The following is a 72,089-nucleotide window of genomic DNA, read 5'->3' as shown; positions in this document are numbered from 1 at the left end:
AAAAATACCAAGTGGTATAACGTAGTAAAATACAGTGGACTCCCTGTAAATTGACCACCCAAGGGATTGTAACAAACTGGTCAACACACAGAGGTGGTCAATATAAGGACTGATGCCTTAGGACATGTGGTGCATGGCTGGTTAAGGAAAATTAGTTCAATTTAGGGAGGTGGTCAAGGTAGGGAGGTGGCCAACTAGGGAGGGGTCAAGGTAGGGAGGGGGCCAACTAGGGAGGTTCTACTATAGTTAGAATGTGTTTGGGACAAACACCATCTAGGTCCAGCTATAGTAATATTTGCAGCTCCTCTTTAGAAGAAAAGACCTCTCTTAAACCTTCTCCTTTTTGTTCTCTTGGAAATGCTTTTCGGGCAGGAGTGAAAATGTCAGAGGTACAAAAATGATTCAAAACGCAGGGGAGCTGCCTGGGGACAGACTCTGTTCTCTGTGGCTGGGACAAGGAGATGGCAGGCCCTCTCTTCCCAAGAACCTCCCTGGTGTGCGATGGGAGGCCAGGGACTTGGCTATGCAGCTTTCATTAGGAGAGATGCAGCATTTGGAGACAGTGGGTTCAGGACACTGCACAGGACACATTTTCACACTGGGCTCTGGGGCTGGCCTCTGCCACCGGTCTGACTCCATGCTCCTCAATGGAATTCTCTGGCGGAATCCTTCCAAAATGTGTGGAAAAACTCTGTCTCTCTGGGTTCTTCTTCTTTGCTTCAAGGTGAAACAGGCAACTTCCCTCACTGCCTCTCTCTGGGAGCAAGGTGAGCACTTGCTGCCTGCTCACTGCTGCGCCGTGAGCTGCACAGAGCTCTGACCTTCTCCTGAAGCCGGCAGTGGATGAACACAGGAGGAAAACCAGTGGGCCCAGCAGAGCCACAGATGGGGTCTGCCAGACCAGGTTGTTGCTGTCCCAATTCCCACAGGCAGGGCGGCCCAGGACGTGTTGAGCTCCCACCATCAACCACTGTGCATCGACCTGACTCACCTTGGCTCATCAGGGAGGCTCGAGTTTTCCACTGAGGACAGTGACCTTCAACCTTGGCTGCACATTAAAAATCACCGGGGAAAGCTTTAGAAAAAAGTCTACCCATGCCTGGATCTCACTCCTATAAGTTTTTTGACTTAACACGTTTAACAAATTTCCCCAAGTGAAGCTTGTGTGTAGCCATATTTGGTTCTGGATGACCATTACGCATCAGGATACTTTTGAGAGTGTGTAGGGGCAGCATTAGCCATCATTTGGGGGAGAGTTTGCAAAAACTGGTACTGTCCTGGGCAGCCTGGGATACATAGTCGCCTTTTTGTTTTTATTTATTTTTTATAATATATATTTTATTTCTGATTAATATGAAGGCACAAACGATTAGGTTACAATATTGTTATTTGCTATGGAAAGTCCCTATTTTAGCTGTGTCCCACACCCACGAGGTGTGCCGTATACCCTCTCCTTGTGTCTGTTAGCTGGAAGGGCACCGATCCACTTCCCCCCTCCCCACCTCCCCCACCACTTGAATTGAATTAAATTTTTCTCTTATGTGAGTATATATTAAATCATTTACTGACTTCATATTAATATTGAGTACATTGGATATTTGCTTTTCTATTCTCGTGATACTTTATTAAGAAGAATGTGTTTTAGCTCCACCCAGGTTAATACAAAATATGTAACATCTCCATCTTCTTTATGGCTGAATAGTATTCCTTGGTATACATATATCACAGTTTATTAATCCATTCCTGGGTTGATGGGCATTCAGGTTGTTTCCGCATCTTGGCGATTGCAAATTGAGCTGCAATCAACCATCTAGTACAAATGTCCTTATGATAAAATGATTTTTCTTCTGGGTAGATGCCTAGTAATGGGATTGTGGGATCAAATATAGGTCTATTTTGAGTTCTTTGAGGATTTTCCATACTTCTTTCCAAAGTTGGCAGTCCCACCAACAGTCTAAAGTGTAGTCACCTTTTTAACCTTGAGAGACCCCTGAGAGTACTCAGAGTACTCTCCCAAGAGTACATGATTGTAGTTGGGATTTTTTTTTTTTTTTTGCCGTTTTTGGCTGGGGCCAGGTTTGAACCTGCCACCTCCAGTATATGGGGCCAGTTCCCTGACCAAGGGCACTGCCCCACGGGATTTTTTTTTTTTCCTTTGCAGGTAAATATAGGAGAGGGTGGTGAAGATGAATCTGAGTTCTGTTATATTTCCAACAGTTACAACTTACCGGTCATGTGTCTCCCATTCCCCTCCTGAGAAGCAAAGAGGGATGCAAGCTCCAGTGAGTTTCAGCCTTCGCTGCTCCTCTGGTGGTGCTGGAGAGTCTTACATCTGGAAGACACCTTAGCAGTCACCTGGTATCACCTTCTCTACAATGCAACTACAGTCAAGGGGTGGGTGGACAGCACTGATTTGGACTCATGATACCCTTTCGAACCTCCGTTTCCCCATCCATAAAATGAGGATTGCATTCATAGTCCTAAAATGCTGTGGAAGGGATTACACAAGACTGTCTTCTAGCACTTTCTGTGAGGGACACAAAAAGCCAAGGGGAAACAGGCAGCAGAGGATAGACCTGCCCTCCCTCCCAGGGGACTTGCCTCGTCCAGGGCCAACCGTTTTCTCTGCTAAGAGCACGTCTTTAGTGAATGACAACCTTTTAATCCTCTTAGAAATGACGGATGGCAATTCTGACATTGTTTAGGAAGAATAAGATGACTGTTTCACACTTACACATCACTTTGAATAAAATAAATTTGTTACAAATATTAATTTCTTTTAATATAAGCTTGTGCCTGCATAGGGAAAGAAGAAGGTGAGAACATGCCTGCCTATTCTACAGATGGAAAGACGGAGGTGCCATGTGATCTAAAATCATAGATACTTCTGGAAGAAGGGTCTTAGTCTGTTTTGACTGTTAGGACCACATACCATGAACTAGGTAGCTTATAAACAACAGAAATTTATTTCCCAGAGATCTGGAGGCTTGGGAAGTCCAAGATCAAGGCGCTTGCAGGTTTGGTGTCTGGTGAGAGCAGGACCTTCCTGGTTCACAGATGATGCCTTTTCACTGTGTCCTTACGTGAGGGTAGGAGGGTGACAGCTCTGCCCTCATAACCTCATCACCTCCTAATGCCATCACTTTGGGGGTAAGGACTTCAACACATGAATTTGTTTGGGAGGAGGGACAAAAACATTTAGACCACAGCAGAGGGGTAGAGCATGCCCTTTATTGAGAACCTTGGTGCCATGAACTTCCACGAAACTTTATTTCATTACAACCCTACAGAGGAGTTATTGTCATCTCTATGTGTTGTTGAGGACACCGAGGCTCAGAGAAGTTGGGAGTAAGGTGGCCAGCTGGGCTATGTATCTGATTCTGCCTAACTTCAGAACCCAACTGCAGATCCTATCGGAGGGGTCTATGTGTTTCAGGTCATGAGCATATTATCCAAATGTCTGGGATTTTCAGGAAAGTGTTGGTTTGGTCGTATTTTTTTCTATGTTTTCATCTTAGTGAGAACTTCTAAGGAGATATTTTGATTAAAACATTTGCATCAATGACTTTCTAAAGTGGTACCTTCACCTTGACTCCTACCTTCCTTCCATAGCATTTATTGGCACCTAGAGCCTGCTAAATTCTGTGCCTTAGGCGGGGGTTATAACAATGTCTGTGACGACATGATCCCTGCCCTCCAAGATCTCCCAATCTAGTAGGAGTTAGCGACATACACTGTGGGGTGGAGGATGTGCTAAAGTGGGCAGAGAGCAAGACCTGGAGGCTCGCAGGCCCGTGACAGGAGTAGCCAACATTACTCAGCATATCAGGGAAGACAGCCTGGAGGAGGTGACTTTAGAATCTGGGTTTGGAACAAGGTTGACGCGGATAAGGAAAGAAAGAGCAGAGAGAAGAAGGTGTGCAAGTGGGGAAAGACACCTTAGGCTTAAGAAAGACAAATCCTGAGGTGCAGGGCAGTGCTGAGGCTGAAGGCTGACTGGGGGTCAGCTCCTAGGCAGCCTGGGCTCTGATTTTTTGACTATGATGGACTCAGCCGGTGTGTCAGTTTTCAGGTTGCAATTCACACTCAGTATGCAAAACCGGAGCAAGGTCCCACAGCCTTGTCTCTTTAAATTAGTCTAGAAGTGGGGAATGACTTCATTATTGTTGTTTTGTCAGTTGCCGCTTCTTGCAGGATCCCTCCTGCCGCATTCGTCTTGCAAGGTTACCGGGAGAAGACAGCTTTTGCACGCGCAGACAGGCCTCCCGCATCAGCCCCTCTGCTGTCAACAGCGAGTCCATCCCATTTTATTCTACAGTAGACTTTTGCTATCTTTCAATAATTTTCTGGTAAAAAAAGTTCACACTCATTAAAAAGGCCATGTTTGAAAATATATTATATACATATATTTCGTTGGAAAAATAGGCCACATTTAAATCATTATGCTGTTGATGCAAGCTGAATTAGCATTTCACCTGTGGTTTGGTGACAGACACAAGCTGGCTTGAAAACCGTTGAAAAGGGATTCTTCGTTGATTAATTTGTTTTCCTTTCTCATGGCTTTGACAACTTAGGAGATATTTAAAATTGTATTTTACCACTGTGCACAAAACCAGGATTAGAGAGAGATGTGGGCAGAATTTGGATGTTTTAAATGATGCAGCCATGGAAATCAAATTCGAAATTCACAGAATCAAACACACCTGATGTTGGCAGGACTTCAGTGGTCAGGGCTCCAGTGCCTTTTGATGGCCCTTGGTGACACACTGCTGCCACTCCTGACGTATGGTAGATGGACTTCTGCTTGGATGTCTCTAGTGACAGAAATCTCACTGCTTCAACACTGACCCTGAATCATTGCTGGTCGGGTGTCTTGGATGGTGTCACACATGAACCCCTATGTGTTTCACTTTGGAGTCCAGGTTAAGATGGCACAGCCACGGGCCTTGGTACCCAGGAGGCTGTTGTTTGTACCAGAGATAACATAGATTCAAGTGCAGAGGAATGTGGCCTGCCCGAAAGTCATTTGACAGTAACAGGGAGGTCCCTGAGGTCTACCCCAAGCAACAGATTTGCAAATACTCAGGATCCAGGAGGCCAGGAGCGAGCAGCAGACACCCCAGTGCAGGGTTTGTCCCAAGGACAATGCAGTACGTGTAGAAATGTGCACACCAGACTGTCTGGGCGTAGCTCCTCAGCTGTCTCGGTCAAGGTCATGACTCAGCCTCAAAAGGAAGATATAGGAGGTCAGGAATCACTGAGTGCCCTGTATCAGCCCTTCAACAAATACTTGCCTCTAAGTTCCAGAGAGTAAATTATAGCAAAATGTTCTTCTTATAGAACATGACCCCAGTCAAATCTTAAAGTTGTGACTGGGGAGGGATTACAGATGCATTCTTGGGCCCAGAGGCCTAGGAATTTGGTTGAGGTCCAAATTCCTAGCTCCTGGGCAGGCCATAGACACGTAGAGCTGTTTTCTCATCAGGGACAACCCCCCAACCCTTGGCTCCAAAGTCACCTGGGATGCTTGTTAATCTCAACAGCGTTCCCCAGAGGGGCTGGGGTGGTGGTGGGAACCCCAGGGAGAAAACAGCTCTTCATTTCAGAGCCCTGTATTAACAAGGTTTGCTTGTCCTGGGTGTGCCACATGTCACAAAAGCACTGTGGAAGATGAGAAATGATGCTCCCCCGTGACATGTGTGTGGAGGGGCCGGGAGCTGTGTGGCCCATTGCGGGATTTCTCCATCCTGTAAATTGGTTCTATTGTATTCTCTGCCCTCTGCCCCATCCCTGGTCTACAGAGAGCTGCATGTCTGAGAATCCTTCTCTAAAGGGCTTGACTCCCTGCCAGGAGTCATTGAAAACAAATGCAACACCTCTTGCTACCTGGCCTGCTATTTACCAGGAGAAATCTCTTGTCTGGGAGCAAATGCTGGGAACAGCCAAGTGCATTCATTCCTGGCACCTAAGGACTCAGTCTGGCCATTTTATCTGTAGCACAGTCTCTATCGGCTCCTATATATGGGTCAGACAGATGTGACCTCCAACGTGTAGAACGTGGCTGTCAAGCAGAGCTGTGATTAGCTAGAAATGTGTTGTGCTTTCCAGGAGCCCAGAGACAGTGTGAGTTAACTTGGTTCTGAAGATACCGCAGGTGAGATGTGACTTTCTCACTTTGGGTTTTCACGTGTCTTTTGGAGGGCAGTGCGGAAGCCCCAATGGAGGTAGGAGCTGTAGGTACTGACGTGTGGGCTGATGCTCCCTGTGGCCAGGGATGATGTCTCAGGGAGCCCCACCGTGGGTCTGCACACGACCACACTTGCAGCTTCTTTCCTCTGTGGCTCCCTGGGAAGCTGAGCACCAACATTCCTAGGGAACACTTAGGACTCTCTGCCTGCCTCTCCTGACTCACATCTTGATTCTGACACTGGTCAGTGAACTTGAACGGGCAGCTTTAACCTTCTGAACCTCAGCGTCTACACCTGCCAGGCTGGCTGTGCTGCCTCCCTGAGCCTTTGTGAAGTGTTTGGCTCCCTCTTGCTTGTCTGGTAGCTCTTGTGTATATCTTATTTCCTGCCTGTGAGGACAGGGCAAGATTTTCTTTATATCTGGGGTTCTTCATTGTGCCTAGCTCAGAGCTTGGCACTGTGGAAGAAATAAATGATCAAAAGGAGATCTGGGCTGGGCATGGTGGCTCACGTCTATAATCCCAGTGCTCTGGGAGGCTGAGGCTAGAGCATTGCTTGAGCTCAGGAGTTTGAGACCAGCCTGAGCAAGAATGAGACCCTATCTCTACAAAAAAATAGAAAAAATTAGCCAGGTATTATGGTGGGTGCCTGTAGTCCCATGCTACTCAGGAGGATGAAGCAGGAGGACGGTTTGAATCTAGAAGTTTGAGGTTGCCACAGCACTCCAGCCCAGGTGACAGAGTGAGACTCTGTTCAAAAATAAATAAACATAAAAAAATTAATAAAAGTGGATCTAAAACTCTCCAGACCCCAAGAATTAACTTCCAGTTGGGGATGAGAGTCAGATCAGCGTTGCAGTGGTGGGATCAGGCCTGTGTTCACACCTGTGTGAGCTGACATTTATACGAGTCATCCTGACTTACGTCTAAATAATGAACAATTTCTTTCTCAGCTCTTGGTCTGCTTGGGACCACCCCACCCCTACTATTTTGGAATCCTAGAGCCCACTGGCTACCTGCACCTTGGAGTCTGAAGGGCATTTTTATCTTGAGGACTCAGGTATTTCCATCTTTCAGCCAATACAATTCAAACCAACTGAATAATAACACAGCCATGACCAGGGCCTTCAAAGGCATTTAGGAAGACTGACTTGGTGTTTTAACTAATATTCTGATTTTGTTGTAATGAGTCCAACTTGCTGGTTAGATTACTAGGTTATTTCCTGATGCTGCATAAGTGCAGCATGTATGCAATCAAGCCCAAATAAAATTACTGTTTACGTTTTCATCACATAGGGAACAAGCTGCTGAGGACAGTTGAAATGCAATTTACGATTATGTAAATTGACCTAGCTTCAGGACACTAATATGTAGATAAACGAGACTTTCGTTATTATGAATGGAGATGCCATTAACCTTGAACATTATATACAATTGTCACAAATATCCCTTAAAAAAATAAAAAAATAATAAATAAAAGGGACCATCTCCTCCAGTTTTGTGGTTCCGTCTTGATGGGCTGTGAGCCAGGTTGTTGGAAGGTTTAGACTCAAGACCAGAAATTGAAGGTTTTCCACCCTGTTGGTACCTTGGTCCTGCTTGCTTGGGGATCTGTGTTGAACCCAAACAAATGGGACTGGTGTTTTTCATCGGAGTCCCTCTGTGCACTTATTTTCCTGTAGAGAAATGATTTTTTTTCAACACTTTTTTGCCGAATGGCTGTTGTCGAGATGGCTAGCGTAATGTGCAGGCACAGGTGGGAAACCTCATTAAATTTCTGATTCTATTACAAAGTGGATGTGGAGCCCTACACCTGGCCTGGCCTCCCTTGGGCCTCAGTTCTTTCATCTGTAAAGTAGAGATGCTGGCTGGGCACAATAGCTCACTCTTGTAATCCTAGCCCTCTGGGAGGCTGAGGCCGATGGATTGTTTCAGCTCAGGAGTTTGAGACCAGCCTAAGCTAGAGTGAGACCCTGTCTCTATTAAAAACTAGCAGGGTGTAGTGGCAGGTACCTAAGTCCCAGCTACTTGGGAGGCTGAGGCAAGAGGATCTCTTGAGCCCAAGAGTTTGAGTTTGCTGTGAGCTATGATGCCGTGGCACTCTAGCCTGGGCAACGGAGCGAAAGACTATCTTAAAAAAAAAAGAAAAACAAAAAGCGGGGACGCTAAGACATGTTATATTAGGACTCTTTGGCTGTAAGCAACAGATTCTGACTATAGTCAACTTGAGCTAAAAAGGAATTTGTTTGAAGGGGATGGGTGGGTGGGGGAGAATTCATAGAAACAAAGGAAAAGTGAAGGAACTTCCCTGAAAGGGCAGAACCCATGGCACCTCCGGGGATTTAGCCAGCAGACTCAGCTGTCTCTGCCGGGATATAGTGTGTTTTACATTATTAAGTCACATTGCCCAAAATATAAATTCCTAGGAAAGTGAGTCTGATTGATCTTATTTGGGTCAGTGCTCATCTCCTACTTGAGAGAGGGGACTCTTTAACCTACAGTCCCAGCACTGCCACATGTAGGGGACAGGGGAATGAATGCTGTACAGGCCAAAGCAGCAGCTGCCTCAGTCTTCCTACCCATTACTATGTCCACAAACAGGGCTGGGAAGTGCAGAGCCAGGACTTGAATGCAGAGCTTCTGCTCCACCGGATCGTGGGGTGCTCTCAATCCCCCAGGGACCCAGGAGGTTAACTTGCAGGTGGGGATAAGAGTTGGGGCGAGGTTGGGGTGGCCAGATCCGGCTGTGTTCCTACCGGTTTGAGATGACTTTGACACTGGGTCCTACTGTCTTGTGTCAAAATACTAACAATTATCCTTATTATGGCCATTCCACGGACAGGGCAGGAACCCAGTGACCAGAGATAGGTGAAGGCCAGGGGCCATGTAAGACTGAGGATCCCAGCAGAGCCAATAACCAGAACAGAGGAGCCAGCCAGAGGCCATTCCAAGCCCTGGCTGCACCCAGGTCTACTGACCTGTGACCCAGGGTGGGCAGGGCCTGGCTGGGCTAAATGGTTAAGTGGGTCCAGTTGGGCTGGTGGGAGGCCAAGCATCACGATGCTTGATCTGTGAGAATCATCTGAGGAGATTTTGAGGCTTCCCTGGGCCTGGGCCCTACCCCAGGCCACAGAATCAAGGTCACTGCAAGAGGCTGATATTCAAAAGCTCCAGGGATTCTCTGCCACCAGGGCTGACTCTGGTTGCAACAGTGCAGCTATCAATGCTGGCTGAGAACCTCAGGTGGCTCAAGACTTCTTTTCTGGGTGGTGACAGAGATTCCCTGCATGTGAAACCGGCCAACTTGGCATGAGCACAGTGTACATAAAACTCAGGCCCTGGGAGCTGGGCCAGCCCCTGGCAGAACACAGATCTCCGGTCTCTCCTCCCAGACCTCCAAGGACCTCTCTTTAATACTCTCAGACTCTACCGTTTGGCTTTGTAATTAAAACGCTGGGCTACACATCTGAGTGGAGGTAGCAAAAAGGAAAAATGCAGGACCAAAATATAAACCCATATCCTCCCAACCTGTTCTGACAAATGGAGCTTACAGGGATGCGAAGGGATCCCTCTAGCCAGCAGGAGCATTCTTGACCCAAGACAATCTTCTTCTCTTAGCTAAGGGGTCCCTCTCCATTGGGCTCTTTGTGCAAGGCAGTGAAGGGAATGGGGAACAGGCAGAGGATGAAGGTGAGCTGGAGGGGCCTGGAGGGATTAAGAGTTAGGGTATGGGCCGGGAGCAGTGGCTTGCATCTGTAATTCTAGTACTTTGGAAAGCCAAGGTGGGTGGATTGCCTAAGCTGTAATTCTAGTACTTTGGAAAGCCAAGTGGGTGGATTGCCTAAGCTCAGACCAACCTGAGCAAGAATGAGACCCCATTTCTAAAAATAGCAGGGCATTGTGGCAGTGAGGGCCTGTAGTCTCAGCTACTTGGGAGGCTGAGAATCGCTTGAGCACAAGAGTTTGAAGTTGCTGTGAGCTATGACGCCATGGCACTCTACTCACGGCAACTGGGTGAGACTCTGTCTCAAACAAAGAAAAAAGAATTAGGATATGGTGATAGTAGAACTTTAAACCAAGGTCCTGCATTACTGCCCAGGTCAGCCCCATGCCCACGCAGCTGTTTGGAATTGACCCTGTTTGCTAGTTCAGTTTCTCAGGCCTGTGTGGCCTGAGAGGCAGAGGGTGCCATGTCCAGGTGGGGCCACGACCAGGGCAGCCCACCTGTGAGTTAGGTTAGTTCTCCTGGGGGTGGATCCCCGGGCCAGGGTTATACCCTAGGAGGGGCGTAACACTGATGTCTGGTAGAGTGGGGTCTGGAGAACAGGAAAATTTAGGGCCAGAGCCAGCAGGCTGAGCCGCAGAGCAGGCCTCTAGTCCCTGGGCGAAATGACATGAAAGGTGGAGAAACTGATGTAAGAATGAGAGACAGAGGCCTGGGAATGCCAGCAGATGGGGAGGAGGTGGTGACTCTGCCAAAGCCATGTGAGTAGCATGTGCTCCCTGCTGTGGGGGCTGATGGGACACCTGTGCTCCAAGCCCCTCAGACTGGGCTCCTGTCAAGTGTGGGGCCAGGCTGAGTGACATCAGTGGAGGAGGCAGCTGGGGAGAATCCCAGGGCCCCAAAACAAATGTATGGTGCACTAGCGGGGACCCACCCACCATCTCCCTCCCTCCACATCCCCTTCTTCCCTGAGGGCCTCTGTGTTGGGCTTCACTTCTCAGGCCTGTGGGCAGTTAGGGAGAACAGGTGTCCCAGGGGCACCAAGGGAACAGGGACAAGTCAACAGATATGGAGACTTGGACGTGGAAACGAGGTCATGGAGAAGAGTCCCCTCGGCAGGGCCGTGAGAAGTGATCCTGAAATAGCAGCGGCAGGCGTGAGAGTGAGCAGGTGGTCAGCTGGGCTCTGTGGGACCCTCTGGGTGCTCAAGGCATAAAAGGGGGGTAAGGCAGCAGGGGCAGGGGACATACAGGGCAGGAAACCACTGGGATAAGAAGTCCAAAGGGAGGCCAGGGCTTTGCCCCGCTCACGTTAGTGCCACATGGTAGCTCGTGTTGTCAGCGTGCTGGCCTGTCCCTCGATCCAGACTGACATTTCCTGTCTTCTCTTCTGTGCTTGCATTTGCAACAGCAGCACTTGCATCTGGTTCCTCAGGGGGCTGCCGGGGTGGGAGCTGGAGCTGCCTGGGAATTAATAACTCTTCCCCACCGCCAGCCCCTAGTGTCCCTTAACCGAGGATGGATCTCTGAGGCTTGTCCTTCAGCCTTGCTTTTCACAGCCCCTGGAGATCTTGTTAAAATGCAGATTCTGGTTTAGTGGGTGTAGGGTGGGCCCCACAATTCTGCGTTTCTAACAAACTCCAGGGGTGGTTGTGGTCAAGACAGGTCTGTGGACTACATGGAAACCTCAGGCAGCATCCTTGCCTCATCAGGGCCCCTTTTCCATTGACTTTACTGGTTTCCCTGGGAATGTTTCCTATAAAATCATTTTGATGCAGTTCTTATCTCAGAGCCTGCTTCTGGAACCTAAGTCAGGGTCTGCTTCCGGGGAACCTGACCTAAGTTACACATGATCCTGGGAGATGGGTATTGTCATCCCATTTGCAGACGAGGAAGCTGAAGCCCAGAGAAGGAGAGCCACTGGTGCAAGGTAGCACAGCCAGGAAGTGGCAGAGAGGGGCCTCCAGCGGCATCTGTGGGAATCCCAAACATGTCTCCACCCACATACCATTTGTTTAAGGGGTGTGCAACCAAGTGGTCATCTGTGATGCGAATCTCACTTGGTTGCACCTGGCATCTTGGAATTAAAGCCTGGCTACCCATCCGAGTCGAGTGGAAACCAGCTGGGGGCAGGTGCAGAACACTCCCCCACCCCTTCTCGATCAAAGCGTCCAGGCCTGAAATCCTTTCTTTGCACGGTGAAATGGGCAAAGATCTAATTGCAGTGCCAGATCCCATATTCTAGACACTGGGCTCCAGACACTTCCAGGCACCTCTCAGGCCCTGTTTCTCTTCTATTTCATCTGTAAGACAATAAAGCAAAGATTTTAGGGAAGCTGTTAAATAAAGCAGAATGTCAGGATCAATAGAAAGCTCTTCTATCCTTTCATCCCAGGGGAACGGAGAAGAGGCCACGCCCTGGGCTGAAAGAATGATGTGTGCTCTCACAGGGCTCTCCCAGCCCTCCTCTCCCCGCTCAGCTGGGGGGTGGGATGGGGCCCGTGACATCATGTTACTCCACAACCGCTTTCTCATTCATCAACATGCTGCTTTGGCAGATGACACTGCATCCATGCGCTCATTATTTCAAATGCTGCTCAATAGCCTTCACAGCTGTTACTGCCTCAGAAAGAGAGAGAAAAGAAACAAATGCTTGGTTTCAGGTAAACACAACCCATTTTCTAAAAGCTTCTCTTAACTTTACACACCGAAAAGCAGAACACTTGTGGGGCGCCTGGCTGCACCTCCCAGCAGAGCTTCAGAACCAGGTTTCTTAAGGCTGGATTCTCAGGGGTCTTTGGGCAGGGCCGAGTGCGTTTTGGGTCAGAGGTGAACAAGCATGTTCTCCTCTGCTTCTGCCCCTCACCCCAACCTTGTTAACTCGGTTGCTCAGACAACCTAGATGTGTTTGTGTGGAAATATCAAGGACTATTACAATGGGAACAGTGGTAGCAGAAGAGACCAGGTGGGAGGAGGCGTGTGGTCATGGACTCCAGCCCGTGTGCCTCACCCTCCTCTGTATGAAGGTGCACACTAGGCTGTCATCCCCACGCCTGTAATCCCAGCACTCCAGCCTGGGCAACAGAGTGAGATCCCGTCTCAACTCTCTCCTCCCCAATGAAACAAACAAAACAACTGACACCGCACACAAGTGTGATGTGGTTCCCTCTCTGCCTGAGGGTCACCTCTTGGTCAGTTTTCATTTTTTTTAAGAGACAGAGTCTCACTTTGTTGCCCTTGGTAGAGTGCTGGGGCGTCACAGCTCATAGCAACCTCCAGCTCTTGGGCTTAGGCGATTCTCTTACCTCAGCCTCCCGAGTAGCTGGGACCACAGGTGGCTGCTACAATGCTCCGCTATTTTTTTGTTGCAGTTTGGCCGGGGCTGGGTATGAACCTGCTACCCTCAGTATATGGGGCCAGCCCCCCAGTCACTGAGCCACAGGCGCCGCCCTTGGTCAGTTTTCAGATGAGGAGTGGGGACTCTGGAAGAAAATGCCTTTTTCTTTTCTTTTTTATTTATTTATTTTTTTTTTTGTAGAGACAGAGTTTCACTTTATGGCCCTCGGTAGAGTGCCGTGGCCTCACACAGCTCACAGCAACCTCCAACTCCTGGGCTTAGGCGATTCTCCTGCCTCAGCCTCCCGAGTAGCTGGGACTACAGGCGCCCGCCACAACACCCGGCTATTTTTTTGTTGCAGTTCAGCTGGGGCTGGGTTTGAACCCGCCACCCTCAGTATATGGGGCCGGTGCCCTGCTCACTGAGCCACAGGCGCCGCCCTTCTTTTCTTTTTTAAATAAACTTTTTTATTTTTGTGTCCTTTCCAATCCAGTTTTCTGCCACCCTCACACTCTCCGTCTCTTATTTATTTGGGGTGGGAAATAGGTTGGTGGATTATTTGTAATTATCCTATAGTTTTTTTTGGGGGGCGGGGGGACAGAGTTTCACTATGTTGCCCTCAGCAGAGTGCTGTGGCATCACAGCTCACAGCAACCTCAAACTCTTGGGCTTAAGGGATTCTCTTGCCTCAGCCTCCCATGTAGCTGGGACTACAGGCACCTGCCACAGTGCCCAGCTATTTTTTTGTTATAGTTATCATTGTTTAGCAGGCCCGGGCCGGGTTTGAACCTGCCAGCTCTGGTGTATGTGGCTGGCACCCAAACCATTGAGCAATGTGTGCCAAGCCTATACTGTAGTTTTATTTTATTTTTCTTTTTTGAGACAGAGTCTCACTATATCATCTTCGGTAGAGTGCAGTGGTGTCAGAGCTCACAGCAACCTTACTCTTGGGCTTAAGTGATCCTCTTGACTCAGCCTCTCAAGTAACTGGGACTATAGGCACCCGCCATCATGCCCAGTTATTATTATTATTATTATTATTTTGTTGTTGTTGTAGTTGTCATCATTGTTTAGCAGGCCTGGGCTGAGTTCAAACCTGCTAGCTCCTGTGTGTGTGGCCGGTGCCCTAGCTGCTGAGCCACAGGTGCCGAGCCTATCCTATAGCTTTAAAAGAGACAAACATAAATATGAACTCATCTGATGGTTTTATTATCTATTGTTTATCTATCTATCTATTATCTGTTGTTTATTTTTGTTTGTAATTTTTTTTTTTTTTTTTTGTAGAGACAGAGTCTCACTGTATCGCCCTCGGGTAGAGCGCTGTGGCGTCACACTGCTCACAGCAACCTCTTAACTCTTGGGCTTACATGATTCTCTTGCCTTAGCCTCCCGAGCAGCTGGGACTACAGGCGCCCGCCACAACGCCCGGCTATTTTTTTTTTTGTTGTTGTTGTTGCAGTTTGGCCGGGGCTGGGCTTGAACCCTCCACCCTCGGCATATGGGGCCGGCGTCCTACTCACTGAGCCACAGGCGCCGCCCTGTTTGTAATGTTTTTTGAGTGTGACACTTCATGAAGCTGGGTCCAGGATGCAGTCCAGGCTTCCTCTTTGCATGTCTCACAGTAAAAAATGGTTTCTCAGCTTCCCGCTTTCTCATTTCCTCTGGTGCAAACCGTACAATGCTTTGTTGATCGCTTTTTGTTTTGCACTATAAAATGCATCTTCCCATTTAGACTTTCCTTGGTCTCAGAAGATGATGGTCTCTGCCTCTTAAATTTCTCTGCCTGGAATTACTTACAAGGTGAGTAAGTGAACAAGCGCAACCAAAAAAACGTGTTGGATGTGTCCCAACATTGGAGCAGGAAAATCATTATGTCAGACAGGGTCCAACATAGGATCGGAAAAGATAGTTTTAGATTTACGGAAAAATTACAAAGATAATACAGAGAGTTGCCATATACTCCACACTATTATTAACACCTGACAAGCCCTGCCCAGGTTTCCTCCCCGTCCTCTTGGACTGCTCTTCTTGGGTTCACTTCCCTAAAAAAACTACACACATCAAGACCCTGTGCCCACGTCTGCTTCTAGAAAAACCTGGGTGTAGACTAGAGGAGGCCTGGGACCCCACATGAGTGCCTCCTCTGGGCCAGAAATGGTGCCACCATTCTGGCCCACCTCGCCCAATCCTGTGAGGTTGACATTATTATTCCAACTTCACCATGCCAGGAAGCAAAGGCTGGCCAAACTTGCTGAGGGCCTCCCACCAGGGAGTGCGGGGGCCAGGATGGATTGGTGCTGATGAGGCAACCCCCAGTTCTCGAAGGACAGACTGCTAAATGTGCTAGGATAAAGTTCTAGATTCGGAGTTGTGAGCTGTGAGTTCAAGTTTCAGGCTTACTAGTTATTTTGGTTAAGTTACTTCCCCTCTATGGGCCTCTGTTTCCCCCTCTGTGAAATAGAAAGATTGAGTTAGAACATCTCCTATCATTTGCCTTCCACAGAATGACCTGTTTCAAGGTGTTCTAGACAGCCCTGGGAGGGTTTGCCTCTCATCTGGGCTCCTGTGGGGGGTTATTGACAGGTGTTTAAGGGTTAGATGGATCTTCTCCACAATAAGACAGAAAAGGTAATTCTCCAAATGTCATCTGACTCTCTAGGAAAAGCAAATTTTTTGGCTGTTCTAAAATGTCATGGAAGGAAGTCATTGGAATTCATTGATGAAATTCTAGAAAGCAAGCCATATATTTTTGAACAACACGTAAAAACAATCAAAGCACTCTGAAGTTAGTGTTTCTCGCTTCTGAACAATACCTCTTCAAAGTTCAGGAAAATTTGTTTCACGTGAAAATAAGCCAGAGAAAGATTTGAGACTGAATCTCATACAAAATCGTTACAAGAGAACATGAGAATATGGTGCAGGGTAACATCTCTACAGAGAAACAGGCCACAAAACAGAAGTGTAACCTCTGTCTCAAATGCATTCATCATACGTTATGATACAAGATACGAAAGAAAAAAAATCATTGATCAGGATTAGAAAAACTCAGAACCCAAGGGACAGGACTCAGGAAAGAATTATAAATAAAAAGAAATAAAAACAAAACCGGAAGAACCAGAAGAGAATGTGAACACCATAAATATCTTGATAGGAAATAGTTATTAATTATTAATATTTATTAATAATTAATCTTAATAATAAAAGAAGTGAAAGTAGAAAAAAAGAAAATAGAAATAGTGAAGATAAATGAAGACAATATAATAGGAGTCCCTGAAGAGGAACAAAAAAACCCCCAAAAAACAAAAAACAAAGCAAAGAAAAAAAAACAGAAAAAATATCAAAACTATAATTCAAGAAAGCTTTCCTGAAATAAAATGGGAGTTAAAACTCCATATTGAAATAGCACACTCTGGTTCTGAGATATTGACACAAAACAACCAGCTCCAAGATGTATTCTGGTAAGATTCCTGGACCATAAAGAAAAAATAAATCCTAGGGCGGCACCTGTAGCTCAAGGAGTAGGGCGCTGGCCTCATATACTGGGAGTGGCAGGTTCAAGCCCAGCCCCGGCCCCAAACTGCAAAAAAACCCCAAAACCAAAAACCAAAAAACAAAAGCCTTTCGGCATCTAGGCCTAAAGAACTAGTGATTTTAAGGAAAAATAAAATAAGATTATCTCGAGAGTTTCAGAAAGTGATGCTTCCTTACAGGAGAGAAACGAGTAACATATTTAATACACTTGAGGAAAAAACATAGAAGCTAAAGATTTTAAGTCCATCAACACTGACATTTGGGTATAAAAGGGAAGAAACTATTACTTGTATGTGAGAACTCAGGGACTATAGTTCACTTGAAACTTTCAAGAGGAATCTGCTAGCAAATGAGCTTCAGATGACCAAAAAACTAGAAAGACACGAACATAAAGGATGTGTGGTTAAGTAGTAAACATATAGTTACTCGCAGAACTAACAAAGGAAAAAATGAGAGAGAGAGAGGATAGTCTAGTGGCTGAATGCTCTGACAATGAGCTATAAAAATGGCTGGAGACTAAGATGATCAAATACAAAGGCAATTTGTTTTTGACATTCGGTAATTCTGTTGGTGATGGTTGTATTAACATTGCTATTCTGAAATTGTTATGTGTGTAACGTGGGCTAAAGCAAATGAATTATTATAAGATTTTGAAATCCTGCCACCTCCTGCATCTTCAGAACCTTTATTCTGTGGGTGAAAGAAAAAAAGAGACACTGTAATATAGAGGTGGTTACGGAGAAAGTCCACAGTCTTAAATTTAAATCGGAAGTGTCAGACAGTGTATATTCCTGTCACGGACATCTGCTCATATCATTTTATTTAGATCTAGTTCATCCTTTCTATTGGCCAAAGAATATTACATATGATTCAAGAAAAATATATATATTCTCCCAATCTTCACTATTTACAAATCAAGTGGCACTGTGTTTCTGAGTACAGAAGGGAATCTTTTTGAATAAGAAATTCTTAGATATAAAATTTAGGGTAAAGGAATGTATTCTTTGAACAGACAGATATTAGACATTTTCCCTCCAAAAAGTTAAATCAATTTCAACTTCCACTATACATGGACAAGTTCCATATGCTTGTTGCCAAGTGATTTTCATTCCTACAGGGAAACGTTGCTTTGATATGTATTTATTTAATCACTAAAGAGATTGAGAATCTTTTTATTTATTTATTTATTTTGTGGGTTTTTTTGGCCAGGACCAGGTTTGAACCCACCACCCTCTGGCACCCTACTCCTTTGAGCCACAGGTGCTGCCCGATTGAGAATCTTTTTTAAGTGTATAGGCTATTTCTTTTTCTTCTTTCATGAATTTCCTCATTTAAAGTTGAGTAATTATCTTATATTGTTTATTTGTAGGCACTTTTAACATATTATGGATATTTAATCTTTTCCATTTATAAATAAATATATCCTCTTTATCGTTTTTTTTTTTTTTAACCTGGAGAAGGTTTAAGTTTTCATGTAGTCAGGTAGTCAGATTTGTCAATACCCATTCCCCTTTTAATGGCCTCTGGATCTTCTTTATAAAATGAGTTTCTTGACTCCAAGTCATCATAATTCTCTTGTATTTCTTTCTGGTGACTTTATAGCGATTTTTTTTTTTCCCAGACAGAGTCTTAAGCTGTGGCCCTGGGTAGAGTGCCGTGGCATCGTAGCTCATAGCAACCTCCAACACCAGGCTCAAGCGAGCCTCTTGCCTCAGTTTTATTACTTTTAGTACAGACAGGGTCTTGATTTTGCTCAGGCTGGTCTCGAACTCGTGAGCTCACGCTATCCATCTGCCTCAGCCTCCCAGGGTGTGAGCCACTGCGTCCGGCCTATAGCAATATTTTTAATTGACTGATATTTTATTTTTATATGTGGAGTAAGATAGGAATCTATGATGCATGCACACACGTGTGTGTATGTTTGTAGCTATTAATCATTTATTTTCTTTCCAAAGATAGCCAGTTTTTCTAATACCCTTTATTAAATAGTCTATCTATTCCCCTTTGATTTAAAAAGCCACTTTCCATTGACTGTGTAACAGACGTTTTTTTGTACTCCTTTCTGTTATACTGATCTATGCCTACCTATTTGTTGCTACTATTCTCTTTCCCTCCATTAAAGATGAGGGATAAGGACTGTTTGTGCAACTTACATGCTTTTCCCCGTCACATATATAAATGGGCTGAGAGGCATTTGATAACACGCAGTGAACAGATCTTGAGTAGCAGCGATCTGCTCTGCAAATCCTGGGTTTCCATTCTGGCACATCCTTCTGACTTCTTGTTCGACCTCCTGAGTCCCCTTAGACACTATGTCTCAGTCCTCTCTCTATTGTCTATTTCAGGTGTTGCTAAACCCTGATCCAATCCTCAGCAACCCTCTTTAATTATTTTAGAGTCATTAAATTTCAATATCTAGAACTTGCTCTCACGTTTTCTTCTGTGCTATTATTTTACACAAGTCATCACTATTCTTACACATTTGTTTTGCAAGTGACTTTAATTATCAATTTGTTAAGTTAAAATAATAATGATTGAAACAGCATTAAATTCATCAATTAATGTGGGGAGGAGTAAAGAAATATACAGTGTGTGTCTTCAATCTCAGAACATAAGCTCTCAGTTTAGGTCTTTTGAATACGCCTTTTAGTACATTTTCATAGAAAGCACTTGTAATTTTCTCGTTAAGAGTATTTTTAGATGCATTATAATTGCTGTGGATATTTTGAATGTCGTTCTGCTTTCCACTACATTTTTTCCCTCCACTAAATTTTACAACTGTTTTTGGCTTGTATAAAGTTAAGCCATCACATTTAAAAATATTTACCCCAGAAGGCAGGAGGGAGAGTCTGTTCTTGTGAAGACCTTGGGGGCCAGAGCAGTTGGGGTGGGGGCAGCAGCTGTGCTGGGAGGGTCATGAGTGACTTTCAGCTCTTCGCTTATGTTTGAGGGGTGGCTCTGTGACAAGGTGAGTCGCATTCTGGGATGAAGGTTTACTTTGCTTGATTGAGCCTCGAATACTACGAAATCAGCATGTCAGCTTATGAAGTGACCTTCCAGAATCTCCAGGCACCTGTAAGATTTGCTTTAAAATGCTGCAACTACGTTTCCCTTTCAAAGCTTCCTCTTGTTGAGTCAGAGATGGGATGTCCACAGCATGACTGTGGCTCAGAACTATCAGTGTCGTGTGTCTCACACATAAACCACATTTCACATGTGCTATGCAATCTCCCTTGATGAAACTTCTGCACATTCTTTGTGGCAAGAGAGCCTAGATTATATCCCATACCATTCGATATTTTCAAGAGACTGGGATAGAGAATTTGCTGATTATATGCATGGGTCACTATGAAAGTTTTAAGACAGACTATGTCACGGTCCATTATTTCACTTCCAAGAAACACGGTTGACAGCATCCTTTCTGATTCACCCGTGCAAGTTTCCACTTGCTCAGCTTCTCAGTATTACTGGGAGGGCTTCATTAATTTCTGTCTTTTTGGATGTTATATTTCTTGCTTTTCGTGTTATCTCAGAACATTCGTAATGACCCATGTATGTACCATGCTGCGAATTCCCTGTGGAAGTTTGTCCATAATTGAGTAGCAGCAGTACAAGACTGTGGGTGGAAAGCGAAGCTGCGGAGTTAGTCTTCCTCAAGCCTATTTGTATACCGTCTCTGGCTTTGGGGCGAGCTCAGCACCCAGTGGGATAGAAGCCACACAGACCCTTCACGATTAATATGGGAAACTGTCTAACAAGTTGTACAATTTGGTTTAATGGGATGTCTGAGGAGCGACACATGGTTGTTTGTCGACTAAAAATATCTTGAAGACCTTTGAGCAAACCAAGGGAGACCTCTCCCGTGTCGTGTCTCACAAACAGCTGCGCCCTGCCCTGGGTACACATAATTGCTGAAACCGATTCGGCAGGGCTGGAAGTGTTGATGCTGTCGTATTAATTTGCTCCATAAATCAACACATGGGCTTGACAGCCTTTTAAAATCTTTATCATCATGTACTCATCCTTTGTATTCTGAAGAAGGCTTATCTGCCATTGATCCAAAGCGACTCATATTCATGAAACAAATGTTTACTGAGCATCGACAGGGGCTGAAGACAAGGGCCCAGAACCTGTCTTCGAGAAGCTCACAGTCTAAGGGGGAAATAGATGTATAAACCAAAAATTGCAATTTAGTGTGATCAGGGCAGGGATGGAGTTAGGCACTGGTGTAGTGTTGCCACAAAGATAGATTCATTCATTCAGAAATATTAAAACCTGCTCAAATAGAGGTGTGGCCTCTGCAGATACAGGTGGTAGCTAATTCAGGGAGCTCAGTCTAGAATCCAGAAACAGACATATAAACAGATTATAAATAGGTACAAGTTTGGCAATCTGTAGGGGGGAAGGGTGGGGCAGGCCAAAGCAGGGAGGGATCATCTCTTGTAGGGGAGTCAGGAAGGACTTCACAGGTCAAGTGGTGCTTGAGGTAAGTCTGGAGAGATGGTCTAGTGTTTATAGGCTGATGAGTGAGGAAGAAGCTCACTTATAAGAAGCTCACTTATACCACTTGTGAGATTGGCATATGCAGAGGTCCTGGGGTAGGATGGGGTAGGCAGATTGTTCAGGGCCAAGAAGTAGCATGGCATGTCTGAGCAGGGTGGGATGGGGTGGGGATGAGAGGAGGGCCAGAGAATCAGGGGGTCTTATCACAGGTGGTCTTGTGTGGCCATCCAAGGATGCTATCATTATCTCAAAACCTCATTCACAGTCAAGTCCTTAGCTTCCTCCCTTTAGAAACACTGGCTCTAATTGTTTACATGCTATAAAACACAATGCAGAGTCTCAAGCTTGAGAATGCTATGCATATGAAATAATAAGCTTTGAATTAAGCTTGATTGCCCATTTATGAGCTTTTCAGCTTACTTATCTATCCACTTGTTTGTCATATTTTAGCATCTACTGTTGAGGAGTGTGGTTAAGGGAGTAGACGTCACCAGTGGGACCTGAAAAGCATTATGCCACTTACCTGCAGGAGACTCCTTGCTGCTCTTGGAGATGGGAGGTTTCCAAGAGGAAGACCAGTGGCCCGCACCAGAAGACCTTTCCGTTAAATCCACCACTCTGGAAAACAGGTAAAGAAATAGAGTCCCCAAAAGGTTCCCTCCAGAATTTATAAACCTGAACTCTCACCTCACCAAAGTGGAGGGAAAAGGAATCAGAAATCACACATCTGTTCACAAGGCAACGTCAACACAGCCTCTCATGGTAGATGGGTCAGACCCATCTTATAGGTGAGGATGTTGATGTTTGGGTAGTTAAACAATAGGCCAGTCAAGGCTATTGATACCTAATGTGTGGTGCATCGTTCATTCAGCACTGGCGTCACATGGGCTGGTTGGAAATGCAGAATATCGGGCCTTTCTTTAGACCTAGAGAGTCAGAATCTGCATATTAACAAAATAACCCACCCTACTGACACCCCTGTGATTCGATGCTCAATAAAGCAGGGGACATATTGGTTCCCGGAAGATCCAGGCCAAACTGACTTCTAAGTTTCTCATCTTTACAAAGACCCCATATTACTTCTATTTGTGGCTACTGCATTTTCCCCTCAATATCAGGAGCACTTTTGGCCAGGGATAATGGTTAAGGCCTCAGAGAGTGCACTATTTCCACTTCTGATGTGAGCTCTGGGTTCTGATAACGTTTCATGACCAATCAGAATGGAAATAGGGCACTTGAGGGTCCCAGATTTGTAAGGCTTGGAGAAAAGTCTTTATTGAAAACAGAATAGAAAATTCTTCATTCTAATGGGTTTCCTGGTGATCTCTCATTTAAAAAAATTCCTTTTTTTTTTTTTTTTGAGACAAAGTCTCACTCAGTCACCCTGGGATTGAGTGCTGGGACATCAAACCTCACAGCAACCTCAAATTCCTAGGCTCTGGCAATCCTTTCATCTCAGTTCCTGGAGTAGCTGGGACTACAGGTGCCCAGCGCAACACTCAGCTAGTTTTTCTACTTTTAGTAGAGATGGGTCTTGCTGTACTTGAGCTGATCTTGAAGTCCAGAGCTCAAGGAATCTACCTGCTTTGGCCTCCCGGAGTGCTAGAATTACAGGTGTGAGCCACCGTGCCTGGCCAAGAAAATTCTGATACTAAAAAAAAAAAAAAATCCTTTATCTTACCAAGGCAATTTGTCAAGTAATGCTTGCTGGCATTACAAAGTATTTCCTGCTTTTGCTACTGGGTGTGTTTTCAATTCATTCCTTAGTTCAATTCATTTCACAAACGTGTTGTCCTCGAGAAGTGAGACAAGAATCCTTAAGCAAGATCTGGAAAAGGAGACAAATAAAACAATAATTAGAACCCCAATTAATATATGATAAATTACAGTCCTTCCATGTCACAAACTTTCTGCTGGTCCTAATTTCAAGCATTTTTTTCAGTACATATTTATCATGTGAATGTCTCAATTTTTTTTTTTTTTGTAGAGACAGAGTCTCACTTTATGGCCCTTGGTAGAGTGCCGTGGCCTCACACAGCTCACAGCAACCTCCAACTCCTGGGCTTAGGTGATTCTCTTGCCTCAGCCTCCGGAGTAGCTGGGACTACAGGCGCCTGCCACAACGCCCGGCTATTTTTTGGTTGCAGTTTGGCCGGGGCTGGGTCTGAACCCGCCACCCTTGGTATATGGGGCCGGCACCCCACCGACTGAGCCACAGGTGCCGCCCATGTCTCAATATTTTTATTTGAGGGTATTGTCACCTTAGGTGTGGTCTAGTTTTCCACAAAATGCTGGGGGGTGGGGAATAGTATACAGGAGGGGGTGGCTCTGCTGGGGAGCAGGAGGTGATGGAGGTGATGACCTTCATTCATTCATTTGACAGATATTAATTGAGCTGTAAGCCAAGCACAGAGCCAGGGGGATGAGGGCATTGGGGATTAAGAATGAACGCAACATCATTGGTTGCTGCCCTTAGTTTACTTGGGAAGATGCTGTTAAATGTATAATCATATGATGAACCAACTATGTTGTTGTGACACCCATCTGGAGAAGTGGAGGATTCTATGAGGATATGAAATGGGAGAGGTGACCCAGTTGGAAACATTAAGACTCATGATCTGAGATTTGCAGGGCTAATACTGGAAGGAGGAGCATTCTGGGCAGCAGGAGCAGCAAGTGCAAAGGTCCTGGGGCATAAAGGAACGTAGTGTATTCCTCCAAATGAAAGCTCAGCGTAGCTGGAAGAACACAGGCTGTGCTGGAAGTTAGTTGTCCTCTTTGCCCAGCATTTGTTTAAATAATGAGTTTTATCTTGACCTTGTGAACAAGAGAGATGTGACAAAACAGAATGAGACCTGGGCCAAAAGACCACTTCCCAACTATTTAACCACAGGGATTGGCCTCAGTTTCCCCATCTACCTAAAGGAGTTTCCCTCTCTCCCTGCTTATTTCCAAGACATGTAGGTGGGAAAGTGCTTAGAAATGTAGTATAAACTCTACCATATTTTTATGAGACTTGCCCCCACCCCCTTACTTCAGGGAAACATCTTCAAGGTGAAGTGAGGTAAAGTAGATATGCTTGATTTTGGCTTCCATGTTGAGGGATGGTGGTTAATTAAGGAGACTTAAGTTTTTCTTCGTGAGCACACAATAGCTTTTGTGGAAATGGCTGACTGTTCCCAGCTGCATGTAAATGACCAACTGGAAGCGGCAGACAAAAAACTGATTATGACAGAGAGGCAGGCACCAGGCTGTTAGCACAGAGCTGCCAGATGCTGTTAGCAAGTGGGAATAAAAGTGACCTTGGCAAGTTTCCTGTAGAGAGGTCTGTTGGCACCTCACAGAAATCTCGGGACAGCACAATGCAGGTTGAACTTGGGTACGGTGAGGCCGGGGCCGGGGCCGGGGCCGGGGATGTTCCAGATGCTGTCTGGCACTGGGAAGACTTCAGGGCAGTGGTCCCCAACCTTATGGCAACAGGGACCAGTTTCATGGAAAACGATTTTTCCACAGATGAGGGGGCATTAGATTCTCATAAGGAGCAGTCAACTTAGATTCCTCGAATGTGCAGTTTCCAGTAGGGTTTGCTCCTGTGAGACTCTAATGCTGATGCAGATGTGACAGGAGGTGGAGCTCAGGCTGTGACGTCAGCCACGGGGAGTGGCTGTAATACAGGTGAAGCTTGGTGGCCCTCCCTCTCGCCTCCTTCTGTGTGGCCTGGTTCCTAACAGCTCATGGACCAGCACCAGGCCATGGCCTGCGGTTTGGGGACCATGGCTTTAAGAAATAATTATTCTTAGGTCAGGGATAAGTGGGAGCCAGTGGTAGGCAATAGATGAATCAAGGTTGAACTTTCAGGTGTGTTATGGTTTGAATTATGTCCCACCAAAAAGGTTTGGTGAAGTCCTAACCTCCTTCCTTCAGAGACTGACCTTATTTGGAAATAGATTCTTTCCTGGGTAATCAAGTTACCATGAGGGCGTGCCTTAGTGCAATGTGTCTGGCATTCCTATAAAAGGAGAAAGTTGGACACAGGGACAGACAGGCACCGAGGACATGTGGGTGATGCACCTGCAAACCAAGGACTGCCACGGACTGCTGGCAAACACCAGAGTCTCCCTTAGAGTTGTGGGAGAGAGTGTGGCCCTGTTGACACCTTGAGTTTGGACTCAAACCTCCACAATGGTGAGACAATACATTTCTGTTGTCTTTGTTACAATACATTTCTGTTTGTAAGGCTTTGTTATAGCAGCCTTAGGCAACTAATACAACTTGCTTTCAGTGAGGAGTATTTAGTTCTCATACCTCCAGCAACACACAGTATCATGTTTTTGATACAGATAATGGCGAGGCAATGACTGCCTCCCCCTTCCCCAGGGCACTTGCCAATCATTAAGATGTTTACTGTTTGCTGATTCTGCCCATCTGCCTGTGTGCTCACTCTCCAAGTCCTGCAAAAAAGGAAATAGCCCAGGAATGAGAGAAAGCATATGCTTCCTGGAAAAGCGGACTGGGGCCGGGTGCGGTGGCTCACCACGCCTGTAATTCCAGCATTTGGGAGACCGAAGCAAGAGGATCATTTGAGGCCAGGAGTTTGGGACCAGCCTGAGAAAGAGCAAGACCCCATCTCTACAAAAAAAAGCAAAATCAACCAGATGTGGAGGTGTATGTCTCTAATCCCGGCAACTCAGGAGCCTGAGGCAGGAGGATCGCTTGAATCCAGGAATTTGAGGTTGCAGTGAGCTATGCAGATGCCACTGTACTCCAGCCCAGGTGACAGAGTGAGACCCTGTCTCATTTAAAAAGAAAAAAAAAGCAGGCTGGGATTAGATCTCAGCTCTGCTCCTCAGACCATGTGGGATCCAGGGCATGCAACTTCTCCAAGTCTCAGTTTCACATCTGTACAATTCCCTTCTTCCTCATCCCATTCACACATTCCATCTTTGTGGTTAATCTAAAAGGGATGCCTAAATTGGGAAAGAAATCTGATTAAAAAAATCTGATTAAAAACATTCAAATGTATGAGCAAATGATAATTCCCAATGTTCCCTGGGATTCTACTATTAAAAAAAGGGAGTTTGTTAACCTCAAAGAAGTTCTATTTGTTAGGATGATTGTGGGAAATATTTTTGAGGTCTGGATTTGGGGGGACAGTCCCCCTTCCTACCAAATAACACCTAGAAAAAAAGCTAATGTGTCAGCAATGTAACATTTTACCTTTGGAACACTGCCACTGTGGTCTCCCCAATGCCAAGCCAGCATTTTCCATCTCTTTTGTAGGGTTGGAGGGTTGTTTGACTTAAACACATGAGCTTTGCTTGCTTACTCACTATTCCCAGAACTTGACTTGCTTTTTGCTACTCCCGGGATATTGTTCCATTTGCCTTTTCTTTCTCCTAGTATTACCATTCTAACTTTAACTAGGTCAACCCCAGACAGGACCTATGACTGGAAAATTTGAGTTATTGTCTCAAATCAGCAGTAAAAGAGAATTCCTCCCAGGGCTCTGGATGGGACTCTGATCTTCCCAGACACTCTGAAATTTTCACCTGCTATTCCCTCCACCTGGAATACCCTTTCATGACCTTGTTTTCCTGGACAATTCCTACCTATCTTTTAGGGCTCTGCTTATACTTTCCATCGTCTCTGAAGCCTTCTGTGTGGCTCTGTACCTCTACTGAGGTGCCTGTGACATTGTATTCTTCATTTATCTATCTCTCCCTGTAGACGGCAAGGTTCTCAGGAAAGGGGATTGATGATCTGATTCAAAGACCCTGGCACGTAGTTGTGATTATTGGTAAATGCTGCACAAGTGGGTAGACGAATGGTGGCTGGGAAAAGGCAGAGAGAGATGGGGGGATGGGTGGGTGAAGGTGTGGGGTAATTGCAGCATCTTTGCTCCTGCTTCAGCTGGGGCCAAAATTTACCCCTAAGTTTGTGTTGCCTTTTGTTTTAGTTCTCAGCTGCCAGTTTAATCAAGTTTTGCATTAGACAGTGATAGGGAGTGGAACACAGTGATGGTTTTCAAGCAATTTGACCAGGCACATGTTCCTCCCTGCCCCCCAGTGAGCAGTCTGGGCTTCCCAGAACAGAGACATACTTTCCTTTCTCCAGGAATCCCATTCCTGAGCTGACAAGGCAGAATTTCAGTAAGAACAAGCACAAAGGATAGAGTAAACTCATGGAGAGAGCGATGTAGATTTTTGAATTCTTCTCAGTGCAAACTGGAACTGGAATTGGAGGTAGCCCTCTGAAAAGCAACACCCGATCCCAGCCATTCCCACTTGAGGCCAAACTGCCTCTCCATGGAGATGGGCAGCCGAGCTCCTGGGACCCCACTCCCTGCCTAGTCTCTGGGGGCTGGGGACTAGCTGCCCCAAGTGGCCCACAGGCTTCAGTCTGTGTCAGTGTCTGTGGATATGGGGCCGCTCATAGCCAGCATGAATGAGCCAGCTAGAGAGGGAGAGATGGAGGAATGAAGGGGGCAGGGGGCGGGGGAGATAATATTGATCGGAACAACTTCTACTAAGGTATGAACAACTGGTAGTTCTTAACTTGCTGATGCATTTCCTGAATCAATTTTAAAAGTTCCAGAGATCAACTTGGGGGACTGTGTGGGAACTATTTTTCAGGGCTGCTGTGGGGGACAGGACTCCCTTGTTTTGCTTCTGTCAGGGGTTCAGAACTTGTCCCACATGTGTCTGCCGCTCTGGGTCTGTGGCCTCCCCTCTCCTCCCCGCCTTGTTCTCCTAGTTGGATGTGATTGATTTTCTGAGGCTCTGTGGGACCTCCCAGCCTTGCAGGTGCTTGAGTGTGGCTGTGTCAGATGAGACAGCCCCCTGGCATGTCACCAACTCACATGGGGCTGGAGAGTGACCAGGTGCCCAGAATCAGATGCTCAGGGCTGGGATGTCTGCAATGTGCGACTCTCTTGCTGTTCAGCGTGTGGCACATTCTGAGCAAGGCCCCAGTGGGGTCTTCCTTATTTTATTTTTTTTTTCATTCAAATTGAGCCATAATTGAGGCTAGAGAAGCGAGTTGAATTTACTCTGTTGTCTGAGAAGACAGCTGGCCAGGAACAGGATTTTATAAAATCCACAGTTCTTAAAGGGGAGAGCTGTGCAATTCAGCAGTCCTGAAGATCGCTGTTATACAAATATCTCACTGCCATTGTCTCCTGGATAAGAGCGGTGGACTTTCCCCAGGGCTTACTCTGTTTGGAGGCAGCCTCCACCTTCCAAAGCACCCAAAGAAAACCTCAGGCTAAGTTAATCCACCTCCCAGACTTGGAGGATTATCATTTACATTAGAGAAACATAGACACCTTATTAGGCATAAAAATACTTAGAAATTCGGCAACCTTTGGCCAGGCCCTCAGTTTCCCTCCTCAAGTCTCAGTTTTCTTGTCTGTACAATTGTTGTAATTATACTGTCGTACTTAACTTCATGGAGCAGTAAGGACCCAGTAAGTTCATATACATTGTAAAATGTTAAACAAATGCTAAGGTTTGATGGTCATTATTATGAACACAGCACAACCATCCATCTCAGAGCAGAGGAAATCTGCAAAGTGACCTGGAGAATTAATGGGACCAATGACATTTATCCCCGACATCCATCTCTTCACAATCATCTGTCTCCGAGTCTTTGGGACAAGATCATAAAGAGGAATGGGCAGGTGTAGAATTGAAATGAGTTTCTGTGCTTGGTTTTAGCATTTCTGGCTGGGGGCATTTGTCTGGGTTGTTCGGGAGTGTTGCTAGAACACGATGCCCCCAAGTCCCGTGAGAAGGGCATTCCGGCGTTCAAGGCCTTCCCGTGTTTGCCCAATTGTCCTTACCTTTACTTCCCACCTTTATAATCACATCTCCCTCTTCTCTAGACTCATCTGCTGCATTTAGGTTAAGTGTTCATTTATTCATTTTTCCAGGAACTTGTCTAACTTGGCCCTGGCTCCATATTTTAGATCATATTTCCCTCCCCCACCCAGAGTGAGAAATTGTGCTAGGTGTGAGATTTTATCAGAGCCAGAAGATCCAGGCATTCCTAAATCCTGATCCCTATCAATCCTCCATTCTACCCCGTTTTTCCGAAAATAAGGCATCCTCTGAAAATAAGACCTACTTATAGGAAAGATAAGATGTCCCCTGAAAATAAGCGCATCTTTGGGAGCACACCTTAAAATAAGACACTGTCTTATTTTCGGGGAAACGGTATGATATCCAGGAGAGAAATCTATGCATAGGACAATGAAAAAAAGAGCAAAGTAAGATATGAGGCAAGACAATTAAGTTAGCAAACTCATCCTAGGAAAAGTGCTGCATACCTTGTGGCTGAATATCACTACAGTCACCTTCAAGGTACTCCCCTTGGGAAGCTATAAACTGATGCCAGCACCTAATTTGCCCATCAAAGCTCTTTTTCTAGGACAAATTCACGAACCTAATTCTCAGACCTTGTGTGATGACGGCTCTGGTGGCCATTCCAGAAAAAGAGTTTCCAAATTGCTTTGAAGGGTAGACTAGACTCTGGTGTCAGTTCATTAGAAGGTGACTGTAGTGATATTTAGTGATGAGGTATGTGGCACTTTTTCTAGGATGAGTTTGAGAACTTAATTGTCTGACCTCATATATTGTTAAAGGGGGATTTAACTCCAAGAATTAAAGCGGATTTCTGGTTAGACGCAGGCTAGATGCAGAAAGGACTCTCTTTGGATAATCTAAGTTGACGCCAGCAACCTCGCAGTAGACGGCTCCATGCATACACCTTAAGATCAGATCCAAGTCTCAGCAGGGCCAGCTTGTTGAGGGAAAGTCTGCACCCAGGGTCCCCAGCAAAGAAGGCTTGGGAGCATCAGAACAGCCAAGGGTCCCATTCCTGCAGTGGCACTGTCCTAGGCTGCCTACCTCAGTTCTTGGTCTGGGCTGGCATCAAGTCTGGCATGCTGATGGATAAGGGAAAACAGGAAAAGGATCAGAGAGCCAGGTCCCAGCTCTGAGTTTTGCCACTCTGACTTCATGGAAGGAAGACAGAGCCAAGAAGAAACCATGTTCATATGGATATGACACTATCCTACAGCAGCAAGGCTCTCCCCACTCTCCAACATTATTTTAGCTACAAAAGCAAGTTTGAGAAGAAAAAGAACAAACCACTCATTAAAAAATTGGATAAATAAAAAGAACATGATAAAAACTCAGAGAAATGAGATAATTTTATTATTTTCTTGACATAGCTCAAATATTTTTCTCCTATAATCTTCGGCTATACACTGTCATTGCCTCTTCATATGACAACACATTTATCATATAATTTCCCACTGAGAGAATGATAATTTAGTCTTTCCTCTGGTAGGGTTGGTTGAAGTGTATTTATTATTGATGCTTTGCTTTAGAATAGCTCCTTTCCACTTTGCTAGTTTTTGTTGGTAGTAGTATGCACATTTTAAGAAATGTTTTCAAATTTGGCAAAGCATCTATCAAATTTATGTCGTGTAGGATCTCTTAAAATTTCTGGGTGTTTAAAATTTCTAACGTAGTTGCTAATCTTTCAAAAAATATTTATTTTTAAAAATTGAGATATCACTCACATATACAATTTACCTCTTTAAAGCATAAAATTTACAAAGTTGTGTAGACACCACTGTTATTTAATTCCAGAACCTTTTCACCACCCCCAAAAGAAACCCTCAACTCATCAGCAGTCACTTCCTATCCCCCTGTCTCCCAGTCCCTGTCAACTATGATCCTACTTTCTTTCTCTATGAATTTACCTATTTTGAATGTTTCATGTACAAGAAATCACACAGCACATGCATGTGGCCTTCTAACCTTGCATGCCGGGTTTCTTTCATTTAGCTGAACAATTTCAAGGTTCATCCATATTATAAAAATTTATTCATTCATATAAATGAATGAATCGGTACTTTGTTCATTTATATGCTGAGTAAGATCCCATTCTAGGATATATCACATTTTGTTCATCCATTTGTAAGTAAATAAGCATTTTGGTGATTCCTACATTTTGGCTATTATCAATAATGCTGCTATGAACATTCATGTACAATTTTTTTTTTTTGCATGGACACCTGATTTCATCGCTGCTGGGTATATAGATAGGAGAGGAATCGCTGGGCTATGGGGTAATTCTAGGTTTAACTTTTTGACCATAAACTTGCCTCATATAGGCAATGATACCTCTTCCCCTGGAAGGTAGGGTATTAGGGTTGGAGGTATGGTTGGCTGGAGGAAGGAATGTTGAATACTGAACAAAGGCCTATCAATGCTCCGTTCTTCCTTCTTTGATGGCCGAGATCTGTAGTCCTCAATCCTTGAGCTGTGGCCTGTTAGGAAGTGAGCTGCACAGCCAGTGGTGAGCAGAAGGGAGCAAAGTTCATCTGTATTGCTAGCTGATCCCCATGACTCGCATCCCCGTCTGAGCTCCATCTCTTATTATCCGCTGCAGCATTAAATTCTCAGGAGTGTAAATTGCTCATGTGAGGGATTCAGTTTGCAGGTTCCTTAAGAGAATCTAAGGCCCAATGATCTGTGCAGATGTAACGCACTTGAATCATCTCAAAGTCATTCTCTACACCATGGGTCTGTGGAAAAACTGTCTTCCATAAAACTGTTCCCTGGTGCCAAAAAGACTGGGAACTGCAGGCCTAGATCAGTGAAGGCCTGGCATCAGGGACACATCAGGAATTGTAAACAAATGCATGGGTTGCATTTCTAAAAGATAGAAAATGAAAGTAATTTTATTTAGTTTGAGGGAAAATGCATTCTTATCATTTTAATTACGTAGCCTAGGGTGGCGATGAAAGGATCAGCATCCCAGCTCCACTACTACCTAGCTGTGGGCCTTGCCTGAGTTACTTAACCTCTCTGTAATTTGGCGTCATCATCCGTAAATTGGGGTGGTGCTAACACTGGAAACACGTCAATGATGATAGCTCCATAGCCTTTGGCTATTGCAATGTTAATTCCTGATTTGAAAAGTAGGAGGCAAGAAAGGGCACACAAGTGTATGGGGCTAACTCAAGTTGCACCCAGACTTATGGCCAGACTAATGATGAAAAGAGTCTGGGGTGCAAATTGAGTTAGCCTCATACACTTGTGTGCCCTTCAGCCTGGCCAGAGCTGGTGGGAAGCAGGCAAGTATGGCTTGGCATGGACCTTGGCAAATGTTTGAAGACTGCCATGCAGTATGTGGGACTGTGAGGGACTTTCGTGAGGAAATACTCTGGCTTCAGTTATGAAATCCTTCCATGTGTTTAGAAGCCTAGATTTAGCTTCTTCCGAGGCCTTCTTTCCTCAGAAGCTTCCCTACAAATTGAGATTTGCCAAAATAGTTTTCACACAGGGAAAAGAAATTGGGTTATCTCTCAACCCTCCCCCATTTCTTTTCCCAAAAATCCTACCAATTTTTACCCGAGACAAAAATAATATATATTTTTTCTTTCTAGAAAGTAGAATGTAGAAATCATTTGGAAGGCAGTGGAGGAAAAGCAAAGCCCAGGAAATCTGTTTGATAGATCTATTTATCTATCTATTTATCTATCTGTCATCTATCAATCAATCAATCACCTTTACCTTTTTTCCTTTTTCCATAGCTATGCCTTTTCTGTTTTCATTTACTCAACTAGCCAACTCATCTTCCCACCTGCCAATATTTACTAATACTTACTGTATGTTAGCACTGTTCAGGGAGATGGAATCAGATAAAGATTAATAGAAAACACACAGGAGAACAAGTAATTGCAACATAATATATAAGGAATACAGGCATAAGATTCTGAAAAACGTCACAGAACAATCTAGAAATAAAGTGACGTTTGGGTTTGAAGGATGAGTGGAAGTTTAACAGTAGAAGAGATGGAGAAGGTGGTGCCAGGTTGGGGGACTTGGTTTGTGGAGATAAAGAGGCATCCTCGGGGAACCTCGGGGAGAGGGTGTGGAGTACGGATCTCTGGGAGGTGACATTGGATCAGAAGATTGGTCCAATCTATTGGATTCTATGGTATGACATTTGGATTTTACTCTGTAATTTTTTTTTTTTTTTTTTGAGACAGAGTCTCACTCTGTTGCCTAGGCTAGAATGCCATGGCATCAGTCTAGCTCACAGTAACCTCAAACCCCTTGGGTTGAGCAATTGTCCTTCCTCATCCTCCTGAGTAGCTGGGACTGTAGGTACCCACCAGGACACCTGGCTAATTTTTCTATTTTTAGTAGACATGGGGTCTTACTTTGCTCAGGTGGGTCTCAAACTTCTGAGCTCAAGCAATCCACCTGCCTTGGCCTCCCAAAGGGCTAGGATTCCAGGCGTGAGCCACTGTGGCCAGCCTATTCTGTAATCTTGATCAACCAGAAGAGTCATTTAAACAGGGGAGTGACTACATTTTCAAAAGATCGCTCTCACAGTGGATGTGGGGATGAGACGGTGGGGCTGGTGAACGGAGGAGACGGAAATAACAATTAAAAGACTCTTTTCATCATTAAGCCTATAATCAATAAGCAATTCACTTATGTTCCCTGAGCCTTTAGTCAGATAATCCAGGCCATGACCAGGTTTGACATCATGAGAACCACAGGAAAATGTATTTTATTTTATTTTGTTTCTGTTGCCTGGTGAACTTCATTTTAGCATATTTTCATCTTATTGCGATCAAGAACCCTGGGCTGTTGATATCTTTCTCTAAGGCCCCTCCTCCCATTGTACACACTTTCAAATGCTTAGGACACATGTCACAGAGACAGCCCATTAAAATGTGGTTTGATTTTATGTGGCTTCAAATACAAAAAAAGGTCACACCATGTTTTATTTGAGCCCTGCAATAAAAATGTAACTCTGTTCCTGACCAATAGGGCTATGATGTGAATGCTAGTTGTTTACCAGGTATGCTGGTGAAAGGCCACAGGTCCCCCCGGGAACCTGGGGGACAGATTAACAGTACAATTGAGGTAGTGCAACAAGGCCTTCCTCAAGAGGACCTGGCTTCTTCTTCCACCAAGGGTTCTGGATCTGTAGCTGGCTCAAGTACAGGACTTAATTGAAGGTCTGTGATTCTCTGTTTTTATGATTCAAGTTGGACTTCAAAATTTTCTGCTTACACAGATTAAGAATTTAGCAGGATTCCTATCTATTTCACTCCCAGGAATGCCGTGATTAGCCAACAGTAGGTCTGCCGTTGCTTTGTCTGTGCTGTTCAGGACGGTAGCTATACCCACCTTTGGGTGGTTGAGTACTGCCACTTGGCCCCTGTCACAACTGGTACCCAATGACAGATATTCCCCAACTTAGATGGGGTTGTCTGGATGCAACCTCATCATGAGTCAAGAAGCGCACTGAAGGCACATGGCTTTTGCACCATTCTTTTCTTTTTCTTTCTTTCCTTTTTAACTTTTCATAAGTTTTAATGGAAGTAGTTACTTAGTCTCCCAAAGAATTATCCTCATTGACCATTGCATTTTAGGTGACCACAGAAGATAATTTGACAAAGGGTATTATTACCGTGTTCCGAGTATTGATCCTGGAAATTAAATGAATTTTTCCTCCCAAGTAGACCTGACAACCAATCCAATTTTTCAAATCATTGTTGTCCACAATCATTCTGGTAAAGGAAAAAGTCTAGAAATATTTAAAATCTCGTCATAGCAAACAATCGGGTAAACCTGATGTGTTACCACCTTAAACTTTATAAGTAGATATTGTTAGATAATTTTAGATGCTTTAAAAAATAGAGATTATAGCATGAATTCATTCTAGATGCTTATTATGGCTTGTACCTGTTTATTAAGTACATACAATATAATAAAAGAAAGTATGTGACCAAATAGTGAAGGTTTTTTTTTTTTAATCAGGGTAGCATAAAGGATATATATATATATTTTACTTAATTTTTATTAAATCATATTTGCACCATTATAAAGCTGAAAAATCCAAGTCAGAGACTGTATTCTCATTATATTTAAGAATTCTGAGTGACTGTAAGTTTCCATGGTGAAGTCCCGCCCACTAAGAAGAGCAACCCTAGAGCTCTTTACCAATATCAAACTGGGGCTCCCCCCACAAATCTCTTTCTCAAAATACAGTAGAACCTCTGTAAGTTGACTGCCCAGGAACTGTAACAAACTGGTCAACATACAAAGGCAGTCAACATAAGGAACTAGGCCTACTGTGCTGGTGCGTACATGTGGTGCATGTCTGGTCTATGAAAATTAAGTCACCTTAAGGAGGTGGTCAATGTAGGGAGGTGGTCAACTATGGAAGTTCTACCGTATTGGTGAAAGTTGTGTCTTCTGGCCCCTCCCAGTGTGAGTGAGTAGGTTTTAAGTGTCCCCATTAGAGGAGTCACTGTGGTTGGTGAGATTGGTGCAGTGAGGGGCCCCAGGCATGGGCATCAATTCACTTCCAGGGCTGAAGTATGTGGTTCCTCACCAGTGGACCTGGCTCTATCTCAGGCAGTCCAGCAAAATTTGCACAGACCTGTAGACCAGGAAGCATTATAAGGCTTTTTCACAACTGCATCTGACACCTCCCAAGAGCAACTATTTCCTTTGTTCAATTTCTACACACAATGTTCTAGCCACACATTGGATGTCCTTGTTCCCTTGATAGTAGGACCAAAGCTCTCTGGGAGTAGGGATGAGTATTCTGATTGTGGGCACAATTTGTCTCCTGGTGGAGCCAATGCTATGTGAGTAGGGTCCATGTGAAGCCCCCAGTGGGATCTGGTCATTTTGGGATACAGAGACATGAGTGTCCAGCCCTACAGAGCTGCCAGCTGTTTCTCTGAACGCAGTGGCTGGTGGGTCTCTCTGTACCTCTCTGACAGCAGCAGGCACCAGGTTAGTGTCAGTGGCTGTCAGTTTTGTGGATCCCTGGGCTGATGCTTCTATTTCCAGGATAAGGGATGATGCTCACCTTTCCGGTAAGACCATTGTGAGGTCCTTTAGTAAGGCAAAGCCAAACTTAAAAGTTTGATATTGGTAAAGGGATAACATGGGCTTGCTTATGTATATTTTCCCCAAATGTAAACCTTTGGCTTAATTTAGAGATTAAAAAAAATAGCAATCCACAATGAAGTTAATTTAATAAAACTGAAAGTTTGAAACCTCCAAACTGACAATGCGGGTAGGTAGGTGTCTTCTACTGTTCGGCAATGCTGGTGTGCACAGACCCGTGGGGATCTCTCGGCTGCATCACACAGGGTAGGGGCCTTGTTTTCTAGAATTCTGCGCCCTTGTCTCTACCCCTGAATCTGGGTTCTTTGGCACAGTGAGTGCTTGATCTGTGTAGTTACTTGAATGTTTGATTCTTTCCCAATACTCCAGGGAATGTGCGCACTGAGCCATCTGGTAGTCTAGGTTGCCAAGTTCGCCCGGGCACATGTCCCTTATGAAGCACACAGCTGCAGGAGTACCCTGGAGGGAGGGAGGCCACTGCCTCAGTGAGCAGCCAATGTAATGGCTTGACTTGCTTCAAAAGCTCAGGGCTGCTCAGCAATGGGGAGAGAGAAAAAGCACATCATTTGTCATGGAGGGAAACAAATCTTGTCCAGGGTGCTTACTGGTTTCTTTCTTCCTTCTGAAAGATTTGTGTGGACTTCCAAGAAGTCAGTATTGCCAATAGGCCTTGCAGGAACGTAGCTTTCCCCTGAATTCTGGAAGGTTGTGTCTGCTGTCTACACCATACAACGCCACATTTAGGTCTCTGCAGCCTGGTTCCTCCGACTTGGTCTTGCATGTAAATAGTGATAATGTCTAATTTTGTTGGATGTTGAATGTGAGCCAAGCATTGCTCTAATCGCTGAATGTGCCCGGGGAGATAGATGGTTTTATTGACCCACTTTGCAGATAAGGAAATGGAGGCGGAGAGAAGTTAAACAACTTGCCCAATAATAACTAACACAGCTCTTCCCAAGTCTCAGACACCTTCCACTTTCCTTGCAGCAGCCTTTTCAGATTTTCCTTATTTAATCTTCCATAATATAGGCAGTCTTATTATTCACATTTTTATTTATGAGGAAACTCCATTGCAAACGGGGTAACTTGTTCAAGGTCACAGCAATGATGTGTGACAGGCTTGCCTCGTCCTTTGGGCTACCTAGGGATTGTACTATCCTGCTTCTTAGGATATATATTTTGATAGAACAACTTGGTTATTTGTGGGCTTAGATACATTGCTTTCAAACATAGATGAATCGCCTAAAATGATTATTATGCTGCATTCATAGTGTAATTTATTTCCATTTCTGAAGCCAGTCTGCAGAAACTTAAAATATATCAGACTGAACACTAAATGAGATTTCTACAGCCTTTTTGGAATGTAATCTGCAATATCTATTAAAACAAATAACACACTTGTCTTTCTTGTTCAGTAGTCCCTCTTTGGGAAATTCTCCTACAGAAACGCAGGCACTGGGGAGATTAGGTATATGATTAAGGAAGTTTCTGCAGCATTGTTTATAATGACAAAAACTGGAGAGAGTCTGACAGCTTATCACCACTGTATGTGTGTGTGTGTGTATGTGAGTGTGTGTCTGGTGGAGACTGATCAATTGTGTTTTGTCTGTACAATTGCACGTTGTAGCTGTGGCCTATGACCTGGGGATGGTTAGGGGACAGCAGCAAGTCGCAGAAACATGTGCATAGAGAACACTCACTTTTTTTTTTAAGTGCCACATCACTTCCTATATTTATGTGAACATGATTTATGATTCTGAGTCTTTGAAGGAGGTACAGGGATGTGGGAAGACCCACTCTTGGCTGTTAAGGTTCATTGCCTGGGAGGTGAGGATCATGAAAGGGGAAGGATGAAATTGGGGGACACTGTTAATTTTCTGTGTTGTTTTACACGTCGGGATACACATGTGGTCTTCCGAAACTGTTTAAAAAACTTAAAAAAATGGAAGTGTAATTTACAAAGTGAATGAATCTTAACTGTACAATGCCATCAGCCTCGATGAAATTCTTACCTCCATGTAATCGGCACCCCGATAGCCATACAGGACACTTCCATCATCTTGGAAAGCTGATTTGTGCCCCCGCCCAGTCAATTGTGGTCACCCTCTTTCCCACCAGCCATCACTGTTCTCATTTCTTTCATCAAAATTGATTACTACAGCTTCCTATTCTAAAGATTTCTATGAATGAAATCTTTTGTGTGGCTTCTTTTGCACATTGTTTTTGATACCATCCACACTAGCAGTAGTCGGATCCTGAGTAGTGGTCCCCTTTACATTATGTTGACTACAGTTAATAATGGTATACTTTATACTTAAAGATGCTGAGAGTAAATCTTAAATGTTCTCACTCATACAAAATAAAAAGTATGTGAGGTAATGTATAGATCACACTTATTTTTCCATTCTCTTATTGATGGGCATTTGAGTTGTTTCTGGTTTTTGGCTTTTATAACGTAGCTCCTGTGAATATTTTTGTACAAGGCTTTGGTGGGCATACGATTTCATTTCTGCGGGGTAGATACCTAGAAGTGAAATTGCTGGATCAAAGGATAGTTGTATGTTTAACTTTATAAAGAACTGACTGAAGTTTTTCCAAACTAGTTGTAACCCTTTCAGCAACAATGTAGGAGAGTTCAGATGACCCACACCCTTTGCCGTTCAGTTTGACATTATTAATTCATATTAGCCAATTTGGTTGTGTAGTTGTATCTCATTATAGTTTTAACGTAGACATTCCTATTAACTCCTAATGTTGACCACATCTTCACATCCTTATTTAAACCCAGACTGCTTAATCACGGTAACTTTGCTTGTAGTAGATTTTGAAATCAGGTAGGGTAAGTCATTCAATTTTGTTTCTTCTTTTTCAAAATTGCATTATCTGGGTCTTTTGAGTTGTTCTGTACAAAGTTTAGAATCATCTTTCTAATGTCCACAGAAAATTTGCTGTATGCATTGAATCCATAAATTATGGATTTTCATTGTTAACGTAATTTGAGCCACAGATGTCAACCACATTTGTAACGTAAAGTTTTCTAGCATTAATCACTTAAAAAAATTAAAAAGAAGTAAAATGAGATAAATTTTTATGGTAAATTTACTTAACCCAATATGTCCAAATTATTGTCCTTTCAACATGTGACAATGCTAAGTTTTAATGAGAGATTTCACGTTTTTTTTTTTTTTTTTGTATTCCAGGGTATCTCAAATCAAACTAGTCATACCGAACCTCAAGTTCTTGGGCTCAAGTGATAATCTTGCCTCATTTTTTCTATTTTTAGTAGAGACAGGGTCTCGGTCTTGCTCAGGCTGATCTTGAACTCCTGAACTTAAGCAATTCACCCACCTTGGCCTTCCAGAGTATTAGTGAGCTACTGGGCCTGGCCTAGTAATTTTTTTTTATTATTATTAAATCATAGCTGTGTACATTAATGCAATCATGGGGCACCATACGCTGGTTTTATAAACAGTTTGACACATTTTCATCATGCTGGTTAACATAGCCTTCCTGGCATTTTCTTAGTTATTGCATTAAGACATTTATATTCTACATTTACTAAGTTTCACATGTACCCTTGTAAGATGCACCACAGGTGTAATCTCACCAATCACCCTCCCTCCGCCCATCCTCCCTCCCCCACCCTCTCTCCCTTCCCCAAATTCTTAGGTTATAACTGGGTTATAGCTTTCATATGAAAGCCATAAATTAGTTTCATAGTAGGGCTGAGTACATTGGATACTTTTTTTTCCATTCTTGAGATACTTTACTAAGAAGAATATGTTCCAGCTCCATCCATGTAAACATGAACGAGGTAAAGTCTCCATCTTTCTTTAAGGCTGCATAATATTCCATGGTGTACATATACCACAGTTTATTAATCCATTCGTGGATCGATGGGCACTTGGGCTTTTTCCATGACTTAGCAATTGTGAATTGGGCTGTAATAAACATTGTGGTGCAAATATCTTCGTTGTAATGCAATTTTTGGTCTTCTGGGTATGTAACCAGTAGAGGAATTATAGGATTGAATGGCAGATCAATTTTTTAGATTTCTAAGTGTTCTCCAAACACCTTTCCAAAAGGAATGTATTAATTTGCATTCCCACCAGCAGTGCAGAAGTGTTCCCTTTTCTCAACACCCACGCCAACATCTCTGGTCTTGGGATTTTGTGATATGGGCTAATCTTACTGGAGTTAGATGGTATCTCAAGGTAGTTTTGATTTGCATTTCTCTGATGATTAAAGATGATGAGCATTTTTTCATATGTCTGTAGGCTGTGCGCCTGTCTTCTTTAGAGAAGTTTCTCTTCAAGTCCTTTGCCCAGCCTGCCATCAGGTCACCTGTTCTTTTCTTGCTTATATGTTTGAGTTCTCTGTGGATTCTGGTTATTAAACCTTTGTTGGAGACATAACCTGCAAATATCTTCTCCCATTCTGAGGACTGTCTGCTTGCTTTACTTAATGTGTTCTTGGCTGGGCAGAAGCTTTTTAGTTTGATCAGGTCCCAGTAGTGTATTTTTGAAGCTGCTTCAATTGCCCAGGGGGTCCTCTTCATAAAATACTCTCCAGACCGATTTCCTCAAGAGTTTTCCCTGCACTCTCTTCTAGTATTTTTATAGTCTCATGTCTTAAGTTTAAATCTTTAATCCAGTGAGAGTTTATCTTAGTTAATGGTGAAAGGTGTGGGTCCAGTTTCAGTCTTCTACAGGTTGCCAGCCAGTTCACCCAGCACCATTTGTTAAATAGGGAATCTTTTCCCCACTGAATGTTTTTAATTGGCTTGTCAAAGATCAGATAACAGTAAGTAGCTGGATTCATCTCTTGGTTCTGTATTCTGTTCCAGACATCTACTTCTCTGTTTTTGTGCCAGTACCATGCTGTTTTGATCACTATCGATTTATAATATAGTCTGAAGTCTGGTAGCGTAATTCCTCCTGCTTTGTTTTTATTTCTGAGTAATGTCTTGCCTATTTGAGGGGGTCTCAGATTTTTAAGCATGGTGCTACATGCAGGCCTTGGATTTAGGCTCGGAAGTCCAGCAGAACTCTTTTCCATCACTGTGGACTTCCTTTTAGTAGAGTTAAAAAGAATTGGGTCTCTCTCAAAAGAGAGATTCTATGTAGAAAAACTGACCCCTTTCTTCCCCCAGGGCTTCTGTTCCCTAACCATCCTCTGGACCCAGGTTATTAACCCTAGCTCTCACTCCAGGGCCCCAAGCCATTTTCATTGCCCAAGGTTGCTGGACCCTAGCTTGCCCCCTTACCCAAGCCATAACACTATCCCTTACACCAGGGCTACAGACCCTTAGCTAACCCATGGACCTGGACCCTAACCCTAGCCCTTACCTCAGGGTTCCAAGGCATCTTTATGCACCAGGGCCACCAGACCCTATTCATCCTCTGGACAAGGGTCTTAACTATAGCTGTCACCCCAGGGGACCTGATCTCTCTTCATCTCTCAGGGCTGACGGGCCCTAGCCATCCCCTGGACCCAGGCCCTAACCCTAGACTTCATGCCAGGTCTCTGAGCACTCTTAATTTCCCAGAGCCTTTGGGCCTTAGCCATTACCTGAACCTGTGCCCTATCCCTATCCCTCACATCAGAGCTCAGAGCCCTCTTCATCCTCCATGGCTGCCAGACCCTACCAATACCCCAGGCCCAGGCCCTAACTCTAGCCCTCACTCCATAGCCCTAAGCCCTCTTCATCTTTCAGGGCTTCCAAAACCTACCTATCCTCTGGACCAGAACCCTAACACTAGCCCTCAATTTAGGGCCCCAAGCCCTTTTTGTCCCCCAGAGCTGCCAGATGCTAACCATTTGCTGGACCCAGGCCTTAACCCTAGCCCTCACACCAGCCCACCTTGACCCAAACCATCATATGAAGCAGGACCCTTACCCTAGCCCTCCCCACAGGGCCCTAAACCCTCTTCATCCCTTAGGACTGCCTGATGTCAACCATCATCCAAAGCTGTGCCCTAACTGTAGACCTCACCCAAGGGCCCAGAACCCTCTTCAACACCCAAGCCACACTGACTGTAATTTTCACCCAAAGCCAGGTTCTAACTGCAGCGCTCATACAGTAGCCCCCACTCCAATTACCCCACTGACCTCAACCATAACGTGAAGTGGGGCCCTAACCCAGGTCTTCAATCCATGCTTCTGAACATTCTTTATCCTGCAGGCCTTGCTTGTCATAATTATCACCCCAAAGCAGGCCTAACCCTAGGCCTCACCCTAGGGCCCTGAACCCTCTTCATGCCTTACGCCACCCTCACCCCAACCATCATGTGAAGCCAGGCCCAAACCCTCACCGTCACCCAGGGTCTTGAACCCTCCCTGGCCATAATTATCACCTGAAGGCCCTGAACCCTCTTCATCTCACAGCACCCTTTCACCATAACTATCACCTGAATCCAGGGCCTAACCCTTGTCCTCACCCAAGGTGCATGAACCCTCTTCATCCTTCAGGGCCTTCTGACTGTAATTATCACTCAGACTCGAGCCCTAAACCTTGCTCTTACCCAAGGGCCCCAACCCTCTTCAACCTTCAGGCATAACCAACCCTTAGTATTACCCAAAGCCATGTCCCAACCATAGCCTGACTCTAGGGTCATGAATTTTTCTTAACCCCCAGGGCTACCTGATTCTATCTATTACCCCAAGCTGGGATCTAAGCTTAGCCCCACACAAGGACCTCAAACCCTCTTAATTCTTCAGGCCAGCCTGGGCACAATCATCAGTGGAAGCCGGGCCCCAACCCTAGCCTTCACCCAAGGGCCCCAAACCCTCTTCATCCCCCAGGCTCTCTGAATCTTAGCCATCACCTGAATCTGGGGGCCTAATTATCACCTGAAGCCAGGCCCTAACCCAACCCCCACCCATATGCACCTAGTCTTTATCAACCTGCAGTTCTTCCTAAGCCTAATTAAAACCCGAAGCCAAGCTATAACTCCAGCCTTCACCCAAGAGCTCTGACAGACTTCATCCTCCAGGGTCACCTGACCCTAAGTATCACCCTAGACCAGACCCTAACCTTAGCCCTCAACCAGGACCTCAAACTCCCTTCATCCCCCAGGGCTGCCTGACCCTAACCATTACCTGAAGCTGGGCCCTAACCCTAACCCTTACCCAAGGACCCCAAACAGTCTCCAACTGCAGGTCTGCTTGACCCTAATTATCACTGAAATCTAAACCTAGCCCTCATCCCAGGGACCTGAGCCCTTTTCATCCCCAGGGCTGCTGGACCCTAGTCAATTCCCAGATGTGGGCCCTAATCCTAACCCTTTCTCTAGGGCCCTGAACCCTCTACATCCCCCAGGGCCACCAGATTTTCGCATCCTCTGGATCCCCAGAAACAATTGCAGTGGAGTGACTTTATGATACAGAAATAGATTAGAGACCCATAATTAGAGACTGTGTTACCTCCTTCCCAGCACTGCAGCAGGCAGTGGTGGATTTTGCTAGACAAGAAATCTTCAATGGGGGGGTTTTAGTGATGTCCAAGTGTCTCAACATGACACTTTGTTTGCTTGGAGAGATGGCTGTGGTGGTTTGGTAAGTTTTCAAGATAAAGCAACGCTTGGATTATCACATACTCAAGTCATGACTAAGAAGATTCAGGCTGTCTAAATAAGGGGAAACAATCCTATTTAGTGGCTGCCAAATGTAATTAAATCACCATGTCAGGAATTTCCTTTATGTGGACAACTGGTGTGTCACTAACACTTTTGTTCCATAATCAAGACACACTTAAGGACAGAAGGAAACAAAACAAAAAATAAGAGTGCTGTTTAAAAAGGCACCTCTGGGGGCAGCCCCAGAGGAACTAAATAGGGTCACTCCTTACAAAGATCCAGCAACAATAGAGTGATCCCGCTGGGGTCTAATCTTGGAGAGACACCTCCCCAACTCTGAGGACAGCCAGAGGCAACAGTGGAAAGCAATCATGAGGCAAAATCAACAGAAAAATTCTGGCAATATGAGTAATCAGAGTAGATCGACTCCCCCAAGGATCAATGGGGCAGACACAGCACAAGATCCCATGCACAACTAGCTGAGATGTCAGAAATCGAATTCAGAATCTGGATGGCAAATAAGATCAAATTAGAATTCTAAGCAGTAACTCAAAAGATATCTCAAGAATTTAACGAATTCAAAGACCAAATGACCAAAGATTTTGACACATTGAGATAAGAAGTTGCAGCCCTCAAAGATCTAAGAAACACAGTAGAATCCCTCAGTAACAGAATGGAGCAAGCGGAAGAAAGGATTTCTGACATTGAAGACAAAGCTTTTGAACACTCCCAAATTCTCAAAAAGGAACAGAAATGGAGGGCAAAAACAGATCACTCTCTCAGAGAGCTCTGGGATAATTCAAAGAAAACCAATATTCGTCTTATAGGGATCCTCGAAAGTGACGAAGTGGCTTCACAAGGCACAGAGTCTCTTCTCCATGAGATTATGAAGGAGAACTTTCCAGACATGCCAAGAGATTCTGAAATTCAGATAGCAGACAGTTTCAGATCTTCAGCATGACTCAATCCTAATAAGACATCCTACAGACACATCATAATCAATTTCACTAAAGTTAATATGAAGGAGAAAATTCTGAAAGCATCCAGACGAAAGAAAACCATCACCTACAAGGGCAAAAATATTAGAATAACTTCAGATCTCTCTGCTGAACCTTTCGAGCTAGAAGAGGATGCTCATCGACTTTTAATCTCCTAAAACAAAATAAGTTTCAACCCAGGATCCTGTACCCAGCTAAACTGAGTTTTATTTATGACAGAGAAATTAAATACTTCAATGACATTTAAGAAGAAATGTTGAAGAAATTTGCCATAACTAAACCAGCTCTCCAGGATATTCTCAGACCCATCCTCCATAAAGACCAGTATAATCCTCTACCACAAAAGTAAACCCACCCAGAAAATTTTGATCAAATTCCAACTTCCACAGTCGCAAAAGGATTAAAAATGTCCACCAGATTCTCAAAAGGCTTATCAATATTCTCAGTTTGGCTGACTGGATACAAAAACTCAAGCCAGATATCTGCTGCATACAAGAATCGCATCTTACATTAAAAGACAAATATATACTCAAGGTGAAGGGATGATTATCTATACTCCAGGCAAATGGAAAGCAGAAAAAAGCAGGCATTGCAATCCTATTCGCAGATGCAATAGGCTTTAAATCAACTGAAATAAGGAAGGATAAGGATGGACATTTCATATTTGTTAAAGGTAATACTCAATATGATGAGATTTCAATTATTAATATTTATGCACCCAATCAGAATGCACCTCAATTTATACGAGAAACTCTAATAGACATGAGCAACTTGATTTCCTGCATTTCCATAGTAGTTGGAAATTTTAACACCCCTTTAGCAGTGCTGGATAGATCCTCCAAAAAGGAGCTAAGCAAAGGAATTTTAGATTTAAACTAACCGTTCAACATCTGGACTTAACAGACATCTACAGAACATTTCATCCCAACAAAACCGAATAAACATTCTTCTCATCAGCCCACGGAACATACTCCAAAATCGACCACATCCTAGGCCACAAATCTAACCTCAGCAAATTTTAAAAAACAGAAATTATTCCTTGCATCTTCTCAGACCATCATGGAATAAAAGTTGAACTCAATAACAACAGGAACCTGCATACCCATACAAAAACATGGAAGCTAAACAACCTTATGCTGAAGGATAGATGGGTTATAGATGAGATTAAGAAGGAAATCACCAAATTATTGGAACAAAACAACAATCAAGACATGAATTACCAGAACCTGTGGGATACTGCAAAGGCAGTCCTAAGAGGGAAATTTATAGCACTGCAAGCCTTCCGCAAGAAAACGGAAAGAGAGGAAGTTAATAACTTAATGGGACATCTCAAGCAACTGGAGAAGGAAGAACATTCCAACCCCTAACCCAGCAGAAGAAAAGAAATAGCCAAAATCAAAGCAGAATTAAATGAAATTGAAAACAAAAGAATTATACAACAGATCAATAAATCCAAAAGTTGTTTTTTTGAGAAGATCCATAAAATAGGTAAACCTTTGGCCAACCTAACCAGGAAAAAAAAGAGTAAAATCTCTAATTTCATCAATCAGAAATGGTAATGATGAAATAACAACAGACCCCTCAGAAATTTAAAAAATCCTTAATGAATATTATAGAAACTTTACTCTCAGAAATACGAAAATCTGAAAGAAATCAACCAATACCTAGAAGGATGCCACCTGCCAACACTTAGGCAGAATGAAGTGGAAATGTTGAACAGGCCTATATCAAGTTCTGAAATAGCATCAACTATACAAAATCTCCCTAAAAAGAAAAGCCCAGGACCAGATGGCTTTACGTCAGAATTCTACCAAACCTTTAAAGAACAACTAGTACCTACATTACTAAGCCTCTTCCAAAATACAGAAAAAGAAGGAATATTATCTAACACATTCTACGAAGCAAACATCACCTTGATCCCCAAACCAGGGAAAGACCCAACAAGAAAAGAAAATTATAGACCAATATCACTTATGAATATTGATGCAAAAATACTCAATAAGAGAATCCAACAGAATAATACTCAATAACAGAATCCAACAACACATCAAAAAAATTATACACCATGACCAAATGGGATTTATCCCAGGGCCTCAAGGATGGTTCAATATACATAAATCTATAAATGTAATTCAGCACATTAACAAACTGAAAAATAAACACCATATTATTCTCTCAATTGATGCAGAAAAAGCTTTTGATAATACCCAGCATCCCTTCATGATCAGAACACTTAAGAAAATTGGTATAGAAGGGACATTTCTTAAACGAATAGAGGCCATCTACAGCAAACCCACAGCCAATATCGTGTTGAATGAAGTTAAATTGAAATCATTTCCACTCAGATCGGGAACCAGGCAAGTTTGCCCATTGTCTCCATTGCTCTTTAACATTGTAATGGAAGTTTTAGCCATTGCAATTAGGGAAGAAAAGGCGATCAAGGGTATCCACATAGGGTCAGAAGAGGTCAAACTTTCTTTTTTTTTTTTTAATTTTTTTATCAAACTTTCACTCTTCGCAGATGATATGATCGTATATCTGGAAAACACTCGGGATTCTACTACAAAACTTTTAGAAGTGATCAAGGAATACAGCAATGTCTCAGGCTACAAAATCAGCACCCAGAAATCTGTAGCCTTTATATATACCAACAATAGCCAAGCCGAAAAAACAGTCAAGGACTCTATTCCTTTCACAATAGTGCCAAAGAAGATGAAATATTTGGGAGTATACCTAACAAAGGACGTGAAAGATCTCTACAAAGAGAACTATGAAACTTTAAGAAAAGAAATAGCTGAAGATGTTAACAAATAGAAAACATACCATGCTCATGGCTAGGAAGAATCAGCATTGTTAAAATCTCTATACTACCCAAAGCAATATATAATTCTAATGCAATTCCTATTAAAGCTCTATTGTCATATTTTAAAGATCTTGAAAAAACAATACTTCATTTTATATGGAATCAGAAAAAAACCTCGAATAGCCAAAACATTACTCAGCAATAAAAGCACAGCAGGAGGAATCACGCTACCAGACCTGAGACTGTACTATAAATCCATAGTGATCAAAACAGCATGGTATTGGCACAAAAACAGAGAAGTAGATGTCTGGAACAGAATAGAGAACCAAGAGATGAATCCAGCTACTTACTGTTACGTGATCTTTGACAAGCCAATTAAAAACATTCAGTGGGCAAAAGATTCCCTATTTAACAAATGGTGCTGGATAAACTGGCTGGCAACCTGTAGAAGATTGAAACTGGACCCACACCTTTCACTATTAACTAAGATAGACTCTCACTGGATAAAAGATTTAAACTTAAGACATGAAACTATAAAAATACTTGAAGAAAGTGCAGGGAAATCTCTTGAAGGAATTGGCCTGGGTGAATACTTTATGAGGAGGACTCCCCAGGCAATTGAAGCAGTATCAAAAATACACTACTGGGACCTGATCAAACTAAAAAGCTTCTGCACAGCCAAGAACATAGTAAGTAAAGCAAGCAGACAGCCCTCAGAATGGGAGAAAATATTTGCAGGTTATACCTCCGATAAAGGCCTAATAACCAGAATCCACAGAGAACTCAAACGTATTAGCAAGAAAAGAACACGTGATCCCATCTCAGGGTGGGCAAGGGACTTGAAGAGAAACTTCTCTAAAGAAGACAGACGCACGATCTACAAACACATGAAAAAAAGCTCATCATCCATAATCATCAGAGAAATGCAAATCAAAACTACTTTGAGATATCACCTAACCCCAGTAAGAGTAGCCCACATAATAAAATCCCAAAACCAGAGATGTTGGCGTGGATGTGGAGAAAAGGGCACACTTCTACAGTGCTGGTGGGAATGCACACTAATACGTTCCTTCTGGAAGGATGTTTGGAGAATACTTAGAGACCTAAAAATAGACCTGCCATTCGATCCTATAATTCCTTAACTAGGTTTATACCCAGAAGACCAAAAGTCACAATATAATAAAGACATCTGTAGCAGAATGTTTATTGCAGCCCAATTCATAGTTGCTAAGTCATGGAAGAAGCCCAAGTGCCCATCGACCCACGAATGGACTAGCAAATTGTGGCACATGTATACCATGGAATTTTATGCAGCCTTAAAGAAAGATGGAGACTTTACCTCTTTCATGTTTACATGGATGGAGCTGGAACATATTCTTTTTAGCAAAGTATCTCAGGAATGGAAGAAAAAGTATCCAATATACTCAGCCCTACTGTGAAGCTAAATTGTTGCTTTCACATGAAGGCTATAACTCAACTATAGCACAAGACTATGAGGAAAGGGCCAAGGAAGGGGAAGGGGGGGAGGTTAAGATGGAGGGAGGGAAATTGGTGGGGCCACACCTAGGGTGCATTTTAGAATGGGTACAGGTGAAACCTACTAAATGCAGAATACAAATGTCTACATACAATAACTAAGAAAATGCCATGAAGGCTACATTGAACAGTTGATGAGAATATTTCAGATTGTATATGAAACCAGCACCTTGTACCCCTTGATTGCACTAATGTACACAGCTATGATTTAACAATAAAAAAATAAAATAAAAAAAATAAAAAGGCACCTCTAAGAATTTAGCCTTGAACTTGGCATTTTTGTTTTTTTTGAGACAGAGTCTCACTTTGTTGCCCTTTGTTAGAGTGCTGTGCTGTCATAGCTCACAGCAACCTCAAATTCTTGGGCTCAAGTGATCCTCTTGCCTCAGCCTCCTGAGTAGCTGGGACTATAGGCACATGTCATAACACCTGTCTATTTTTTATTTTTTTTAGAGACAGGATCTTGCTCTTGCTTAGGCTGGTCTTGAACCCCTGATCCACATGCCTCAGCCTCCCAGAGTGCTAGGATTATAGTGCCTGGTTACTTGGCATATTTTATTACAAACTTTTATCTAAGTGAGAAATTGCTCAGAAAATCACTCATTTTGTTTTACAAGATTGGTGGAATGCTCATGGGGACCCTGGCAAAGGTACCAGACTATGCTCACTCATGAACTGGGCTGGGAACATGTAAGTATAGTAGCCCTCTGTAAGCCGACCAGCCTAGGGACTCACAAACTGGTCGACGCATGGAGGTGGTCAACGTAAGGAACTAGGCCTCCTGTACTGATACATACATGAGGCACATGTTGGGTCTGTGAAAATTAGGTCAACATAAGGGGGTGGACAATGTAGGGTGGTGATCAACTATAGAGGGTCTACTGTACATTGGCTAGAAAATCAAGTGGAGACGTGGAGGAACCAGGATTTGACCTTGGGCTCTCTGGCCTCTGGCCTCTGGCCTGTACCTGCTGGAACAAGTCTCTCGCCACATGAACATTTGGTAGATATTGATTTCCCAAAGCCATGGAGCCATCAGCCTGAGTTGGGCAGTGGTGTGTGTGTGCGCCTCCTTGTTATGGGGGTCAAGGAAATGGGGACGCGAAGCATAGGCAAAGGAGTTCCCATCCTGTGGCTGCAGCTTGGAGATAATGCTAGAAAGAGCACAGGTGAGGGGCAGCCCCAGTCCAGTGAGCTCTTCCCAGCACCAGCCTTCCCCAGAGAGACAGCCGAGCTGGTGGGTTTGATTTCAGCAGGAGGCGAAAGGAAGGGCCAGGCTGTTTACCGAGCAAACTCCATGAAAGGAGTTGAAAATTGGCAGAAATTTCAAATTCTGTCTATGGGACTGAGCTATTTATGCTGAAAACATTTGAATAACATCCCCTACCCCCTATTTGCACAATGTAAGATGGGCAGACTTCCAGGACTTGCCTCCGCACCCAGCCAGCCTCCAAAAGCTGCCTGGCGCTCTGTCTGTCTGCCTGAACTGCTAGGAGCCCAGCTGAACAAATGCCCCGGCAGAGCTCCCTGAGCGCTCAAGTTTAATATGCATTTGACCTCTTTGTTTTTCAGAAATGAAATTTATTGAGTTTGGATTCCAGTGTCCCTGGCTCCCACTAACATCTAATTAACCAGACCACACTTTGACATCACAAGTGCAAAAGAAAATGAGGAGATGTATTATGATGTTCTCTCTGCAGGAGGCCTGGGAGAGGGGCTGGGGAGCTGAGCCAGGGGTCTTTTGAAGTATGTGAGTTGGTGGTCTGTGGTTCTGCCAGAATGCAAGATAAGCAGGTCATCTTCCTTTGCAGCTTTCTTTTTTTCCCAACAAAGAGCAATTATCTTTCCTTTTGTTGTCACTGACTCTTCTCAGCCTGGATTTCCAGGGCTCTGCAGCTGAGTTCCTTTGGTGTGCCAAGAGGCAAGGGTGCAGCCAATATGTGGCATCCCCAACCCCCAAAACTCTCCACTACTTTGCCACTGTGCCTGGACCTCCACCATGCAAACCCTTCCTTTCTCATCAGGCTGCTGTGTCCAGAGAGCACCATGAAAATACATCATCAGAGGCAGGGTAATGCATTAATAATCCGCGAGAAATGGAATCATGGCCCAGTGGAGTAGAGTTTGAACACCATTGATTTAGTGTAATTTCCCATTTCTAGGGAAAGGCTGCAAAGACAGAAGGATAGAAGAAAGGAAAGCAAAATTTGGTGTTTGTTGAAAACAACTAAAAATGCCTACAGAAGCCCTTCTTTTCTATTCCTCTGACCCTGGGGATCTTGGGAGTATGCTGATCATGGCTTACCCTTGAGAGACAGCGCTAGCTACTGGAAAGAAGGAGAAGGGGACTTCCGGGACATTCTGGAACTTCAGCTGCATGAGATCATGGGGACAGTGCTGGGCAGGCCTAGATAAGTCACAAGACTGTGGGGCTCACCTAGGCAAAGGAGAGACTGGAGGGACACCTTGTCCTTGATTTTAGGTCATAGTGCTTTTCAAGAAGACCCCATCTGGCAGATAGAATAAGGCAGGGGCAGGGTTGGGAATGTGTTTGTGAGGCCATGCTTGTTTTAGAGACTTAAATGAGGTGATATATCCACAAGTCCCTTAACCTGGTGGCTAACGTGCTCAATAAATGGTATCGATCATTATTGTTATTGCCAATGTAGAAGAGGGGAAGGGAGATATTTAGAGCCTGGGTCAGAGGGAGGAATGAATGTAAGTTAGGGACAGGACTGAGGTCAAGGACATGGAGAAAATAGCGACAACCCTAGTGAACCCCAAAGCAGGGGCTTGCGGTGGTGTCTCTCACAATACTATGCCTCTCTGTCCTGGGAAGAATGGGAAGAGGTTCAGGGACATGTAGCGTGTTATTTCTCCCCAAGAAGCTCCATGTGGTCAGGGACCATTTCTGACTTGCTCATGGTCGTAGCTGAGGCAAGCAGCACAGTTCGGGGTGCACAGTAGGAGCCGGCAGCAGATGTTGATACCCTGCTCATATGGCCCAACTCTTACCTTATCCGCTCTGCTCCCAACAGGCAGCTTCTATATTTATTTGCATGAAGACTTTCTCAGGTTGCTGAAACCCACCTTGCCCTGCTGAGCAGAAGACCAAAAGTAAGGGATTGATACCAGCAGGAAGGCCATCTTCAACCACTGACCAGGAATATAAAGACCCCAGATCCCTCCCATTTCTGGAGGAGATAAGTCTAAGCATGGGTTATCCACTGAACCTCAGCAGTTACTGCAGGGGACTTGATAATATACCTCTCATGGGCTGCCTGCTCTTCCTTGACTAACTGTTCCAGGTGTTTTCTTCACCTTCCAAACAAATTGAATTCTTATCTGAGGGTCTGCTTCTGCTTCTGTGGGAATCTGAACTAAGCCAGTGCTGTAGTTGATGAATAAATGAATAAATGTATAAGGTAGGCCTGCCCAGTGCCTGCAGCTCTGCCTCTCTCATTGGTCACTCTGTTCCAGGAGTCTCTGGTGCACAGGGCTGCAAAAGGGACCCATACACACTCAGAAACAACCCCCTTCCTCGGTGTCTTTGGAACCCCAGCTTTTCTTCCCAGTCCATGCCCTTTTTTTCTGTGTGTTACTTCTTTTCTCTAGCATGATCAAGATGGGGGAAAAAAGGGTTTCTGCTGTCAAGCTCCTATTTTGGGGGCATTTTGCTGGCAATCCATTTCACATCAAGGAAGACCGTCCTTTCCCTTCTGTTTTTCAGAGCCGGCCTCTATCTCTCATCCTTAATGGTTCTTTAATGGAATCAGTCAAGAAATACACTGGACCTTTGTAGCATTATCTCTAAGAGAGGCTGAGATGATGGACTAACAAGGGTGAGGGCTAGGATTAGGGTCTGGGTCCGTGGGATCCCTGCCATTGTAGATAGTGTTTTTAATGATTTGTTGCTGATATACGGAATAGAATTGATTTTTATTTATTGATCTTATACCCAACAAATTTAATCAGCTCTTATTAATTGCAATGATGGTCTTTAGAGTCTCTTGTGTTTTCTATGTGGATAATCGGAACAGACATAAAAAGACAAATTTTTTTCTTTTTCCTGATACTATGCGTCCTGTTTTATATCCTGTCATTGTGATGGCTAAGACTTCCAATATCACATTGAAAAGGAAGGCAAGAAAAGATTTCCCTGTCTTCCTAATTTCAAGGAAAATGGTTTTGCTTCTCCATTAAAGATGAGGCATTTTACAGGTTTTTGACCTGTACACTCTTTTCAGGTTTAAAATGTTCCCCGAGGACTCAGATTGTACAGCACAAAAGGTAACACGCTCACTTGTAACGTGCCCAGACATCTCCATTTGCTGAATTTACATATCCCAGGATTATTAGTAATAATGTTCCCTTCCATCCTCCAAAAGTTCTACTTTGGACAATACAGTGTTTTGTTCCAAAAGGGTGATGTTAGATGCCAGGGAGGTAATTTGACCACTTGAATGCAAGACGAATAAGAGGAACGTGGACCTTCTGTAAGACAAGAGATTCCAGAATCTTCTCCATTTAACAGGGCAACCTTCAACCTCAAGTAACGAAGCAATAACCACCTGCTCCTTTCCTCTGTGAATGCATAAAGTGAAATGCTCCAGAGACAGTCCCAGTATTGTACAATTTGCCATCAGAAAAGCAAGAAACACACATAAAATGGAGTAATTATCTTATCAGAAACCAGCACAATTGGCAATCTGAGAATGAAGCCGACAACAACTTGGCCTGTCACACGCTCTGCTTTGTCACTTATATCCCCAATATAAATGCAAAAATGGGAAAACCAGGGGCAAGATTGAATGGCAATGGGTCCATGCTGAATCTGGGCATGAGCCACTTATTGAAGACAAAAATTATAGTGCTGTCACCATCACCCTTCCTATTTGCAAATAAATGTTGTCATCTAATTGTAAAAGACTTGGAGATTGTTTAACAAATCTCTCCCAGGAAGTTCTCAGCGGCAGCTTGGAGTCCCCAGACACCCGATTCTATCTGCCCACTTTGGCCATCTCTCTGCATGCTGGCACCCTAATCTCGATCTTCCAGACTCTAGAACTGGGGGAAATAAATTCCTGTTTATAAGCTACCCAGTTACCCAGTCTATGGTACTTTGTTATAGCTGCCTGAACTAAGGCAATACATAAAGTTTTAAAAACATGCAAAGAAAGTACCAAGTATTTCTTGAGGCACAAATGTATATAGTAAGATATGAAGAAATGCATGGGAATTACAAATACTAAATTGGGGATAGAAGTTACAGATGCAGTGTGGGGGCAGGAGGACCTGGGGACTTCAGCTACATTCATAACGTTTGGTTTCTGAAGCAGGATCATAGGTATGTGAGTGATTGTCATAGCATTTCCTTATGCCTGCTTGTGTATCTTAAATATTGAGTAATGTATTTAAAAATAACACAAAATAAAGAGACTTCAAAAGAGGAGATGGTTTCTTCAATGCCATTCCATGTCATTTTACGATGTGTCCATGGGTCCACTGAAATCACGTCCCTGTCCAAACTCATGAAACTCAGCTCAAAGCCTCCTCTGTCCATCGTCCACCTCTCTTTGTCTTTTTTGCTTCCAGAAGATCAGGAGACAAGGAGCAGGGAGAACTTCCTGTGGATGGTTTCTGCCCCGATTTCCTGGGATGACGGGCTCTCATCCACCCCACAGGAGTGTCAGCTGCGTTGAATGATTTGGGAAGCCCAGGCAGATTCTGTCTAGCATCAGCGTGGAGGGGGCCATGTGATGACTGGACATCCAAATCCCTTCACTTCAGGCAAGTTGTTTGTCCTTTCTGAGGCCATTTCCTCCCCTGAAAATTAGGAATCATGGTCTCGGTTTCCTATGGCTGTTGGTGACCATGCCTGTAATGAACTTGGCAGCCTTTCTCAACCCCAAGGGTCTGAAGAGAGGGAGGTGCAATTCACATTTCCTTTGAAAACACCCACTCCAGTAACAACCTGAACAGAAGATTGCCTCTTTCTTCCCTTAAATGATTGCAACAAGCCACTGAATTACATTTAATATTTGCCTCCTTTGGGTTCCCTTGCTATTGATCCCAGAAACTGGTACTTACAAAAAGCTATTGAAGGACAGGGAGGAGGGCAGGAAGCACAAAATTTAATCACGTTTCTTTCAGAGCTTTCTGAACTGGAGAGGGGTTGTTCATCTCTGCTGCCACAATAGTTCTTTCCTTTTCTCTACACAGTAAATGAGATCTTTCTTCTCTCTTCTGAATGTTTACACTTTTGTCAGAAGACATGGCCCTTGTGATTGGTCCCATGGATCTAGAATTACAGAATCACAGTGTCAGAGGAATCTTTAGAGGCCTCCTGACGTTGAAGGAATCCTTCCCTGTTAGGAGAGGTGAGCACAGCTCTCTGATTGCTTCTGGTGATGGGGAGCTCATTACCTGTGGAGGAAGCAGGATTTTGAATTTATTTTCACAGAGTCAGAGAACCAGGAGGCCAGCTCCATCAATAATCAGATGAGCAACCTGGGGAAAAAGTTGTCACTTTTCTGTGCCTCAGTTTTCTCATCAGCAAAATGGGATAACGACCATAATTTTACTTTCCTCCATAGACTTGTTGTGAAGCTTAAATGAGAATTTGGGAAAGTACTGAGTGCAGGGGTTTGTGGGTGATACGATTGATACAACATAGCTATTGTTATTGTCTGCAGAATGACTGGCAGAGCTTTGCCCAGACCCAGGGACCCAGATTTCTGATTTGTGGACACTGCTGAGTGTCTCCCTTATGATAATGACAGGTGCTTGTCCAGGGAGGATGAGCATTAAGCAGCTGGTCATGGTCCTCTAATGAAATGCTCGTAATTACAAGCTACAGCACTCAGGTACCCCATGATTACTGGGATTCTTCTAAGTATTTTTTTTTTTGCAGAAATGGATGGGACTGTCATGTTTCCACTTCATATGTGGACTTAATATAAACGTGCTCAAGAGCCTGGGCTGCCTCCAGCAGCAAGGTGCAGGCTTTGGCAGGGATACTAATTAAGGGCTCAGTTTCTTGGGGAGCTTAAAAATAACATGTCCAGCCCATTGAAAAGGCTTTAGGATAAACTCCATTCTTAATTGTTGCTGCAAAGAGTAACGTCTGGATTATGTCAGAGCTGTATACAGTAGAACCTCTGTAGTTGACCACCTTCTGACTTTGACCAGCTCCTTAAGTTGCCCTAATTTTCATAGATCAGACATGTACCACATATACTCAATTGAAGTTCCTTGTGTTCACCACCTCTGTATTTTGAGCCATTTGTTACAGTCCCTTGGGTGGTCATCTTATGGAGGTTCTACTCTAGATACACACGCATAGACACACGAGTCTCCCAGAGGTTGCCACACGTAGGGGAAATGGAGAATCATAGCTAAATGTACTTTTATTTACAAAATATTCATTATAAAATTTTGCAAAATATTTGCAAAATATTGTCTCCACATTGGCCACTTCTTTATACAATGTTGCAATGATTTCTTTTCTGAATAAAGGTATATTTAGCTATGATTTCTCATTTTACCTATGTATGGCAATTTTAGGGGTGACCTTTGGGATACCTATATATATATATATATTTTTTTTTTCTCTTTCTGCCATCCGGTTTAAAATAATAATGATAATTATTATTTTGCTATGGGAGTGCTAGGAGAATTGGTTGGAGTGTTATAATGGCTGAGTGCTGTGTCTCTTTTGTCTGAATGTCCTTCTGTTTCCATCACATGGAAGATGACTAATTAAGGGTCCTTTGAATTGAGATGTCAAAGTACCAAATTGGGTGCCAGGTCTCCCTCTGAATCCAGGCAGGGATGGGAGCTTTCTGTGGGGAGGAACTTACTTTTTCCTTTTATTTATAATTTTTTTTTTTTTTGGTTATAGAAGTGAATGTGTTTATTGTCTAAAAAATTAGAAAATTAAAAGCATGAGGCAGAAACTGAAATTTGCCTTGTTCTCATAATGAGAGATTGCTCCTATTCACAGGATAGGCTGCAAATGATCTACTTATGTTTATAAACGTGGTCAAGGCAGGATAAGAATAATACTAATAATGCCGCAAGGAAGTATTAATTAGCTCCAGAAAGCAAGCTTTTCTTCCTTAATATTTTACCTGTTTTTATCTCATTTAATACTCACAACAATGCTTATACTATCTCCATTTTAAACGCAGAAAGTTTAAGTTACTTGCCCATGGTAAGTGACAGGGTATGCTCTTAATCACTGTATCAAACGGTATATGGAATTTTGAACCCATCCTTCCAAAACATCAGGCTCTATGCCTTTTATCTCATCAAACAAATGTTTATAGACAAGGTGCTAACAGGTTCTTGGATTCTGGAATTGGCGGTGTGAATGTCTGTGCTTATACACTTGGTGACTATTTCAGGGAGTACTTGCAGTGACAATGTACTTAAATGATCCCTTGGTTTCAAATATTTATGTCTTTAATTAATTATCATTATTATATAAAAGCCCTGCAAAGAGTAACATCTAGATTATGTCATAGATGTATACAGTAGAACCTCTGTAGTTGACCACCTTCCTACATTGACCAGCTCCTTAAGTTGACCTAATTGGTTACTAAGTTGACCTAGTTGTTTACTTCTGATCATTTCCCTAGGAAAGATGCTCAGATGTATAGTGATTAGTCTTGAGTTTTTGGTGCTTTTTAAGGCATTACCAACCCAGGCAGGTGAGTGTTCTGGAGACTTAGTGAGGTCATAGATGGAAGTACCCAAATGTTGAAGTCTGTGATAGGTGATAGGTGTGAGATAGGCAGGCTTAGGGACCTTGGGACAGAACAGGGACAGACCAGCCACATAGTGTTCCAGAAAGGGACAGTCTGAACCTGCTCTTACCAGGACAATAGAACATTTCAAAATCCCCTAATGGTAGGATGGGGCAAACTAAGATCACCCTGTCTGTATTTTTGGTGAGGCAGTAGAAACTCTGATGCAGAGTGGTGATTGGAGGAGACCTTTTGCTGGGCAAGGTAGCTAAGAAGCCTGGTGGGAGAACAGGGAGCCAAGAACCAATAGAAAATCTTAAGTTGAAAGAGCCACCCAGAGTGTGCCACCAATAACCAGGAGAAGCTTAAGGCTAAAAACCCCAAAGAGCCAAAAGTGACAACCCCTTCAGGACCCGCTCTGGTGTGTTGGAGGCTTTTCTTTCTCCTCAATAAATCTTTTGCTTTCGCTTACTTGTGGTCTGTGAATTCACTCTTTGATTCCTGAGACCAAGGACCTCAGAGGAAAAACTCAGCACTTGTATCAAGAGTGCTGGGGGCCAGACTCCCTAGAGTTGTCTGTACTTCATCTTTTCTTTAATCAAGGCCTTATGAGTTCCTTGGGCAGGCCCCGTGCAATGGACAACAGGTTGATGTCACTATCATCTGCCATTTGCAATCAGGCCTGTGAGTCCTAGGTTGTGGAGAACTTTGAGGCAGTTTAAAGCATCCTGCTTTGTCATTTCACTAGGAGTTGACTGGAGCTCAGTTCATCTAGACCTTCGTATCCCAACATTTATTGGCTTGAAGAGTTTCTTCATTGTAAGACATTTTCTTTTTTTTTTTTTTATTGTTGGAGATTCATTGAGGGTACAATAAGCCAGGTTACACTGATTGCAATTGTTAGATAAAGTCCCTCTTGCAATCATGTCTTGCCCCCATAAAGTGTGACACACACCAAGGCCCCACCCCCCTCCCTCCATCCCTCTTTCTGTTTCCCCCCCATAACCTTAATTGTCATTAATTGTCCTCATATCAAAATTGAGTACATAGGATTCATGCTTCTCCATTCTTGTGATGCTTTACTAAGAATAATGTCTTCCACATCCATCCAGCTTAATATGAAGGATGTAAAGTCTCCATTTTTTTTAATGGCTGAATAGTATTCCATGGTATACATATACCACAGCTTGTTAATCCATTCCTGGGTTGGTGGGCATTTAGGCTGTTTCCACATTTTGGCGATTGTAAATTGAGCTGCAATAAACAGTCTAGTACAAGTGTCCTTATGATAAAAGGATTTCTTTCCTTCTTGGTAGATGCCCAGTATGGAATTGCAGTATCAAATGGGAGGTCTAGCTTGAGTGCTTTGAGGTTTCTCCATACTTCATTCCAGAAAGGATGTACTAGTTTGCAGTCCCACCAGCAGTGTAAAAGTGTTCCCTTCTCTCCACATCCACGCCAGCATCTGCAGTTTTGAGATTTTGTGATGTGGGCCATTCTCACTGGGGTTAGATGATATCTCAGGGTTGTTTTGATTTGCATTTCTCTAATATATAGAGATGATGAACATTCTTTCATATGTTTGTTAGCCATTCGTCTGTCGTCTTTAGAGAAAGTTCTATTCATGTCTCTTGCCCATTGATATATGGGATTGTTGGCTTTTTTCATGTGGATTAATTTGAGTTCTCTATAGATCCTAGTTATCAAGCTTTTGTCTGATTGAAAATATGCAAATATCCTTTCCCATTGTGTAGGTTGTCTCTTTGCTTTGGTTATTGTCTCCTTAGCTGTACAGAAGCTTTTCAGTTTAATGAAGTCCCATTTGTTTATTTTTGTTGTTGTTGCAATTGCCATGGCAGTCTTCTTCATGAAGTCTTTCCCCAGGCCAATATCTTCCAGTGTTTTTCCTATGCTTTCTTTGAGGATTTTTATTGTTTCATGCCTTAAAATTAAGTCCTTTATCCATCTTGAATCAATTTTTGTGAGTGGGGAAAGGTATGGGTCCAGTTTCAGTCTTTTACATGTAGATATCCAGTTCTCCCAACACCATTTATTGAATAGGGAATCTTTCCCCCAAGGTATGTTCTTGTTTGGTTTATCAAAGATTAGGTGGTTGTAAGATGTTAGTTTCATTTCTTGGTTTTCAATTCGATTCCAAGTGTCTATGTCTCTGTTTTTGTGCCAGTACCATGCTGTCTTGAGCACTATGGCTTTGTAGTACAGACTAAAATCTGGTATGCTGATGCCCCCAGCTTTATTTTTGTTACAGAGAACTGCCTTAGCTATACGGGGTTTTTTCTGGTTCCATACAAAACGCAGAATCATTTTGTCCAAATCTTGAAAGTATGATGTTGGTATTTTGATAGGAATGGCATTGAATAGGTAGATTGCTTTGGGAAGTATAGACATTTTAACAATGTTGATTCTTCCCATCCATGTGCATGGTATGTTCTTCCATTTGTTAATATCCTCTGCTATTTCCTTTCTGAGGATTTCATAGTTTTCTTTATAGAGCTCCTTCACCTCCTTCGTTAGGTATATTCCTAGGTATTTCATTTTCTTTGAAACTATGGTGAAGGGAGTTGTGTCCTTAATTAGCTTCTCATCTTGACTATTATTGGTGTACACAAAGGCTACTGACTTGTGGACATTGATTTTATATCCTGAAACATTACTGTATTTTTTGATGACTTCTAGGAGTCTTGTGGTTGAGTCTTTGGTGTTCTCTAAGTATAAGATCATGTCGTCAGCAAAGAGGGAGAGTTTGACCTCCTCTGCTCCCATTTGGATTCCCTTTATTTCCTTGTCTTGCCTAATTGTATTGGCTAGAACTTCCAGCACTACGTTGAATAGTAAAGGTGACAGAGGACAACCTTGTCTGGTTCCAGTTCTAAGAGGAAAAGCTTTGAGTTTTACTCCGTTCAGTAAAATATTGGCTGTGGGTTTGTCATAAATAGCTTCAATCAGTTTTAGAAATGTGCCACCTATGCCTATACTCTTCAGTGTTCTAATTAGAAAAGGATGCTGGATTTTATCAAATGCTTTTTCTGCATCTATTGAGAGGATCATGTGATCTTTATTTTTGCCTCTGTTAATATGGTGGATAACATTTATAGACTTGCGTATGTTAAACCAGCCCTGCATCCCTGGGATGAAGCCTACTTGATCATGATGAATGACTTTTTTGATGATAAGCTGTAATCTATTGGCTAGGATTTTGTTGAGAATTTTTGCGTCTATGTTCATGAGTGAGATTGGTCTGAAATTCTCCTTTTTGTTTGGGTCTTTTCCTGGTTTTGGTATCAGGGTGATGTTTGCTTCATAGAATGTGTTGGGGAAGATTCCTTCTTCCTCAATTTTTGGGAATAATTTCTGCAGTACAGGAATAAGCTCTTCCTTGAAGGTTTGATAGAATTCTGGAGTGAAGCCATCTGGACCAGGGCATTTTTTGGTTGGAAGATTTTTTATTGTTTCTTTGATCTCAGTGCTTGAAATTGGTCTGTTCAGGAGCTCTATTTCTTCCTGGCTGAGTCTAGGGAGAGGGTGTGATTCCAAATATTGATCCATTTCCTTCACATTGTCAAATTTCTGGGCGTAGAGTTTCTGGTAGTATTCAGAGATGATCTCTTGTATCTCTGTGGGATCAGTTGTTATTTTCCCTTTATCATTTCTGATTGAGGTTACTAGAGATTTTACTTTTCTATTCCTCGTTAGTCTGGCCAATGGTTTATCTATTTTATGTATTTTTTCAAAAAACCAACTCCTTGTTTCATTAATTTTCTGAATGATTCTTTTGTTTTCAATTTCATTGATCTCTGATTTGATTTTGGATATTTCTTTTCTTCTACTGAGTTTAGGCTTAGATTGTTCTTCTTTATCCAATTCCATAAGATCTCTTGTGAGATTGTTGATGTGCTCTCTTTCTGTTTTTCGAATGTAGGCATCTAAAGCGATGAATTTTCCTCTCAAAACTGCTTTTGCAGTATCCCATAGGTTTTGGTAGCTTGTGTCTTCATTGTTGTTATGCTCAAGGAAGTTAATGATTTCCTGTTTTATTTCTTCCTGCACCCATCTGTTATTCAACAGAAGATTGTTTAATTTCCATGCCTTTGTGTGGGGTCGAGCATTTTTGTTAGAGTTGAGTTCCACCTTTAGTGCCTTATGGTCTGAGAAGATACAAGGCAAAATTTCAATTCTTTTGATTCTGTTGATATTTGTTTTGTGTCCCAGGATATGATCAATTTTGGAGAATGTTCCATGGGGTGATGAGAAGAATGTATATTCTTTATCTTTGGGATGTAGTGTTCTATATGCATCTATCAAGCACAGTTGTTCTAGGGTCTCATTTAAATCTCTTATATCTTTGTTTAATTTCTGTTTAGAGGATCTGTCCATCTCTGTAAGAGGAGTGTTAAGGTCCCCTGTTATTATGGTATTATCAGATATCATATTGCTCAGACTGAGTAAGGTCTGTTTCAAGAATCTGGGAGCATTTAAATTGGTTGCATAAATATTTAGAATTGAAATGTCTTCTTGTTGTATTTTTCCCTTGACCAATATAAAGTGACCATCTTTGTCTTTTTTGACTTTAGTTGCTTTAAATCCACATGTATCTGAAAATAAGATTGCAACTCCTCTTTTCTTCTGAATTCCATTTGCCTGAAAATTGTCTTCCAACCCTTGACTCGGAGCTTTAATTTGTCTTTTGAAGCCAGGTATGTTTCTTGCAGACAGCAAATGGATGGCTTGTGTTTTTTAATCCAGTCAACCAATCTACGTCTCTTCAGTGGGGAATTCAAGCCATTAACATTTATTGAGATAATTGATAAGTGTGGTAGTATTCTATTCATCTTATTTTGTGAGAGTCCATTGCTTAGTTTTATCTTTTGCATCAGTGTGGAGGTTAGGTTCTGTCCTTTAATTTCTGAATTCTTACTTTGCTGCTGATCCATTGTGGTGGTCAGTGTGCAGAACAGGTTGAAGTATTTCCTGTAGAGCTGGTCTTGTTGTGGCGAATTTCCTCAATGTTTGTATATCCGTAAATGATTTGATTTCTCCGTCAATTTTGAAGCTTAGCTTAGCAGGGTACAGAATTCTGGGCTGGAAATTGTTCTGTTTAAGTAGATTAAAGGTAGATGACCATTGTCTTCTTGCTTGGAAAGTTTCATTAGAGAAGTCTGCAGTCAATCTGATGCATTTGCCCCTGTAGGTCAACTGGCACTTACTCCTGGCAGCTTGCAGAATCTTTTCTTTTGTCTTGACTTTGGACATGTTCAGCACAATGTGTCTTGGAGAAGCTCGGTTAGAGTTGAGGTGACCTGGGGTCCGATAGCCCTCTGAAAGCAGTGTGTCAGAATCTTAGTTGATATTTGGGAAATTTTCTTTTATAATATTCTCTAGTATGGCTTCCATTCCTCTGGGGCATTCTTCTTCCCCTTCTGGAATTCCTATAACTCGTATGTTGGAACGCTTCATAAAGTCCCATAATTCTGACAGTGAACGTTCTGCTTTCTCTTTCTTCTTTTCTGCCTCTTTTACTATCTGAGTTATCTCAAAAACTTTGTCTTCCACATCTGAAATTCTTTCTTCTGCATGGTCTAACCTGTTGCTGATACTTTCCATTACATCTTTAAGTTCCCTAATTGACTGTTTCATTTCCTTCAGCTCTGCTATATCCTTTTTATATTCTTCATATCGTTCATCTCTTATTTGATTCTGTTTTTGGATTTCCTTTTGGTTATTTTCCACTTCATTAGCAGTTTCCTTCATTGTTTCCATCATTTCTTTCATTGTTTTCAACATGTGTATTCTAAATTCCCTTTCTGTCATTCCTAACATTTCTGTATAGGTGGAATCCTCTGCAGTAGCTACCTTATGGTCCCTTGGTGGGGTTGTTCTGGACTGGTTCTTCATGTTGCCTGGAGTTTTCTGCTGATCCTTCCTCATGAGTGATTTCTTTTATCTGTTTCCTTGCCCTAATTTTCCTTTCACTTCCTCTTGCTCTTTAAGTTCTCGTTCCTGTGGACTAAGGGTTACAGGACCAGAAGGGTGAGAAGGTTGAAGAGCAAAAAAGGGATGAAAGAAAGGAGGACCGAGTGATAAGAAAAAAAAAGAAAAATAGAGAAAGGAGAGGGGGTGGGTAAAAGGAATACTGACAAAAAGAAGAGAGGCACAGAAAGAGGGAGACAGAGCAATACAGGTGTACAGTAGGGTACTTTGATGCAACCTTAAAAAAAAAAACCACCTTCTGAGGGTGCCCACCTGTGTGGTTCCCTTGAGGTGAGCAGCTCTTTGCTAACCTGATCAGACACAGTACCCCACCTCCACCAAGTAGAGAGGAAAGACAAAAATAATATAAATCAAACCAAAACAAGCAAACAGAAAACTTTACGGGATAAAATTGGGTGGAAAATCAAATAATAGCAGTAGAAACACTAACAAAAATGAAGTTCTAATTATTGAAATAGGCAGCAATGGGAAATTATAATTAAACTAGAAAAATTGAGAAAGAAAAAGGATCTGTATGGAAAAGTTTGAACTGAAAAAACAAAACAACATTCAACAACATCAAAATAAACAAAAAAAACAACCAAACCAAAAAAAAAAAAAAAACACAACCAAAAACAAAGCAGTATGTATATGTTATTGAATATTGTCTGGGCAATACGTGGTCTTCTGGGGTATGAGATGTTAATCACAGTTCTGATACGACTGGAGGCTGCTAGTTTCTCAAACCCCAGCAGGTAGACACCCTAAATCTCTCTTCAGCCCACTTAAAAGGCACTTTGAACTTGTTCAATTGCTGAGCAGAAGCTTTCCCAGGGAAGTGCTTGTCACTGGAATCAATGCTGAAGTGGCTATCCACTTACCCTGTGTGCCAAAACTGGTCTCCCTCTGCCCCCCGAGGGTTAGGGCTGCAAGGCGGCTCAGACCCCGCCCTTAGGCTACTTGGTCGCTGGGTTACCAGCTCCCACCCAGTTCTAGCTCTGTGACCCTGAGGGCGGAGCTTGCCGGGGCAGATCACTCACAATGGCTGCCTGTGACCCAGAGCCAAACACTATTAGCTCCATCTGGCTCAGCGGCTCAGACTGGGGCCCTAGACAAAGGCCAAAGTTCTCCGCACTCCCGCTCAGGCTCTCCCCAAGGCAGTTCAGCTGAGTGCCAAGTCCAAAGACACCAAAACAGTTCACAGGTAAGGCCTTTCTGGTTTGCAGTCTCGCTGCTACTGAACTTACAGTTGTGGGCGGGTTTAGACAGATTGAACACACGCGACCACTTGCCGGTTTTCCACTGTTTTAGTCCACCTCCTGGGGTCCAGAAGTCTCTTGCTGACTCCCTGTATCCTCTCAGGGGTGATGATAGGCAGATCCCACCAGCCAGAGATGCTTGGAGTCCTATCTCCCCAGACTCACGGTGCCCAGATGCAAGGAAGCTGTTACTCGGCCGCCATCTTGCTCCGCCTCCTCCACAAGAACTCTCATTTAAGACATTTTCTTAAATAATCCTATATACATTTTTAAATTACTTTTGAAAAGATATTTTCATGTAGGAAAGGCTAAAAATGTGATTTTCAGGTAGGAAATAGTATTAACTATTTTATTATTAAAAATATTATTATTAAAAATTGAAATTCAAATAAAATTTTAGATAATATACACAATATAAAAAAGGCAAATAAATAAAATTTAAATAAAATTGTAGCTAATATACACAATATAAAAAAGGCAATTTTTGGCCTTTGTTAATCAATAACTGACAAATGATACTTCATGAGGAATGAAAACATGATTTGTTGGCAAATAGATTAAAAATTGCCATTTGCTGCAACCAGTGTAACCTGGCTTATTGTACCCTCATTGAATCCCCAACAATTAAAAAAAAAAATTGCCATTTGCCATTGTGTTTGGGATCACATATATACTTAATGTGACCCCAAATTTGACTATGTAGAGGGGCCACAGAAGTAGACACCTTGTTCTTATGACCTGACATTTGAGATGCCTGAAATTCTGCTTAAAATTAAAACTACTTTTTTGAAAGTGAATTTCATATTTTGTTTCCAAATGAAGTAAGAGAGAGGATTTCAGGCTACAATTTACAAGCCTGTCTCCACTAATAATACCTCATGGGCTGCAGGTGTTCTTTATTTTTAATAAATAAAATGTCAATTGGATAGATAGTTACTTTATTTTCTCTTTTAAAAATGACTTTCAAAGTTGTGGAGGAACCTTGATGTGTTCCTTTAGCATTTTGTTCAGATATTTGTAATTTCTAATTCTGGTCGAGGTACTCTGGGGGAGAATTTGCAGGATTGCTGTCACTTTTATGTTGCTCGGGTATTCCCACATCCCTTGTGAAAAGGACCCCATCCTAGCTGACCTCTGCTGACCCCTACACAGGCTCTCTCAGCCAGCCCTGGAAGACTCTCAAACCATTCAACTTTAAAGGGAAAACATTTTGCTGGTAATTTTTCTTGGTTTTTAAAGAATAAAATTAGAACAGAGAGTTTATTGCCATAATGACTGAAAACCCTGAGATGCATTTGTGAACCCTGAGGGGTGATGGGGTTTTGACTCCCCGATTGGAAGCTGGTCATCTGGGCAAATGTTCCTTCTGGCTCTTTGCTGGGCACTTTGAGCTGAATTCCTCACATGGGATCCCACGGATGAAGGTCAAAGTGTTTCATGGACCCCATTTAGAACCTTTTCTCGAGTGGGAGGGAGATATAGGGTTTGGCATGGGCCCGGGTGTTTGGAACCTGGGTCGGTTCCCCTAGCATGCCTTCTCTCTTTCTCTCTCTCTGAGCCTCAGTTTCCTCATCTGCAAAACAAAGACACTGAATTACATGATGTTGAATCATATTAAGAACCCAGGATTTGGATTCTTTTTTAAGTGCAAAATGCTTTTACAGCCTATCCCATGGCAGAACAATTTTAGGCAGCAGCAATCTGTTCCCTGGGAAAAATTTCCTTGAAGGAAGAATTTCTATGGGAGCAGCAAACTTTGTTTGGAGGAGGGTTGAGAGAGATGCCAGGCCACCACCCTCACTCTCTTTCTCCTGGATGAACAGTGAGCTACTTGGGGTTGCAAATTTAGAAATGGTTACCTTCTTATAGGTTGTGAAATTATATCTGTGGATCTTCCTTTTATTCCCTAGGAAGGACAGTGCTATGGACTGAACTGTGTGTCCCCTAGATTTATATGTTGAAGCCCTAACCTCCAATGTGATGGTATTTGGAGATGGGGCCTTTGGGAGGTAACTAGGTTTAGATGAGGCCATGAAGGTGGGGCCTTCATGATAGGATTAGTGCCCTTCTCTTTCCCTATATGAGGACACAGTGAGAAGGTGGCTCTCTATAAGCCAGAAAGAGGGTCCTCAGTAGAAACCAAGCATACTGGCCCCCTGATCTTGGCCTTCTAGCCTCCAGAACTGTGAGACAATACATTTCTGTTGGTTAAGGAAACTCTGTCTCCACTATTTTATATAGTAGCCTGAACAGACTAAGAGATACAGAGACAGGGAGAGAGAGTTGTATGTTTTATCAGGGATAAGTTGATAGAAGAAGCAAGAATCAAAACGCATTTCAGATTCTGGGCTCTGGAACCAGAGCTGAGGCAGTGTTCTGGGGTGAAGGATTTATCCTGGAATCTTTCAGACTGTGAAATGCTGGCTGCCTTCTCCATTGATTCCCCACAAGCAGCTTTAGTTCTGGTCTCCAGAGGATGAGGCACCCAAGCTCTAAGGGTGTGGACCATAGCCTGGGGGTTTGTGGGGAGTCCCAAAACTCCTGTTCCTGCTGGAGAGTGCCCGAGGAGCCAGCATTAGGGCTCTTTCATGAGTACTCAGCTGGAGAAACTGAGATTTACAGAAGGTAAGTCGCCCAGGCAGGGCCTAGGATGGAACCCAAGTTGGTGGATCCCCTCTACCCCACTCCAGTTCAGGCCTTTTACACAACCTGTTTGCCTACCCTCTTTCTCCATCACCTTGTTTATCATGAAATGTTTTGGCCTTTGTGTCTTATCAAGTAATGAAGTAATCACTTTCCCTTGGGGTGGAAACTCCCAAGATTTAGACAAACTTATCATGCTCTTTTATTTTGACCTTTCTGATTTTGAAAAATCCAAGGAGTCTGGGGGAGGCTGGGCCTTCTGCTGCAGAAGGGGGAGAGATGAGGGTTTTGGCAGAGAAGTGGTGGTGCAGGGAGGCTCCCAGGGGGGATGGTGCCTGAATCTGAACAAGGGGTGAGCCTGCACCAGGGCAGGGCATTTGAAGCAGGCATCGGGGCAGTCTGGTGCAGATGGTGGTCGGAGCAGGGTAGGTGGTCCACAGGAAGGCAGCTGTGCTATGGCAAGGAAGGACACTGCATGCCCTAAAAAGTGGGGGGTTCTTTTCCCTGCAGGCAACTAGCAGTTGCAGAAGAGTGTAGCTTACAAAGATGACCCCCTCTGTGTTTACCCCAAGGGAACATCCCTGCTGGCATTTGGAAAGCAATGAGTTAATAGCTTGCGCAGCCACCTCCCCATCCTCACAAACTTCTCCAGGACATGTTGGGCCATAATTCTCCCTAATAAAATAATATGAAGCTCAATTATGCTCCTGTTCCCATGTTCCTGGACTTCATTAAGCACAGAGGGATTAAAAACTTGTATAAATTAATCAATGTACCATAATCCTAAAAATTAGAAGATGAGTCCTTGAGGAAGTAACGTAATACGGGCTTTTTAATTAGCAGGGCCCCTGAGATTCATCACTCTGCCTTGCAAATCTCCTGTTTGTGAATGGTTTTAGCTTTTGAAGGGGAAGGGCCCCGCAGACTCCAGGCCCGCTCTATGGAAACCATAAAAGCTGTGCTCCAGGCCAGTGCCCCCCTTGGAGCCAGAGAGAGATGACACATCTGTCTTTCCTTTTCTCCCACAACAGAGATAACTTTGAACAGGAAACTCAGAAAGAAGGATCCAGAGGGGGAATAAGCTCCTTTTAACTTTCTTACTGGAAGTGTGGTACTAAGAGAATAGATTCTGGAGTCAGATGGATCTGGGTTTGAATCCTGACTCTGCTGCTTAGCAGCCCTTTGAAGCCCACTAAGAGGTCATCGAACCTCTTTTTTGTTGTTGTTTTTTTTTTTGAAACAGAGTCTCACTCTGTTCTGTGGGCTAGAGTGCTATGATATCAGTCTAGCTGACAGCAACTTCAAACTCCTGGGCTCGAGTGATCCTCCTGCCTCAGCCTACTGAGAAGCTGGGACTACACGTAGGCACCATCACTCCTGGCTAATTTTTTTTTTTTTTGTAGAGATGGGGTCTCCTTCTCACCCAGGCTAGTATAAACTCCTGGCCTCAAGGGATCCTCTTGCCTTGGCCTCCCAGGTTGCTGCTAGATTACAGGTATGAACCCCTGCCACCTTTAGTCTCTTAAATTCTCTATTTCCTCAAAGGTTCTAGGTCTTTGTGATAATTTCCTCCTCACATCAAATGAGGATTCCCTATAGACCCAAAGGGCTCCCTGAGCTGTCTCCTCCTTCCCCCCTTCCCATATGGGGCAAGGGGCTTCTTCTCTGGACAGGTTGTTGGGTGTGGGACTCACCACACTCCACCTCCCTGGGCTTGGTGGCCTTGGTTTTTCTTGACCTTGTGTCTTCCTACCTTTCTCCCTCACTCCCAGCACACACACACCCTTCCATCCTAATAAAACCATACGCAGCCCTTCCTTGACCCCGTGTCCCCCTCTAGCTATGACCTAACCTGTTCCTGCTCCACTCGCCTTCTCTGATCTCCAGTGAATCTTTATCTTAGTTGATGTTCTGGCACCAGTGGACTCGGATGAGCCTTACCACCTCCCCAGAGCCCCTGCTGGTTTCCTCCTGGCTCTCTGGACACTCCTGCTGACTCATTGCCTTCTATCCTGTAAGCATCAATATTTCTCAGACTCGCCCTCTGCCTCCCCATGAGGGCTCCACCCCCGTCACCACCGTGCATGGCTCCCACAGTCCTCTCTGGCTCAGTACTATGCTCTGCTCCAGACTCCAAACTCCAAAGGCTCATTGGTCAGTCTGCTTTGATATCTTACCAGCCTTCAGACTCTGACAAAGCCTGACCCTTTCCCCTCCCAAGGGTGTCTCTTCTTTGGTCTCAGTCAGATAATGGCACCAACATCCACCTAGTGATCTAGAATCTTCCTTCTTTTCCATGGGGGGAAGTGCTGGGTCTCTGTGTCCCACCACATCCCTAGGCCTAGCACAGAACCCAGGGTGCAGCAGACCCGTGGTATAAACACTGGATGGATGGATGGATGGATGGATGGCTCCTCCTCTCCCTTGGTGGATGAGATCACAATTGCTTTGAGTTCATGTTGCCTGCTGGTTTCACCCAGGACTGAGGCTGTCATTGACCCTGACTCTGACCCCTCAGGACTCCTATTTGGGAAAGTTCTGCATTTCCCCAGAGGGATCCTTCCATTCTACTCCTTGTCTTATAGTCTCTGATTTAACAAAGGGCCTCAAAAAGACCAGTGGCGGCCACCCCACCACTCCACCACATCACTCCAGTCTGCATAGGGGAAGTACAGAATGCAAGTTCTGCTTCCGCGCATCGGGGCCCAGGCAGGGACAGCTTTCTATGGTGACCAAGGGTACTGCCACTATCGTCTTTCATCTGCTTTGGCCCCACTGCCCTGTCCGCTCAGTGCTTTCCAAGCAGCACAGTCACCGCCACCTGCGGGAGGCGGCTGCACTTGCTTTCCCTTGCTGCCTCTATTTTTGTCTTGGCGTGTTCACCCTGTGTGTTTTGGAAAACATTGACACATACGCACAGAATGGCAGTGCTGCCAAAATTCACATCTCCTCTCCCTCGGAGGATTTTCCCTTGAAGGCTGATGCTCTTGGGGAACCAGCTGCTGCCTCTGGACTGGACTGAGGACCCAGTGGGGAGCCGGCATAAGGTGCTCTTTGCTGAGATGTTTCTTTGACATTGGGTGTCCAGACAGTGGAGCGGGGGGCCCATCTGGCTCTTGCATCCCATTGCTGGTGAGACCCCTTCTTCACTTCTTCCTCTGTCTCTTGGGGGAGTCTGGCCCCTGCCTGCCTCTCCACAGACCCACACTTATGCCAGTCCTGGCCTCCCCGGCTCCATCATCAGCGTGGCCTGGGGCCTGTCACTTCTCTTTTAACCAGGCATGGAGGATGAGCAGGGCACTGCCTCAGGAGCTTGGAGAAGTCAAGTCTCAGGTCTTTCCAGGACTCCTTCTGTCTTTGTGTGTCCGATTGCTCTCATTACCATGAGGTCTTCCTTCCACTGAGACTTGGTTCATTTTTAGTGAGCTTTCTACATGGCCCTAGCTCTGCCTTGTAGGCCCTTAAGGACAATGGACAGGGGGCTCTTTCTACTTTTTCCAAAGCCAGGACAGGCCCCATGTATCGGGGAGGCAGATGTCTGGAATGCGGAGAGATGGAACTCAGGGAACAGCCTGGAAACATGAGCGGGAGATTCCAAAAAGTTGCTCCTAAAGTCCTGACTCCCCATGGCCACCAATGCATACACACATGCGGTTAGAGACGTCTCCTAGTTGCACCTCAGGAGAACCTGGCTGAACCCTGGTGCTGCACCCAAATAACCATTTAACCATAAATCAGCCTGCAGAGCCCAGTCCCAGGTGTGCAACTATCTGCAGAGATGGTATGATGGCTCAGCCTCCATAAGATCTTTTATAATAAAAAATAAAAATGGCAGTGCAATTACAAAACTCTAATGCTCAGGGGATGGAAGAGCCAGAAACAATGGCTCATTGTTTTTAACTTAGTGGAATCCAGGTTTGATACAAAACTCCCTTGCAAACACATTCAATGGGCAAAATTCAGGAGAGTGAGGTGACTCTTCCAAGTTGGAGGTGGGGGTTGTCCATGCTGCCAGCCTGCTCTCCCCTCTTTTCAGCTTATCTGGGGACACTTTCGGGAATCTTTGGAGCTTGGTTTGAAAATCACTGACCTGAGAGAAATAAGACGAGCCCCCTTTTTCCCAGGGGTCCACCCTAAGGACCTGAGCCCTGAGCCAAGTGACTTTTTAGTATCACAACAGTTGATGAAGAAGTGACCTTTAGCTCTGTTTCTGATGAAAGAGAAGAGGAGGCCTAGACCTAAATTCCTGAGTGGCCTGCTACGATGCCCTCTGTCATATAAAATTTATCCAAGA

Source organism: Nycticebus coucang, chromosome 2, assembly GCF_027406575.1.
Source record: "Nycticebus coucang isolate mNycCou1 chromosome 2, mNycCou1.pri, whole genome shotgun sequence".
Taxonomy (NCBI): domain Eukaryota; kingdom Metazoa; phylum Chordata; class Mammalia; order Primates; family Lorisidae; genus Nycticebus; species Nycticebus coucang.
Note: the sequence above shows the minus strand (reverse complement) of the source record.